Below are 72,089 nucleotides of genomic sequence, written 5' to 3' on the forward strand. Positions count from 1 at the left end.
CAAACCCACCTGCAGTTTTCAAAATATCCCAAACATCGCAAATTCGACCCTTGAGCGAAATTTTGGAGCGAGGCTGAAGAGAGTGAAGCAGAGGCTTAAGAGAGGGATGCAGAGGCACAAGAAAATGATGAAGAGGCTCAAGAGAGTGCTGCTGAGGCTCAAGAGAGGGATGCTGAGGCTCCAGAGAGTGATGCAGAGGCTGAAGTGAGAGATGCAGAGGCTTAAGAGAGTGACGCAGAGGCTCATGAGAGTGATGCAAACGATCAAGATAGGAATGCAGAGGCTTAAGAGAGTGATGCAGAGGCTCAAGAGTCGGATGTAGAGGCTCAAGAGAGTAAGGCAGAAGCTCAAGAGAGTGATGCAGAGGCTTAAGAAAGTGATGCACAGGCTGAAGAGAGTGATGCAGAGGCTCAAAAGAGTGATGTAGAGGCTCAAGAGAGTGATGCAGAGGCTCATGGGGAGTGATGCAGAGGCTTAAGAGAGTGATGCAGAGGCTGAAGAGAGTGATGCAGAGGGTCTAGAGAGTGATGCAGAGGCTCAAGAGAATGATGTAGAGGCTTAAGAGAGGGATGCAGAGGCTCAAGAGAATGATGCAGAGGCTCATGAGAGTGATGCAAACGATCAAGATAGGAATGCAGAGGCTTAAGAGAGTGATGCAGAGGCTCAAGAGTCGGATGTAGAGGCTCAAGAGAGTAAGGCAGAAGCTCAAGAGAGTGATGCAGAGGCTTAAGAAAGTGATGCACAGGCTGAAGAGAGTGATGCAGAGGCTCAAAAGAGTGATGTAGAGGCTCAAGAGAGTGATGCAGAGGCTCAGGAGAGTGATGCAGAGGCTTAAGAGAGTGATGCAGAGGCTGAAGAGAGTGATGCAGAGGGTCTAGAGAGTGATGCAGAGGCTCAAGAGAGTGATGCAGAGGCTCAAGAGAGTGATGCAGAGGATCATGAGCGTGATGCAGAGGCTCGAGAGAGTAATGCAGAGGCCTCAAGAGTGGGATTCACAGGCTTAAGAGAGGGATGTAGAGGCTCAAGAGAGTAATGCAGAGGCTCAAGAGAGTGATGCAGAGGCTCAAGAGATGGATGCAGAGGCTAAAGAGAGTGATGCAGAGGCTCAAGAGATTGATGCAGAGGCTCAAGAGAGGAATGCAGAGGCTCAAGATAGTGATTGAGAGGCTTTCGAGAGTGATGCAGAGATTTAAGAGAGTGATGCAGAGGCGTAAGAGAGGGATGCAGAGGCTCAAGAGAGGGATGCAGAGGGTCAAGATAGGGATGCAGGAGCTCACGAGAGTGATGCAGATGCTCAAGAGAGTGATTCTGAGGCTTGCGAGAGTGATGCAGAGGCTTAAGAGAGTGATGCAGAGGCTTAAGAGAAGGGTACAGAGGATCAAGAGAGGGATGCAGAGGCTCAAGAGAGGGATGCAGAGGCTCAAGAGAGGTATGCAGAGGATCAAGTGAGGGATGCAGAGGCACAAGAGAAAGATGAAGAGGCTCAAGAGAGGGATTCAGAGGCTAAAGAGAGTGATGCAGAGGCTCAAGAGAGTTCTGCAGAGGCTCAAGAGAGTGATGCATAGGCTTACGAGAGTGATGCAGATGATCAAGAGAGGGATGCAGAGGCTTAAGAGGGTGATGCAGAGGCTGAAGACAGTGTTGCGGAGGCGTAGGAGAGGGATGCAGAGGGTCAAGAGAGTGATGCAGAGGCTCAAGAGAGTGATGCATAGGCTCAAGAGAGTGATGCAGTGGCTTAAGAGAGGGATGCAGAGGCTCAAGAGAGGGATGCAGAGGCTCAAGAGAGGGATCCAGAGGCTCAAGAGAGGGAAGCAGAGGCTCAAATGAGGGGATGCAGAGGCACATGAGAGGAATGCAGAGGCTCTTGAGAGTGATGCAGTGGCTCAAGAGAGGGATGCATAGGCTTAAGATAGTGATGCAAAGGCTCAAGAGAGGGATGCAGGAGTTCAAGAGAGGGATGCAGAGGCTCAAGAGAGTGATGCAGAGGCTTAAGAGAGGGATGCAGCGGCTCAAGAGAGTGAAGCAGAGGCTTAAGAGAGGGATGCAGAGGCACAAGATAATGAAGAAGAGGCTCAAGAGAGTGCTGCTGCGGCTCAAGAGAGGGGTGCTGAGGCTGTTGAGAGGGATGCAGAGGCTCCATAGAGTGATGCAGAGGCTCCATAGAGTGATGCAGAGGCTGAAGTTAGAGATGCAGAGGCTTAAGAGAGTGACGCAGAGGCTCAAGAGAGTGATGCAGTCTCAAGAGAGGAATGCAGATGCTCAGGAGAGTGATTAAGAGGCTTACGAGAGTGATGCAGAGACATAAGAGAGTGATGCAGAGGCGTAAGAGAGGGATGCAGAGGCTCAAGAGAGGGATGCAGAGGCTCAAGATAGGGATGCTGGAGCTCAAGAGTGATGCAGAGGCACACGAGAGTTATTCAGAGGCTTACGAGAGTGATGCAGATGATCAAGAGAGTGATTCAAAGGCTTACGAGAGTGATGCAGATGATCAAGAGAGGGATGCAGAGGCTTAAGAGAGGGTTGCATAGGCTTGGGAGAATGATGTAGAGGCTTATGAGAGGGATGCAGAGGCTCAAGAGGATGATGCAGTGGCTCAAGAGAGTGACGCAAATGATCAAGAGAGGGATGCAGAGGCATAAGAGAGTCATGCAGAGGCTCAAGAGAGTGATGTAGAGGCTTAAGAGAATGATGCAGAGGCTCAAGAGAGTGATGCAGAGGCTTAAGCGAGTGATGCAGAGGCTTAAGATTGAGATGCAGAGGCTCAAGAGAGGGATGCAGAGGCTCAAGAGAGGGATGCAGAGGCTCGTGAGAGTGATGCAGAGGCTCAAGAGAGGGATGCATAGGCTTGGGAGAGTGATGCAAAGGCTCACGAGAGGGATGCAGAGGCTCAAGAGAATGATGAAGAGGCTAAAGGGAGTGCTGTAGAGGCTCAAGAGAGGGATGCTGAGGCTCCAGAGAGGGATGCAGAGGCTCCAGAGAGTTATGCAGAGGCTGAAGAGAGTGATGTAGAGGCTCAAGAGAGTGATGCAGAGGCTTAAGAGAGTGACTCAGAAGCTCAAGAGAGTTATGCAGAGGCTCAAGAGAATGATGCAGAGGCTCAAGGGAGTGATACAGAGGCTTAAGAGAGTGAAGCAGAGGCTGAAGAGAGTGATGCAGAGGCTTAAGAGAGTGATGCAGACGACAAAGAGAGGGAATCAGAGGCTTAAGAGAGTGATGCAGAGGCTTACTAGAGTGTTGCAGAGGCTCAAGAGAGGGATACAGAGGCTCATGAGAGTGATGCAGAGGCTCAAGAGAGTTATGCAGAGGCTCATGAGAGTGATGCAGAGGGTTAGGAGAATGATGCAGAGGCTCAAGAGAGTGATGCAGAGGCTTAAGAGAGTGATGCAGAGGCTTAAGAGAGGGATGCAGAGGCTCAAGAGAGGGATGCAAAGGCTCAAGAGAGGGGATGCAGAGGCACAAGAGAGGGATGCAGAGGCTCGTGGGAATGATCCAAAGGCTCAAGAGCGGGATGCATAGGCTTGGGAGAGTGATGCAAATGCTCACGAGAGGGATGCAGAGGCTCATGAGAGGGATGCAGGAGTTAAAGAGAGGGATGCAGAGGCTCAAGAGAGTGATGCAGAGGCTTAAGAGAGGGATGCAGAGGCTCAAGAGAATGATGAAGAGGCTAAAGAGAGTGCTGTAGAGGCTCAAGAGAGGGATGCTGAGGCTCGAGAGAGGGATGCAGAGGCTCCAGAGATTTATGCAGAGGCTGAAGAGAGTTATGCAGAGGCTCAAGAGAATGATGTAGAGGCTTAAGAGAGGGATGCAGAGGCTCAGGAGAATGATGCAGAGGCTCAAGGGAGTGATGCAGACGATCAAGAGAGGGATGCAGAGGCTTAAGAGAGTGATGCAGAGGTTCAAGAGAGTGATGCAGAGGCTGAGGAGAGTGATGCAGAGGCTCAAGAGAGTGATGCATATGATAAAGAGAGTGATGCAGAGGGTCTAGAGAGTGATGCAGAGGCACAAGAGAGTGATACAGAGGCTCAAGAGAGTGATGCAGAGGCTCAAGAGAGTGATGCAGAGGCTCAAAAGAGTGATGCAGAGGAGTATGAGCGTGATGCAGAGGCCCGAGAGAGTGATGCAGAGGCCTCAAGCGAGGGATTCAGAGGCTGAAGAGAGTGATGCAGAGGCTCAAGAGAGTGATTCAGAGGCTAACGAGAGTGATGCAGAGGCTTAAGAGAGTGATGCCGAGGCTTAAGAGACGGATGCAGAGGCTCATGAGAGGGATGCAGAGGCTCAAGAGAGAGATGAAGAGGCTCAAGAGAGGGATGCAGAGGCTGAAGTGAGGGATGCAGAGGCACAAGAGAAAGATGCAGAGGCTCAAGAGAGGGATGCAGAGGCTAAAGAGTGTGATGCAGAGGCTCAAGAGAGTTCTGCAGAGGCTCAAAAGAGTGATGCATAGGCTTACGAGAGTGATGCAGATGATCAAGAGAGTGATGCAGAGGCTTAAGAGAGTGACGCAGAGGCTGAAGAGAGTGATGCATAGGCTCAAGAGAGTGATGCAGAGTCTCAAGAGAGGGATGCAGAGGCTCAAGAGAGGGAAGCAGAGTCTCAAGTGAGGGGATGCAGAGGCACAAGAGAGGAATGCAGAGGCTCTTGAGAGTGATGCAGAGGCTCAAGAGAGGGATGCAGAGGCTCAAGAGAGTGATGCAGAGGCTCAAGAGAGTGATGCATAGGCTCAAGAGAGTGATGCAGATGCTTAAGAGAGGGATGCTGAGGCTCAAGAGAAGGATGTAGAGGCTCAAGAGAGTAATGCAGAAGCTCAAGAGAGTGATGCAGAGGCTCAAGAGAGGGATGCAGAGACTTAAGAGAGTGATGCAGAGGCTTAAGGGAGGGATGCAGAGGCTCAAGAGAGGGATGCAGAGGTTCAAGAGAGGGATGCAGAGGCTCAAGAGAGGGAAGCAGAGGCTCAAGTGAGGGGATGCAGAGGCACAAGAGTGGAATGCAGAGGCTCTTGAGAGTGATGCAAAGGCTCAAGAGAGGGATGCAGGAGTTCAAGAGAGGGATGCAGAGGCTCAAGAGAGTGATGCAGAGGCTTAAGAGAGGGATGCAGAGGCTCAAGTGAGTGAAGCAGAGCCTTAGGAGAGGGATGCAGAGGCACAAGAAAATGATGAAGAGGCTCAAGAGTGTGCTGCTGAGGCTCAAGAGAGGGGTGCTGAGGCACCAGAGAGGGATGCAGAGGCTCCAGAGAGGGATGCAGAGGCTCCAGAGAGTGATGCAGAGGCTGAAGTGAGAGATGCAGAGGCTTAAGAGAGTGACGCAGAGGCTCAAGAGAGTGGTGCAGAGGCTTAAGAGAGTGAATCAGAAGCTCAAGAGAGTTATGCAGAGGCTCAAGAGAATGATGCAGAGGCTCAAGGGAGTGATGCAGAGGCTTAAGAGAGAGAAGCAGAGGCTGAAGAGAGTGATGCAGAGGCTTAAGAGAGTGATGCAGACGATAAAGAGAGGGAATCAGAGGCTTAAGAGAGTGTCGCAGAGGCTTACTAGAGTGTTGCAGAGGCTCAAAAGAGGGATACAGAGGCTCATGAGAGTGATGCAGAGGCTCAAGAGAGGGATGCATAGGCTTAAGAGTGTTAGGCAGAGGCTCATGAGAGTGATGCAGAGGGTTAGGAGAATGATGCAGAGGCTCAAGAGAGTGATGCAGTGGCTTAAGAGAGGGTTGCAGAGGGTCAAGAAAGGGATGCAGAGGCTCAAGAGAGGGGATGCAGAGGCACAAGAGAGGGATGCAGAGGCTCGTCAGAGTGATGCAGAGGCTCAAGAGCGGGATGCATAGGCTTGGGAGAGTGATGCAAAGGCTCACGAGTGGGATGCAGAGGCTCATGAGAGGGATGCAGAGGCTCAAGAGAGTGATGCAGAGGCTTAAGAGACGGATGCAGAGGCTCATGAGAGGGATGCAGAGGCTCAAGTGAGGGATGCAGAGGCACAAGAGAGGGACGCAGAGGCTCTTGGGAGTGATGCAGAGGCTCCAGAGAGGGATGCAGAGGCTTAAGAGAGTGATGCAAAGGCTCAAGAGAGGGATGCAGAGCCTTAAGAGAGGGATGCAGAGGCTCAAGAGAGGGATGCAGAGGCTTAAGAGAGTGATACAAAGGCTAAAGAGAGGGATGCAGAGGCTCATGAGAGGGATGCAGAGGCTCAAGAGATGGATGCAGGAGCTCAAGAGAGAGATGCAGAGGCTCAAGAGAGTGATTCAGAGGATTACGAGAGTGATGCAGAGGCTCAAGAGAGTGATTCAGAGGCCTACGAGAGTGATGCAGAGGCTTAAGAGAGTGATGCAGAGGCTTAAAAGACGGATGAAGAGGCTCATGAGTGGGATGCAGAGGCTAAAGTGAGGGATGCAGAGGCACAAGAGAGGGACTCAGAGGCTCTTGAGAGTAATGCAGAGGCTCCAGAGTGGGATGCAGAGGCTTAAGAGAGTGATGCAATGGCTCAAGAGAGGGATGCAGAGGCTTAAGAGAGGGATGCAGAGGCTAAAGAGAGGGATGCAGAGGCTAAAGAGAGGGATGCAGAGGCTTAAGAGAGTGATGCAAAGGCTCAAGAGAGGGATGCAGAGACTCATGAGAGGGATACAGGAGTTTAAGAGTGGGATGCAGAGGCTCAAGAGAGTGATGCAGACGCTTAAGAGAGGGATGCAGAGGCTCAAGAGAGTGATGGTGAGGAGCAAGAGAGGGATGCTGAGGCTCCAGAGTGGGATGCAGAGGGTGAAGAGAGAGATGCAGAGGCTTAAGAGAGTGATTCAGAGGCTCAAGAGATTGATGCATAGGCTGAAGAGAATGATGTAGAGGCTTAAGAGAGGGATGCAGAGGCTCAAGAGAATGATGCAGAGGCTCAAGAGAGTGATGCAGAGGATCAAGAGAGGGATGCTAAGGCTCCAGAGAAAATAAATAAAATGATGCAAACACATAATTGATTAGAAATTAACCTTAAATACTTCATTTTCAATCACCTATTTGTTTCTCGTTAAAATACTGAGTAAGATATTGAAATGGGAGAAGTTCTGTTTTTATTGCATATATCGACGTTTCAGCCAGATTATAGCGGTTTTACGTGTACATCTTCCATCGGTAATATAAACGGAAAATCAGGAACATTTTAGTTAATTCTAATGAAAACACATTGATTTTTATCATTTGTATTGGAAACAACATTGACATATGTCTTTTTTTGGATCTAAATAATACGAAACCTCGCTGTATGATTTGAAGTTAAAGTCCTCAAATATGGTAAAATAGTGACTTTTTTCACGTTTTTTATTTAGTGTGATTTTATGTAAATACATTCGTTTTTTCCAATTATTCGATACTACTTCATGTTTTCCCATGATATGTGATTTGGCCTTCATATCTCAGAATTTCGCAAATTTTGAATTTTTATCAAGTTTCTTGCATTTTGTTTTGTACTAAAAATCATCGAATTTTGCAATATTTTGACGTTTATCATCCCCATTTCCTTTATGTGATTTAAACAAAATATCATCGAATATGGCATTATTTATCGTTTTTCCACGTTCTTGTGAATTTTCAGTTTTTTAGTATTAATTCATTAAATATACAATAAAAATGATGCAAATACATAATTGATTAGATAATAACCTTAAATACTTTATTTTCAATCATCTATTTGTTTGTCGTTAAAGTACTGAGTAAGATATTGAAAAGGGGAGAAGTTCGGTTTTTATTGCATATATCGACTTTTCAGCCGGAATAGAGTGGTTATACGTGTACATCTTCGATCGGTAATATAAACTGAAAATCAGGAACATTTTAGATAATTCTAATGAAAACACATTGATTTTTATCATTTGTATTGGAAACAACATTGTCATATGTCTTTTCTTGGATCTATATAATACGAAACCTCGCTCTATGATTCGAAGTTAAAATCCACAAATTTGGTATAATAGTGACTTTTTCACGTTCATCATTTAGTTTGATATTACGTAAATATATTCATTTTTTTACCCATATTTCGATACTATTTCATGTAGTATCACGATATGTGATTTAGCCTTCAAATCTCAAAATTTCGCAAAATATTCCATTTTAAGCAAGTTTTCTTGCATTTTGTTTCGTACTAAAAATCATCGAATTTAGTAATATTTTGACGATTATCATCCCCCCCTTTTCCTTTATGTGATATAAACAAAATATCATCGAATTAGGCAATATTTTGCCGTTTTTCCCCGTTTTTGTGAATTTTCAGTTTATTGTTATTATTTCATTAAATATACAATAAAAATGATGCAAACACATAATTGATTAGATAATAACCTTAAATACTTCATTTTCAATCATCTATTTGTTTCTCGTTAAAATACTGAGTAGGATATTGAAAAGGGGAGAAGTTCGGTTTTTATTGCATATATCGATTTTTCAGCCGGAATAGAGCGGTTTTTCGTGTACATCTTCCATCGGTAATATAAACGGGAAATCAGGAACATTTTTAGTTAATTCTAATGAAAACACATTGATTTTTATCATTTGTATTGGAAACAACATTGTCATGTCTTTTTTTGGATCTAAATAATACGAAACCTCGCTCTATGATTTGAAGTTAAAATCCTCAAATATGGTAAAATAGTGACTTTTTTCTCGTTTTTTATGTAGTATGATTTTACGTAAATATATTCGTTTTTACCAATTATTCGATACTTCATGTTTTCTCTCGATATGTGATTTGGCCTTCATATCTCAGAATTTCGCAAATTTTGCATTTTATAAAGTTTCTTGCAATTTGTTTTGTACAAAAAATCATCGAATTTTGCAATAATTTGACGTTTATCATCCCCACTTCCTTTGTGATTTAAACAAAAAATCATCGAATTAGGCAATATTTTGCGTTTTTCAACGTTTTTGTGAATTTTTAGTTTATTAGTATTAATTCATTATATATACAATAAAAATGAAGCAAACACATAATTGATTAGATAATAACCTTAAATACTTTATTTTCAATCATCTATTTGTTTCTCGTTAAAATACTGAGTAAGATATTGAAAAAGGGAGAAGTTTGGTTTTTCTTGCATATATCGACTTTTCAGCCGGAATAGAGCGGTTTTACGTGTACATCTTCCATCGGTAATATAAACGGAAAATCAGGAACATTTTAGTTAATTCTAATGAAAACACATTCATTTTTATCATTTGTATTGGAAACAACATTGTCATATGTCTTTTCTTGGATCTAATTAATACGAAACCTCGCTTCATGATTCGAAGTAAAAATCCTCAAATTTGGTATAATAGTGACTTTTTTCACGTTTTTCAAATAGTTTGATATTACGTAAATATATTCAGTTTTACCAATATTTCGATACTATTTCATATAGTATCATGATATGTGATTTGGCCTTCAAATCTCAGAATTTTGCATAATATTGCATTTTAAGCAAGTTTTCTTGCATTTTGTTTCGTACGAAAAATCATCGAATTTAGCAATATTTTCACGTTTATCATCCCCTTTTTCTTTATGTTATTTAAACAAAATATCGTCGAATTAGGCAAGATTCTACCGTTTTTCAACGTTTATGTGAATTTTCCGTTTATTGTTATTAATTCATTAAATATATGATAAAAATGATGCAAACACATAATTGATTACAAATTAACCTTAAATACTTCATTTTCAATCAACCATTTGTTTCTCGTTAAAATACTGAGTAAGATATTGAATAGGGGAGAAGTTCTGTTTTTATTGCATATATAGACGTTTCAGCCGGATTGGAGCGGTTTTACATGTACATCTTCCATCGGTAATATAAACGGAAAATCAGGAACGTATTCGCAGTTTGAAATTACGACTTTTATACTGAAAATATGCCAATTACTGACAGCTGCGATGGATCACATTATGACCAAACCCTCCCTGCAGTTTTTAAAATATCCCAAACATTCCAAATTCGACCCTTGAACCTTATTTTGGAGCTAAATTCTGGCTCTCTGCATGTATTCACATTTTGAAATAACGACTTTTTATTCTGAAAATATGCCAATTACTGAAAGCAGTGATGGGTCACATTTTGCTCAAACCCTCCCTGCAGTTTTCAAAAGAGCCCAAACCTCCCAAATTCGTCCCTTGAGCCATATTTTGGAGCCAAATACTGGCTCTCTCCAAATATTCGCAGTTTGAAATTACGAATTTTTATACCGAAAATATGTTAAATACTGAGAGCAGCGATAGGTCACATTTTGCCCAAACCACCCCCTGCAGTTTTCAAAATATTCCAAACATCAATAATTCGACCCTGGAGCCTTATTTTGAAGCCAAATTTTGGCTCTCTGCACGTATTCCAAGTTTGAAATTACGACTTTTTATACTGAAAATATGCCAATTACTGAAAGTAGCGTTGCGTCACATTTTGCCCAAACCCCCCTTGCAATTTTCAAATATTCCAAACATCGCAAATTCGACCCTTGAGCCATATTTTGGAGCCAAATTCTGGCTCTCTGCACGTATTCGCAGTTTGAAATTATGACTTTTTATACTGAAAATATGCCAATTACGGAAAGCGGCGATGGATCACATTATGACCAAACCCTCCCTGCAGTTTTTAAAATATCCCAAACATCCCAAATACGACCCTTGAATCATATTTTGGAGCTAAATTCTGGCTCTCTGCACGTATTCACATTTTGAAATAACGACTTTTTATTCTGAAAATATGCCAATTACTGAAAGCAGTGATGGGTCACATTTTGCCGAAACCCTCCCTGCAGTTTTCAAAAGAGCCCAAACATCTCAAATTCGTCCCTTGAATCATATTTTGGAGCCAAATACTGGCTCTCTCCAAATATTCGCAGTTTGAAATTACGAATTTTTTTACCGAAAATATGTCAATTACTGCCCAGCAAACACAAATCATCTAGAAAACGTTCGTCTATCTCTTCCCATAGGTGTGGGAATGATTTGCATTGAGAATGGTGCAGGAGAGCCTTTGAGAAACTTTTAATCAAAAAATCCAAACACAAAGGTTTTATAATAAATTGTTTTTCCACAACTATTTTGTTCCTAATTTATTACAAATAGTTCTTACTTGTTTAAATATAAAATTTATTGTGTTTTTTGTAAAATTCATTAATAAATTGTGTATGATATTTATTGGCTCAGTGAAACATTCAAAATCCATTTAGTTATAATATGATCAGAAAAAAGTAGTTGTCCAAATTTTCTAATAATCGCTCTTTTTAACGCAATTTGACTCCTTATGCATTCCACTAAACACTAATATCATGTTTAAATATATAATTTATGTATTATTCCCTAAGATAATTTATATATATTATAAAAGTTGCTGGAAAGTGGTGTGAAAGAATCTGAAAACGTTTTGTTGTCTTATATTGGCGTGTTCTTATTAACTAGAGTGAGTAAGAGTGAACGAGAGTGGGTAAGAGTGGGTAAGAGTGACTGAGAGTAAGAGTGAGTAAGAGTAAGAGTGACTGAAGGTGAGTGAGAGTGCCAGAGAGTGTGTAAGTGTGAGTAAGAGTGAGTAAAAGTATGAGTGAGTGAGAGTAAGGGTGAGTATGAGAGTAAGAGTGAGTGAGAGTAAGAGTGATTGAGAGTGAGAGTAAGAGTGATTGAGAGTAAGAGTGATTGAGAATGAGAGTAAGAGTGTTTGAGAGTTAGAGTGAGAGTAAGAGTGATTGAGAGTTAGAGTGAGAGTAAGAGTGATTGAGAGTGAGAGTAAGAGTGATTGAGAGTAAGAGTGAGTGGGAGTAGGAGTGAGAGTAAGAGTGATTGAGAGTAAGGGTAAGAATGAGAGTAAGAGTGACTGAAGGTGAGTGAGTGCCAGAGAGTGTGTAAGTGTGAGTAAGAGTGAGTGAGAGTGAGTAAAAGTAAGAGTGACTGAGAGTGAGTAAGAATAAGTGAGAGTAAGAGTGACAGAGTGAGAAAGAGTGAGAGTAAGAGTGATTGAGAGTAAGAGTGAGTAAGGGTGAGTATGAGAGTAAGAGTGATTGAGAATGAGAGTAAGAATGATTGAGAGTTAGAGTGAGAGTAAGAGTGATTGAGAGTAAGAGTGATTGGGAGTAGGAGTGAGAGTAAGAGTGATTGAGAGTAAGAGTGATTGGGAGTAGGAGTGAGAGTGAGTAAGAGTAAGAATGAGAGTAAGAGTAAGAGTGACTGAAGGTGAGTGAGTGCCAGAGAGTGTAAAAGTGTGAGTAAGAGTGAGTGAGAGTGAGTAAAAGTAAGAGTGAGTGAGAGTGAGTAAAAGTAAGAGTGACTGAGAGTGAGTTAAAGTAAGAGTGACTGAGAGTGAGTAAAAGTGAGTGAGAGTAAGAGTGACAGAGTGAGTAAGAGTGAGAGTAAGAGTGATTGAGAGTAAGAGTGAGTAAGGGTGAGTATGAGAGTAAGAGTGATTGAGAGTGAGAGTAAGAGTGATTGAGAGTTAGAGTGAGAGTAAGAGTGATTGAGAGTAAGAGTGATTGAGAGTTAGAGTGAGAGTAGGAGTGATTGAGAGTAAGAGTGATTGAGAGTAAGAGTGATTGGGAGTAGGAGTGAGAGTAAGATTGATTGAGAGTAAGAGTGAGAGTAAGAGTGAGTAAGAGTAAGAGTAAGAGTGAGTAAGAGTAGGAGTGACTGAAGGTGAGTGAGTGCCAGAGAGTGTGTGTGAGTAAGAGTGAGTGAGAGTGAGTAAAAGTAAGAGTGACTGAGAGTGAGTAAAAGTAAGAGCTACTGAGAGTGAGTAAGAGTGAGTGAGAGTAAGAGTGACAGATTGAGTAAGAGTGAGAGTAAGAGTGATTGAGAGTAAGAGTGAGAGTAAGAGTGATTGAGAATGAGAGTAAGAGTGATTGAGAATGAGAGTAAGAGTGATTGAGAATGAGAGTAAGAGTGATTGAGAATGAGAGTAAGAGTGATTGAGAGTTAGAGTGAGAGTAAGAGTGATTGAGAGTTAGAGTGAGAGTAAGAGTGATTGAGAGTAAGAGTGATTGGGAGTAGGAGTGAGAGTAAGAGTGATTGAGAGTAAGAGTGATTGAGAGTAAGAGTGATTGAGAGTAAGAGTGATTGGGAGTAGGAGTGAGAGTAAGAGTGATTGAGAATAACAGTAAGAGTGAGAGTAAGAGTGAGTAAGAATAAGAATGAGAGTAAGAGTGATTGAGAGTAGGAGTGATTGGGAGTAAGAGTGATTGAGAGTAAGAGTAATTGAGAGTGAGTGAGAATAATAGTGATTGAGAGTAAGAGTATGAGAGTAAGAGTGAGAGAGTGAGTATGAATGGGTAAGGGTGACTGAGAGTGAGTAGAGTGACAGAGTAAGAGTGACAGATTAAGAGTGACTGAGAGTAAGAGTGAGAGTAAGAGTGAGTAAGAGTATGAGAGTGAGTAAGAGTGGGTAAGAGTGAGTAAGGATGACTGAGAGTAAGAGTGAGTAATAGTGCATAAGAGTGACTGAGAGTAAGAGTGAGAGTGATTATGAGAGTGATTTAAGAGTGTGAGGTGTGAGCGGGTAACTACATGGCCAGGGAGGCAGGATGTGTGGTCACAGATAGGCCTAGGCCTCGTGATCTCTAATGTTGGTTTTTATATATATGTTGGATTTTTTGTCCTGTTTCAAATTATAATTATTTAGCAGGAATGTAATAAGATATTACACAGTATTAATGTGACAATAATATATGCATTATTTCCTTGATAATCAAACTTGTTGTTCAAAGATAATATACAATCTTTGAAGGAAACATTTTGAGAGGGCGAGGTGATGGCAACACTGGGCTGGTGGTGAGTGAGACACACATAGTTAGTTGTGCTCAGACCTTCAGTGGCGAAGGGTGTGTCCTAGGTGGCCGCCACCATCCGCCACCCGCCGCCACCACCAGCCGCCACCCGCCGCCACCACCCGCCGCCACCCGCCGCCACCCGCCGCCACCGCCACCACCCACCACCACCAGCCGCCACCACCACCCACCACCACAACCGCCGCCACCACCACCCACCACCACCACCCACCACCGCCACCACCACCCGCCACCACCCATCACCGCCGCCACCACCCATCACCGCCGCCAACACCACCACCCATCACCACCGCCACCACCCACCACAGCCGCCACCACCCATCACCGCCGCCGCCACCACCCACCACCGCCGCCACCGCCAGCCGCCACCAGCTACCGCCACCAGCCGCCACCGCCCGCCACCGCCTGCCACCAGCCGCCATCACCGCCACCAGCCGCCACCACTACCAACAGGCGCGATCAGCTGCCACTGCCACCAGCCGCCACCACCACCACCAGTTGCCACCGCCCGCCACCACCAGCCCCCACCAACCGCCACCAGCCGCCACCGCCCGCCACCACAAGCCGCCACCACCGCCACCAGCTGCCACCATCCGCCACCACCAGCCGCCACCACCAGCCGACATTTTGTATCATTTGTATTGGCAACAACATTGTCATATGTCTTTTTTGGATCTAAATAATACGAAACCTCGCCTCATGATTCGAAGTTAAAATCCTCAAATTTGGTATAATAGTGACTTTTCACGTTTTTCATGTAGTTTGATATTACGTAAATATTTTCATTTTTACCAATATTTCGATACTATTTCATGTAGTATCACGATATGTGATTTGGCCTTCATATCTCAGAATTTCACATAATATTCCATTTTAAGCAAGTTTTCTTGCATTTTGTTTCGTACTAAAAATCATCGAATTTAGCAATATTTTCACGTTTATCATCCCCCCCTTTTCCTTTATGTGATATAAACAAAATATCAACGAATTAGGCAATATTTGGCCGTTTCTCCACGTCTTTGTGAATTTTCAGTTTATTGTTATTAATTCATTAAATATACAATAAAAGTGATGCAAACTCATAATTGATTAGATAATAACCTTAAATACTTCATTTTCAATCATCTATTTGTTTCTCGTTAAAATACTGAGTCCGATATTGAAAAGGGGAGAAGTTCGGTTTTTATTGAATATATCGACTTTTCAGCAGGAATAGAGCGGTTTTACGTGTACATCTTCCATCGGTAATATAAACGAAAAATCAGGAACATTTTAGTTAATTCTAATGAAAATAAATTGATTTTTATCAATTGTATTGAAAACAAATATCTCTCTTGAGTCTCTGCATCACTCTCTTAAGCCTCTGCATCTCTCTCTTCAGCCTCTGCTTCTCTCTCTGGAGCCTCTGCATCCCTCTCTGAAGCCTGAGCATCCCTCTCTTGAGCCTCTGCATCTCTCTTTTGAGCCTCTGCATCCCTCTCTTGAACTCCTGCATCCCTCTCGTGAGCCTCTGCATCCCTCTCATGAGCCTTGCATCACGCTCTTAAGCCTCTGCATCCCTCTCTTGAGCCTCTACATCACTCTCAAAAGCCTATGCATCCCTTGCTTGTGCCTCTGCATCCCTCACTTGAGCTTCTGCATCCCTCTCCTGAGCCTCTGCATCCCTCTCTTGAGCCTCTGCATCCCTCTCTTGAACTCATGCATCCCTCTCGTGAGCCTCTGCATCCCTCTCGTGAGCCTCTGCATCCCTCTCATGAGCTTTGCATCACTCTCTTAAGCCTCTGCATCCCCTCTCTTCAGCCCCTGCATCACTCTCACGAGCCTATGCATCCCTCTCTTGTGCCTCTGCATCCCTCACTTGAGCCTCTGCATCCCTCGCTTCAGCCTCTGCATCCCTCTCTTGAGCCTCTGCATCATTCTCCTTAGCGTCTGCATCACTCTCTTGAGCCCCTGCATCACTCTCTTGAGCCTCTGCATCCCTCTCTTCAGCCTCTGCATCACTCTCACGAGCCTATGCATCCCTCTCATGTGCCTCTGCATCCCTCACTTGAGCCTCTGCATCCCTCTCTTCGGCCTCTGCATCCCTCTCTTGAGCCTCTGCATCATTCTCCTTAGCGTCTGCATAACTCTCTTGAGCCCCTGCATCACTCTCCTGAGCCTCTGCATCCCTCTCTTCAGCCACTGCATCACTCTCACGAGCCTATGCATCCCTCTCTTGTGCCTCTGCATCCCTCACTTGAGCCTCTGCATCCCTCTCTTCAGCCTCTGCATCCCTCTCTTGAGCCTCTGCATCATTCTCCTTAGCGTCATCCCACTCTTAAGCCTCTACATCATTCTCTTGAGCTTCGGCATCCCTCTCTTGAGCCTTTGCATCACTCACTTAAGCCTCTGCATCCTTCTCTTGAGCCTCTGCATCACTCTCAAATGCCTCTGCATCTTTCTCTTGTGCCTCTGCATTCCTCACTTTAGCCTTTGCATCCCTCTCTTGAGCCTCTGCATCCCTCTCTTGAGCCTCTGCATCATTCTCTTAAGCCTCTGCATCACTCACGTAAGCCTCTGCATCCCTCACTTTACCCTCTGCATCCCTCTCATGAGCCTCTGCATCTCTCTCTTGTGCCTTTACATCACTCGCTTAAGCCTCAGCATCCCTCTCTTGAACTCCTGCATCCCTCTCAGGAGTTCTGCATCCCCCAAATGAGCCTTTGCATCACCCTCTCAAGCCTCTGCATCCCTTTCTTGAGCCTCTGCGTCACTCTCAAGAGCCTCTGCATCACTCTCTTCAGCCTCTGCATCCCTCTCTTGAGCCTCTGCATCACTCTTTTCAGCCTCTGCATCACTCTTTTGAGCCTCTACATCCCTCTCTTGAGACTCTGCATCCCTCTCTTAAGCCTCTGCATCACTCCCTTGAGACTCTGCATCACTATCTTGAGCCTCTGCATCACTCTCTTGAGCCTCTGCATCCTTCTCTTAAGCCTCTGCATCTCTCTCTTGATCATCTGCATCACTCTCGTAAGCCTCTGCATCACTCTCTTGACCCTCTGCATAACTCTCTTGAGCCTCTGCATCACTCTCTTGAGCCTCCGCATCCCTCTCTTGAGCTTCTGAAGCACTCTCCTCAGCCTCTGCATCACTCTCTTAAGCCTCTGCATCAGTCTCGTAAGCCTCTGCATCCCTGACTTTAGCCTCTGCATCCCTCTCAGGAGCCTCTGCATCTCTCTCTTGTGCCTTTACATCACTCGCTTAAGCCAAAGCATCCCTCTCCTGAACTCCTGCATCCCTCTCAGGAGTTCTGTATCCCTCACATGAGCCTTTGCATCACCCTCTCAAGCCTCTGCATCCCTCTCTTGAGCCTCTGCGTCACTCTCAAGAGCCTCTGCATCACTCTCTTCAACCTCTGCATCCCTCTCTTTAGCCTCTGCATCACTCTTTTCAGCCTCTGCATCACTCTTTTGAGCCTCTACATCCCTCTCTTGAGACTCTGCATCCCTCTCTTAAGCCTCTGCATCACTCCCTTGAGCCTCTGCATCACTATCTTGAGCCTCTGCATCACTCTCTTGAGCCTCTGCATCTTTCTCTTAAGCCTTTGCATCTCTCTCTTGATCATCTGCATCACTCTCGTAAGCCTCTGCATCACTCTCTTGACCCTCTGCATAACTCTCTTGAGCCTCTGCATCACTCTCTTGAGCCTCTGCGTCCCTCTCTTGAGCCTCTGCAACACTCTCCTCAGCCTCTGCATCACTCTCTTAAGCCTCTGAATCCCTCTCTTGAAGCCTCTGCATCACTCTCTCGAGCCTCTGCATCACTCTCATGATCCTCTGCATCACTCTCCTGAGCCTCTGCATCACTCTCTTGAGCCTCTGCATCACTCTCTAGAGCCTCTGCATCACTCTCTTCAGCCTCTGCATCCCTCTCTTTAGCCTCTGCATCACTCTTTTCAGCCTCTGCATCACTCTTTTGAGCCTCTACATCCCTGTCTTGAGACTCTGCATCCCACTCTTAAGCCTCTGCATCACTCCCTTGAGCCTCTGCATCACTATCTTGAGCCTCTGCATCACTCTCTTGAGCCTCTGCATCTTTCTCTTAAGCCTCTGCATCTCTCTCTTGATCATCTGCATCACTCTCGTAAGCCTCTGCATCACTCTCTTGACCCTCTGCATAACTCTCTTGAGCCTCTGCATCACTCTCTTGAGCCTCTGCATCCCTCTCTTGAGCCTCTGCAACACTCTCCTCAGCCTCTGCATCACTCTCTTAAGCCTCTGAATCCCTCTCTTGAAGCCTCTGCATCACTCTCTCGAGCCTCTGCATCACTCTCTTGATCCTCTGCATCACTCTCCTGAGCCTCTGCATCACTCTCTTGAGCCTCTGCATCACTCTCTAGAGCCTCTGCATCACTCTCTTCAGTCCCTGCATCACTCTCGTTAGCCTCTGCTTCCCTCTCTTGATCCTCTGCATCCCTCTCTTGAGCCTTTGCATCCCTCTCTTGAGCCTCTGCATCCCTCTCTTAAGCCTTTGCATCACTCTCTTAAACCTCTGCATCACTCTCTTGAGCCTCTGCATCCCTCTCTTGAGCCTCTGCAACGCTCTCTTCAGCCTCTGCATCACTCTCGTAAGCCTCTGAATCCCTCTCTTGAAGCCTCTTCATCACTCTCTCGAGCCTCTGCATCACTCTCTTGATCCTCTGCATCACTCTCCTGAGCCTCTGCATCACTCTCTTGAGCCTCTGCATCACTCTCTAGAGCCTCTGCATCACTCTCTTCAGCCTCACTAGAAAATATGGCTCAAGTGTCGAACTTGGGATTTTTTGGATATTTTGAAAACTGCACGGAGGGTTTGGGCAAAATGTGATCCATCGCTGCTCTAAGTAATTGGTATATTTTCGGTAGAAAAATTCTTAATTTAAAACTGCGAATACGTGCAGAGAGCCAGAACTTCGCTCCAAAATATGCCGCAAGGGTGGAATTTGGGATGTTTGCGATATTTTGAAAACTGCAAAAAGGGGGTTTGGGCAAAATGTGATCCATTGCTGGTCTCCGTAATTGGCATATTTTCGGTATAAAAATTCATAGCTTCAAACTGCAAATACGTGCAGAGAGCCAGAATTTAGCTCCAAAATATGGCTCAAGCTTTGAATTTGGGATGTTTAGGATATTTTGAAAACTGCAGAGAGGGTTTGGGCAAAATGTAACCCATAGCCGCTTTCAGTAACTGGCATATTTTCGGTTTAAAAAGTTGTAATTTCAAAATGCGAATACGTGCAGAGAGCCAGAATTTGGCTCAAAAATATGGCTCAAGGGTTGAATTTGGGATGCTTGGGATATTATGAAAACTGACTGGTGGGTTTGGGCAGAATGTGAGCTATCGCTGCTTTCAGTAATAGACATATTTTCGGTATAAAAAGTCGTTATTTCAAACTCCGAAAACGTGCAGAAAGCCAGAATTTGGCTAGAAAATATGGTTCAAGGGTCTAATTTGGGATGTTTTCGATATTTTGAAAACTGCACGGAGGGTTTGGGCAGAATGTGATCCATCGTTGCTCTAAGTAATTGGTATATTTTCGGTTTAAAAATTCATTATTTCAAACTGCGAATACGTGCAGAGAGCCTGAATTTCGCTCCAAAATATGCCGCAAAGGTGGAATTTGGGTTGTTTGCGACATTTTGAAAACTGCAGGGGAGGGTTTTGGCAAAATGTGACCCATCGCTGCTCTCAGTAATTGGCATATTTTCGGTATAAAAAGACGTAATTTCAAACAGCGAATACGTGCAGAAAGCCAGAATTTGGCTCCAAAATTTGGCTCAAGCTTCGAATTTGAGATGTTTGGGATATTTTGAAAAATGCAGGGGGGTGGGGGGTTTGGGCATAATGTGACCTATCGCCGCTCTCAGTAATTGACATATTTTTGGTATAAAGATTCGTAATTTCAAACTGCGAATATGTGCAGAGAGCCATAATTTGGCTCCAAAATAAGGCTCCAGGGTCGAATTTGGGATGTTTGAAGTTAGAGATGCAGAGGCTTAAGAGAGTGACGCAGAGGCTCAAAAGAGTGATGCAGTCTCAAGAGAGGAATGCAGATGCTCAGGAGAGTGATTAAGAGGCTTACGAGAGTGATGCAGAGACATAAGAGAGTGATGCAGAGGCGTAAGAGAGGGATGCAGAGGCTCAAGAGAGGGATGCAGAGGCTCAAGATAGGGATGCAGGAGCTCAAGAGAGTGATGCAGAGGCACACGAGAGTGATTCAGAGGCTTACGAGAGTGATGCAGATGATCAAGAGAGTGATTCAAAGGCTTACGAGAGTGATGCAGATGATCAAGAGAGGGATGCAGAGGCTTAAGAGAGGGATGCAGAGGCTTAAGAGAGGGATGCATAGGCTTGGGAGAATGATGTAGAGGCTTATGAGAGGGATGCAGAGGCTCAAGAGGATGATGCAGTGGCTCAAGAGAGTGACGCAAATGATCAAGAGAGGGATGCAGAGGCATAAGAGAGTCTTGCAGAGGCTCAAGAGAGTGATGTAGAGGCTTAAGAGAATGATGCAGAGGCTCAAGAGAGTGATGCAGAGGCTTAAGCGAGTGATGCAGAGGCTTAAGATTGAGATGCAGAGGCTCAAGAGGGGGATGCAGAGGCTCAAGAGAGGGATGCAGAGGCTCGTGAGAGTGATGCAGAGGCTCAAGAGAGGGATGCATAGGCTTGGGAGAGTGATGCAAAGGCTCACGAGAGGGATGCAGAGGCTCAAGAGAATGATGAAGAGGCTAAAGGGAGTGCTGTAGAGGCTCAAGAGAGGGATGCTGAGGCTCCAGAGAGGGATGCAGAGGCTCCAGAGAGTTATGCAGAGGCTGAATAGAGTGATGTAGAGGCTTAAGAGAGTGACTCAGAAGCACAAGAGAGTTATGCAGAGGCTCAAGAGAATGATGCAGAGGCTCAAGGGAGTGATACAGACGACAAAGAGAGGGAATCAGAGGCTTAAGAGAGTGATGCAGACGACAAAGAGAGGGAATCAGAGGCTTAAGAGAGTGATGCAGAGGCTTACTAGAGTGTTGCAGAGGCTCAAGAGAGGGATACAGAGGCTCATGAGAGTGATGCAGAGGTTCAAGAGAGTTATGCAGAGGCTCATGAGAGTGATGCAGAGGGTTAGGAGAATGATGCAGAGGCTCAAGACAGTGATGCAGAGGCTTAAGAGAGTGATGCAGAGGCTTAAGAGAGGGATGCAGAGGCTCAAGAGAGGGATGCAAAGGCTCAAGAGAGGGGATGCAGAGGCACAAGAGAGGGATGCAGAGGCTCGTGGGAATGATCCAAAGGCTCAAGAGCGGATGCATAGGCTTGGGAGAGTGATGCAAATGCTCACGAGAGGGATGCAGAGGCTCATGAGAGGGATGCAGGAGTTCAAGAGAGGGATGCAGAGGCTCAAGAGAGTGATGCAGAGGCTTAAGAGAGGGATGCAGAGGCTCAAGAGAGTGATGCAGAGGGTTAGGAGAGGGATGCAGAGGCTCAATAGAATGATGAAGAGGCTAAAGAGAGTGCTGTAGAGGCTCAAGAGAGGGATGCTGAGGCTCGAGAGAGGGATGCAGAGGCTCCAGAGATTTATGCAGAGGCTGAAGAGAGTTATGCAGAGGCTCAAGAGAATGATGTAGAGGCTTAAGAGAGGGATGCAGAGGCTCAGGAGAATGATGCAGAGGCTCAAGGGAGTGATGCAGACGATCAAGAGAGGGATGCAGAGGCTTAAGAGAGTGATGCAGAGGTTCAAGAGAGTGACGTAGAGGCTCAAGAGAGTGATGCAGAGGTTCAAGAGAGTGATGCAGAGGCTGAGGAGAGTGATGCAGAGGCTCAAGAGAGTGATGCATATGATAAAGAGAGTGATGCAGAGGGTCTAGAGAGTGATGCAGAGGCTCAAGAGAGTGATGCAGAGGCTCAAGAGAGTGATGCAGAGGCTCAAGAGAGTGATGCAGAGGAGTATGAGCGTGATGCAGAGGCCCGAGAGAGTGATGCAGAGGCCTCAAGCGAGGGATACAGAGGCTGAAGAGAGTGATGCAGAGGCTCAAGAGAGTGATTCAGAGGCTTACGAGAGTGATGCAGAGGCTTAAGAGAGTGATGCCGAGGCTTAAGAGACGGATGCAGAGGCTCATGAGAGGGATGCAGAGGCTCAAGAGAGAGATGAAGAGGCTCAAGAGAGGGATGCAGAGGCTGAAGTGAGGGATGCAGAGGCACAAGAGAAAGATGCAGAGGCTCAAGAGAGGGATGCAGAGGCTAAAGAGTGTGATGCAGAGGCTCAAGAGAGTTCTGCAGAGGCTCAAGAGAGTGATGCATAGGCTTACGAGAGTGATGCAGATGATCAAGAGAGTGATGCAGAGGCTTAAGAGAGTGATGCAGAGGCTGAAGAGAGTGATGCATAGGCTCAAGAGAGTGATGCAGAGTCTCAAGAGAGGGAAGCAGAGGCTCAAGTGAGGGGATGCAGAGGCACAAGAGAGGAATGCAGAGGCTCTTGAGAGTGATGCAGAGGCTCAAGAGAGGGATGCAGAGGCTCAAGAGAGTGATGCAGAGGCTCAAGAGAGTGATGCATAGGCTCAAGAGAGTGATGCAGATGCTTAAGAGAGGGATGCTGAGGCTCAAGAGAAGGATGTAGAGGCTCAAGAGAGTAATGCAGAAGCTCAAGAGAGTGATGCAGAGGCTCAAGAGAGGGATGCAGAGACTTAAGAGAGTGATGCAGAGGCTTAAGGGAGGGATGCAGAGGCTCAAGAGAGGGATGCAGAGGCTCAAGAGAGGGATGCAGAGGCTCAAGAGAGGGAAGCAGAGGCTCAAGTGAGGGGATGCAGAGGCACAAGAGTGGAATGCAGAGGCTCTTGAGAGTGATGCAAAGGCTCAAGAGAGGGATGCAGGAGTTCAAGAGAGGGATGCAGAGGCTCAAGAGAGTGATGCAGAGGCTTAAGAGAGGGATGCAGAGGCTCAAGTGAGTGAAGCAGAGCCTTAGGAGAGGGATGCAGAGGCACAAGAAAATGATGAAGAGGCTCAAGAGTGTGCTGCTGAGGCTCAAGAGAGGGGTGCTGAGGCACCAGAGAGGGATGCAGAGGCTCCAGAGAGGGATGCAGAGGCTCCAGAGAGTGATGCAGAGGCTGAAGTGAGAGATGCAGAGGCTTAAGAGAGTGACGCAGAGGCTCAAGAGAGTGATGCAGAGGCTTAAGAGAGTGACTCAGAAGCTCAAGAGAGTTATGCAGAGGCTCCTGAGAATGATGTAGAGGCTTAAGAGAAGGATGCAGAGGCTCAAGAGAATGATGCAGAGGCTCAAGGGAGTGATGCAGAGGCTTAAGAGAGAGAAGCAGAGGCTGAAGAGAGTGATGCAGAGGCTTAAGAGAGTGATGCAGACGATAAAGAGAGGGAATCAGAGGCTTAAGAGAGTGTCGCAGAGGCTTACTAGAGTGTTGCAGAGGCTCAAAAGAGGGATACAGAGGCTCATGAGAGTGATGCAGAGGCTCAAGAGAGGGATGCATAGGCTTAAGAGTGTTAGGCAGAGGCTCATGAGAGTGATGCAGAGGGTTAGGAGAATGATGCAGAGGCTCAAGAGAGTGATGCAGAGGCTTAAGAGAGGGTTGCAGAGGGTCAAGAAAGGGATGCAGAGGCTCAAGAGAAGGGATGCAGAGGCACAAGAGAGGGATGCAGAGGCTCGTCAGAGTGATGCAGAGGCTCAAGAGCAGGATGCATAGGCTTGGGAGAGTGATGCAAAGGCTCACGAGTGGGATGCAGAGGCTCATGAGAGGGATGCAGAGGCTCAAGAGAGTGATGCAGAGGCCTAAGAGACGGATGCAGAGGCCTAAGAGACGGATGCAGAGGCTCATGAGAGGGATGCAGAGGCTCAAGTGAGGGATGCAGAGGCACAAGAGAGGGACGCAGAGGCTCTTGGGAGTGATGCAGAGGCTCCAGAGAGGGATGCAGAGGCTTAAGAGAGTGATGCAAAGGCTCAAGAGAGGGATGCAGAGCCTTAAGAGAGAGATGCAGAGGCTCAAGAGAGGGATGCAGAGGCTTAAGAGAGTGATGCAAAGGCTCAAGAGAGGGATGCAGAGGCTCATGAGAGGGATGCAGAGGCTCAAGAGATGGATGCAGGAGCTCAAGAGAGAGATGCAGAGGCTCAAGAGAGTGATTCAGAGGCTTACGAGAGTGATGCAGAGGCTCAAGAGAGTGATTCAGAGACCTACGAGAGTGATGCAGAGGCTTAAGAGAGTGATGCAGAGGCTTAAAAGACGGATGAAGAGGCTCATGAGTGGGATGCAGAGGCTAAAGTGAGGGATGCAGAGGCACAAGAGAGGGACTCAGAGGCTCTTGAGAGTAATGCAGAGGCTCCAGAGTGGGATGCAGAGGCTTAAGAGAGTGATGCAATGGCTCAAGAGAGGGATGCAGAGGCTTAAGAGAGGGATGCAGAGGCTAAAGAGAGGGATGCAGAGGCTAAAGAGAGGGATGCAGAGGCTTAAGAGAGTGATGCAAAGGCTCAAGAGAGGGATGCAGAGACTCATGAGAGGGATACAGGAGTTTAAGAGTGGGATGCAGAGGCTCAAGAGAGTGATGCAGACGCTTAAGAGAGGGATGCAGAAGCTCAAGAGAGTGATGGTGAGGTTCAAGAGAGAGATGCTGAGGCTCCAGAGAGGGATGCAGAGGGTGAAGAGAGAGATGCAGAGGCTTAAGAGAGTGATTCAGAGGCTCAAGAGATTGATGCATAGGCTGAAGAGAATGATGTAGAGGCTTAAGAGAGGGATGCAGAGGCTCAAGAGAATGATGCAGAGGCTCAAGAGAGTGATGCAGAGGATCAAGAGAGGGATGCTAAGGCTCCAGAGAAAATAAATAAAATGATGCAAACACATAATTGATTAGAAATTAACCTTAAATACTTCATTTTCAATCACCTATTTGTTTCTCGTTAAAATACTGAGTAAGATATTGAAATGGGAGAAGTTCTGTTTTTATTGCATATATCGACGTTTCAGCCAGATTATAGCGGTTTTACGTGTACATCTTCCATCGGTAATATAAACGGAAAATCAGGAACATTTTAGTTAATTCTAATGAAAACACATTGATTTTTATCATTTGTATTGGAAACAACATTGACATATGTCTTTTTTTGGATCTAAATAATACGAAACCTCGCTGTATGATTTGAAGTTAAAGTCCTCAAATATGGTAAAATAGTGACTTTTTTCACGTTTTTTATTTAGTGTGATTTTATGTAAATACATTCGTTTTTTCCAATTATTCGATACTACTTCATGTTTTCCCATGATATGTGATTTGGCCTCCATATCTCAGAATTTCGCAAATTTTGAATTTTTATCAAGTTTCTTGCATTTTGTTTTGTACTAAAAATCATCGAATTTTGCAATATTTTGACGTTTATCATCCCCATTTCCTTTATGTGATTTAAACAAAATATCATCGAATATGGCATTATTTGTCGTTTTTCCACGTTCTTGTGAATTTTCAGTTTTTTAGTATTAATTCATTAAATATACAATAAAAATGATGCAAATACATAATTGATTAGATAATAACCTTAAATACTTTATTTTCAATCATCTATTTGTTTGTCGTTAAAGTACTGAGTAAGATATTGAAAAGGGGAGAAGTTCGGTTTTTATTGCATATATCGACTTTTCAGCCGGAATAGAGTGGTTATACATGTACATCTTCCATCGGTAATATAAACTGAAAATCAGGAACATTTTAGTTAATTCTAATGAAAACACATTGATTTTTATCATTTGTATTGGAAACAACATTGTCATATGTCTTTTCTTGGATCTATATAATACGAAACCTCGCTCTATGATTCGAAGTTAAAATCCTCAAATTTGGTATAATAGTGACTTTTTCACGTTCATCATTTAGTTTGATATTACGTAAATATATTCATTTTTTTACCCATATTTCGATACTATTTCATGTAGTATCACGATATGTGATTTAGCCTTCAAATCTCAAAATTTCGCAAAATATTCCATTTTAAGCAAGTTTTCTTGCATTTTGTTTCGTACTAAAAATCATCGAATTTAGTAATATTTTGACGATTATCATCCCCCCCTTTTCCTTTATGTGATATAAACAAAATATCATCGAATTAGGCAATATTTTGCCGTTTTTCCCCGTTTTTGTGAATTTTCAGTTTATTGTTATTAATTCATTAAATATACAATAAAAATGATGCAAACACATAATTGATTAGATAATAACCTTAAATACTTCATTTTCAATCATCTATTTGTTTCTCGTTAAAATACTGAGTAGGATATTGAAAAGGGGAGAAGTTCGGTTTTTATTGCATATATCGATTTTTCAGCCGGAATAGAGCGGTTTTTCGTGTACATCTTCCATCGGTAATATAAACGGAAAATCAGGAACATTTTAGTTAATTCTAATGAAAACACATTGATTTTTATCATTTGTATTGGAAACAACATTGTCATATGTCTTTTCTTGGATCTAAATAATACGAAACCTCGCCTCATGATTCGAAGTTAAAATCCTCATATTTGGTATAATAGTGACTTTTTTCACGTTTTTCATGTAGTTTGATATTACGTAAATATATTCATTTTTACGAATATTTCGATACTATTTCATATAGTATCACGATATGTGATTTGGCCTTCAAATCTCAGAATTTCGCATAATATTGCATTTTAAGCAAGTTTTCTTGCATTTTGTTTCGTACGAAAAATCATCGAATATAGCAATATTTTCACGTTTATCATCCCCTTTTCGTTTATGTGATTTAAACAAAGTATCATCGATATAAGCAAGATTTTACCGTTTTTCCACGTTTTTGTGAATTTTCTGTTTATTGTTATTAATTCATTAAATATAAGATAAAAATGATGCAAACACATAATTGATTCGAAATTAACCTTAAATACTTAATTTTCAATCAACTATTTGTTTCTCGTTAAAATACCGAGTAAGATATTAAAAAGGGGAGAAGTTCTGTTTTTATTGCATATATGGACGTTTCAGCCGGATTAGAGTGGTTTTACGTGTACATCTTCCATCGGTAATATAAACGGGAAATCAGGAACGTTTTAGTTAATTCTAATGAAAACACATTGATTTTTATCATTTGTATTGGAAACAACATTGTCATGTCTTTTTTTGGATCTAAATAATACGAAACCTCGCTCTATGATTTGAAGTTAAAATCCTCAAATATGGTAAAATAGTGACTTTTTTCTCGTTTTTTATGTAGTATGATTTTACGTAAATATATTCGTTTTTACCAATTATTCGATACTTCATGTTTTCTCTCGATATGTGATTTGGCCTTCATATCTCAGAATTTCGCAAATTTTGCATTTTATAAAGTTTCTTGCAATTTGTTTTGTACAAAAAATCATCGAATTTTGCAATAATTTGACGTTTATCATCCCCACTTCCTTTGTGATTTAAACAAAAAATCATCGAATTAGGCAATATTTTGCGTTTTTCAACGTTTTTGTGAATTTTTAGTTTATTAGTATTAATTCATTATATATACAATAAAAATGAAGCAAACACATAATTGATTAGATAATAACCTTAAATACTTTATTTTCAATCATCTATTGGTTTCTCGTTAAAATACTGAGTAAGATATTGAAAAAGGGAGAAGTTTGGTTTTTCTTGCATATATCGACTTTTCAGCCGGAATAGAGCGGTTTTACGTGTACATCTTCCATCGGTAATATAAACGGAAAATCAGGAACATTTTAGTTAATTCTAATGAAAACACATTCATTTTTATCATTTGTATTGGAAACAACATTGTCATATGTCTTTTCTTGGATCTAATTAATACGAAACCTCGCTTCATGATTTGAAGTAAAAATCCTCAAATTTGGTATAATAGTGACTTTTTTCACGTTTTTCAAATAGTTTGATATTACGTAAATATATTCATTTTTACCAATATTTCGATACTATTTCATATAGTATCACGATATGTGATTTGGCCTTCAAATCTCAGAATTTCGCATAATATTGCATTTTAAGCAAGTTTTCTTGCATTTTGTTTCGTACGAAAAATCATCGAATTTAGCAATATTTTCACGTTTATCATCCCCTTTTCCTTTATGTTATTTAAACAAAATATCGTCGAATTAGGCAAGATTCTACCGTTTTTCAACGTTTATGTGAATTTTCCGTTTATTGTTATTAATTCATTAAATATACGATAAAAATGATGCAAACACATAATTGATTACAAATTAACCTTAAATACTTAATTTTCAATCAACCATTTGTTTCTCGTTAAAATACTGAGTAAGATATTGAATAGGGGAGAAGTTCTGTTTTTATTGCATATATAGACGTTTCAGCCGGATTGGAGCGGTTTTACATGTACATCTTCCATCGGTAATATAAACGGAAAATCAGGAACGTATTCGCAGTTTGAAATTACGACTTTTATACTGAAAATATGCCAATTACTGACAGCTGCGATGGATCACATTATGACCAAACCCTCCCTGCAGTTTTTAAAATATCCCAAACATCCCAAATTCGACCCTTGAACCTTATTTTGGAGCTAAATTCTGGCTCTCTGCATGTATTCACATTTTGAAATAACGACTTTTTATTCTGAAAATATGCCAATTACTGAAAGCAGTGATGGGTCACATTTTGCTCAAACCCTCCCTGCAGTTTTCAAAAGAGCCCAAAACTCCCAAATTCGTCCCTTGAGCCATATTTTGGAGCCAAATACTGGCTCTCTCCAAATATTCGCAGTTTGAAATTACGAATTTTTATACCGAAAATATGTTAAATACTGAGAGCAGCGATAGGTCACATTTTGCCCAAACCACCCCCTGCAGTTTTCAAAATATTCCAAACATCCATAATTCGACCCTGGAGCCTTATTTTGAAGCCAAATTTTGGCTCTCTGCACGTATTCCAAGTTTGAAATTACGACTTTTTATACTGAAAATATGCCAATTACTGAAAGTAGCGTTGCGTCACATTTTGCCCAAACCCCCCTTGCAATTTTCAAATATTCCAAACATCGCAAATTCGACCCTTGAGCCATATTTTGGAGCCAAATTCTGGCTCTCTGCACGTATTCGCAGTTTGAAATTATGACTTTTTATACTGAAAATATGCCAATTACGGAAAGCGGCGATGGATCACATTATGACCAAACCCTCCCTGCAGTTTTTAAAATATCCCAAACATCCCAAATACGACCCTTGAATCATATTTTGGAGCTAAATTCTGGCTCTCTGCACGTATTCACATTTTGAAATAACGACTTTTTATTCTGAAAATATGCCAATTACTGAAAGCAGTGATGGGTCACATTTTGCCGAAACCCTCCCTGCAGTTTTCAAAAGAGCCCAAACATCTCAAATTCGTCCCTTGAGCCATATTTTGGAGCCAAATACTGGCTCTCTCCAAATATTCGCAGTTTGAAATTACGATTTTTTTTTACAGAAAATATGTCAATTACTGCCCAGCAAACACAAATCATCTAGAAAACGTTCGTCTATCTCTTCCCATAGGTGTGGGAATGATTTGCATTGAGAATGGTGCAGGAGAGCCTTTGAGAAACTTTTAATAAAAAAATCCACACACAAAGGTTTTATAATAAATTGTTTTTCCACAACTATTTTGTTCCTAATTTATTACAAATAGTTCTTACTTGTTTAAATATAAAATTTATTGTGTTTTTTGTAAAATTCATTAATAAATTGTGTATGATATTTATTGGCTCAGTGAAACATTCAAAATCCATTTAGTTATAATATGATCAGAAAAAAGTAGTTGTCCAAATTTTCTAATAATCGCTCTTTTTAACGCAATTTGACTCCTTATGCATTCCACTAAACACTAATATCATGTTTAAATATATAATTTATGTATTATTCCCTAAGATAATTTATATATATTATAAAAGTTGCTGGAAAGTGGTGTGAAAGAATCTGAAAACGTTTTGTTGTCTTATATTGGCGTGTTCTTATTAACTAGAGTGAGTAAGAGTGAGCGAGAGTGGGTAAGAGTGAGTAAGAGTGACTGAGAGTAAGAGTGAGTAAGAGTAAGAGTGACTGAAGGTGAGTGAGAGTGCCAGAGAGTGTGTAAGTGTGAGTAAGAGTGAGTAAAAGTATGAGTGAGTGAGAGTAAGGGTGAGTATGAGAGTAAGAGTGATTGAGAGTGAGAGTAAGAGTGATTGAGAGTAAGAGTGATTGAGAGTGAGAGTAAGAGTGATTGAGAATGAGAGTAAGAGTGTTTGAGAGTTAGAGTGAGAGTAAGAGTGATTGAGAGTTAGAGTGAGAGTAAGAGTGATTGAGAGTGAGAGTAAGAGTGATTGAGAGTAAGAGTGATTGGGAGTAGGAGTGAGAGTAAGAGTGATTGAGAGTAAGGGTAAGAATGAGAGTAAGAGTGACTGAAGGTGAGTGAGTGCCAGAGAGTGTGTAAGTGTGAGTAAGAGTGAGTGAGAGTGAGTAAAAGTAAGAGTGACTGAGAGTGAGTAAGAATAAGTGAGAGTAAGAGTGACAGAGTTAGTAAGTGTGATTGAGAGTAAGAGTGAGTAAGGGTGAGTATGAGAGTAAGAGTGATTGAGAATGAGAGTAAGAATGATTGAGAGTTAGAGTGAGAGTAAGAGTGATTGAGAGTAAGAGTGATTGGGAGTAGGAGTGAGAGTAAGAGTGATTGAGAGTAAGAGTGATTGGGAGTAGGAGTGAGAGTGAGTAAGAGTAAGAATGAGAGTAAGAGTAAGAGTGACTGAAGGTGAGTGAGTGCCAGAGAGTGTGTAAGTGTGAGTAAGAGTGAGTGAGAGTGAGTAAAAGTAAGAGTGAGTGAGAGTGAGTAAAAGTAAGAGTGACTGAGAGTGAGTTAAAGTAAGAGTGACTGAGAGTGAGTAAAAGTGAGTGAGAGTAAGAGTGACAGAGTGAGTAAGAGTGAGAGTAAGAGTGATTGAGAGTAAGAGTGAGTAAGGGAGAGTATGAGAGTAAGAGTGATTGAGAGTGAGAGTAAGAGTGATTGAGAGTTAGAGTGAGAGTAAGAGTGATTGAGAGTAAGAGTGATTGAGAGTTAGAGTGAGAGTAGGAGTGATTGAGAGTAAGAGTGATTGAGAGTAAGAGTGATTGGGAGTAGGAGTGAGAGTAAGATTGATTGAGAGTAAGATTGAGAGTAAGAGTGAGTAAGAGTAAGAGTAAGAGTGAGTAAGAGTAGGAGTGACTGAAGGTGAGTGAGTGCCAGAGAGTGTGTGTGAGTAAGAGTGAGTGAGAGTGAGTAAAAGTAAGAGTGAGTAAAAGTAAGAGCTACTGAGAGTGAGTAAGAGTGAGTGAGAGTAAGAGTGAAAGATTGAGTAAGAGTGAGAGTAAGAGTGATTGAGAGTAAGAGTGAGAGTAAGAGTGATTGAGAATGAGAGTAAGAGTGATTGAGAATGAGAGTAAGAGTGATTGAGAATGAGAGTAAGAGTGATTGAGAATGAGAGTAAGAGTGATTGAGAGTTAGAGTGAGAGTAAGAGTGATTGAGAGTTAGAGTGAGAGTAAGAGTGATTGAGAGTAAGAGTGATTGGGAGTAGGAGTGAGAGTAAGAGTGATTGAGAGTAAGAGTGATTGAGAGTAGGAGTGATTGGGAGTAAGAGTGATTGAGAGTAAGAGTAATTGAGAGTGAGTGAGAATAATAGTGATTGAGAGTAAGAGTATGAGAGTAAGAGTGAGAGAGTGAGTATGAATGGGTAAGGGTGACTGAGAGTGAGTAGAGTGACAGAGTAAGAGTGACAGATTAAGAGTGACTGAGAGTAAGAGTGAGAGTGAGTAAGAGTATGAGAGTGAGTAAGAGTGGGTAAGGATGACTGAGAGTAAGAGTGAGTAATAGTGCATAAGAGTGATTGAGAGTAAGAGTGAGAGTGATTATGAGAGTGATTTAAGAGTGTGAGGTGTGAGCGGGTAACTACATGGCCAGGGAGGCAGGATGTGTGGTCACAGATAGGCCTAGGCCTCGTGATCTCTAATGTTGGTTTTTATATATATGTTGGATTTTTTGTCCTGTTTCAAATTATAATTATTTAGCAGGAATGTAATAAGATATTACACAGTATTAATGTGACAATAATATATGCATTATTTCCTTGATAATCAAACTTGTTGTTCAAAGATAATATACAATCTTTGAAGGAAACATTTTGAGAGGGCGAGGTGATGGCCACACTGGGCTGGTGGTGAGTGAGACACACATAGTTAGTTGTGCTCAGACCTTCAGTGGCGAAGGGTGTGTCCTAGGTGGCCAACATTTTTATATATATGTTGGATTTTTTGTCCTGTTTCAAATTATAATTATTTAGCAGGAATGTAATAAGATATTACACAGTATTAATGTGACAATAATATATGCATTATTTCCTTGATAATCAAACTTGTTGTTCAAAGATAATATACAATCTTTGAAGGAAACATTTTGAGAGGGCGAGGTGATGGCCACACTGGGCTGGTGGTGAGTGAGACACACATAGTTAGTTGTGCTCAGACCTTCAGTGGCGAAGGGTGTGTCCTAGGTGGCCGCCACCATCCGCCACCCGCCGCCACCACCAGCCGCCACCCGCCGCCACCACCCGCCGCCCCCCAAAGCCACCCGCCGCCCCCCAAAGCCACCCGCCACCACCGCCACCACCCACCACCACCAGCCGCCACCACCACCCACCACCACAACCGCCGCCACCACCACCCACCACCACCACCCACCACCGCCACCACCACCCACCACCGCCGCCACCACCCATCACCGCCGCCACCACCCATCACCGCCGCCAACACCACCACCCATCACCACCGCCACCACCCACCACAGCCGCCACCACCCATCACCGCCGCCGCCACCACCCACCACCGCCGCCACCGCCAGCCGCCACCAGCCACCGCCACCAGCCGCCACCGCCCGCCACCGCCTGCCACCAGCCGCCATCACCGCCACCAGCCGCCACCACCACCAACAGCCGCGATCAGCTGCCACTGCCACCAGCCGCCACCACCACCACCAGCTGCCACCGCCCGCCACCACCAGCCCCCAGCAACCGCCACCAGCCGCCACCGCCCGCCACCACAAGCCGCCACCACCGCCACCAGCTGCCACCGTCCGCCACCACCAGCCGCCACCACCGCCACCACCAGCCGACATTTTTTATCATTTGTATTGGCAACAACATTGTCATATGTCTTTCCTTTCCAATGAGCCTTTCCATCACCCTCTCAAGCCTCTGCATCCCTCTCTTGAGCCTCTGCGTCACTCTCAAGAGCCTCTGCATCACTCTCTTCAGCCTCTGCATCCCTCTCTTGAGCCTCTGCATCACTCTTTTTAGCCTCTGCATCACTCTTTTGAGCCTCTACATCCCTCTCTTGAGACTCTGCATCCCTCTCTTAAGCCTCTGCATCACTCCCTTGAGACTCTGCATCACTATCTTGAGCCTCTGCATCACTCTCTTGAGCCTCTGCATCCTTCTCTTAAGCCTCTGCATCTCTCTCTTGATCATCTGCATCACTCTCGTAAGCCTCTGCATCACTCTCTTGACCCTCTGCATAACTCTCTTGAGCCTCTGCATCACTCTCTTGAGCCTCCGCATCCCTCTCTTGAGCTTCTGAAACACTCTCCTCAGCCTCTGCATCACTCTCTTAAGCCTCTGCATCAGTCTCGTAAGCCTCTGCATCCCTGACTTTAGCCTCTGCATCCCTCTCAGAAGCCTCTGCATCTCTCTCTTGTGCCTTTACATCACTCGCTTAAGCCAAAGCATCCCTCTCTTGAACTCCTGCATCCCTCTCAGGAGTTCTGCATCCCTCACATGAGCCTTTGCATCACCCTCTCAAGCCTCTGCATCCCTCTCTTGAGCCTCTGCGTCACTCTCAAGAGCCTCTGCATCACTCTCTTCAGCCTCTGCATCCCTCTCTTTATCCTCTGCATCACTCTTTTCAGCCTCTGCATCACTCTTTTGAGCCTCTACATCCCTCTCTTGAGACTCTGCATCCCTCTCTTAAGCCTCTGCATCACTCCCTTGAGCCTCTGCATCACTATCTTGAGCCTCTGCATCACTCTCTTGAGCCTCTGCATCTTCCTCTTAAGCCTCTGCATCTCTCTCTTGATCATCTGCATCACTCTCGTAAGCCTCTGCATCACTCTCTTGACCCTCTGCATAACTCTCTTGAGCCTCTGCATCACTCTCTTGAGCCTCTGCATCCCTCTCTTGAGCCTCTGCAACACTCTCCTCAGCCTCTGCATCACTCTCTTAAGCCTCTGAATCCCTCTCTTAAAGCCTCTTCATCACTCTCTCGAGCCTCTGCATCACTCTCTTGATCCTCTGCATCACTCTCCTGAGCCTCTGCATCACTCTCTTGAGCCTCTGCATCACTCTCTAGAGCCTCTGCATCACTCTCTTCAGCCTCACTAGAAAATATGGCTCAAGTGTCGAACTTGGGATTTTTTGGATATTTTGAAAACTGCACGGAGGGTTTGGGTAAAATGTGATCCATCGCTGCTCTAAGTAATTGGTATATTTTCGGTAGACAAATTCCTAATTTAAAACTGCGAATACGTGCAGAGAGCCAGAACTTCGCTCCAAAATATGCCGCAAGGGTGGAATTTGGGATGTTTGCGATATTTTGAAAACTGCAAAAAGAGGGTTTGGGCAAAATGTGATCCATTGCTGCTCTCCGTAATTGGCATATTTTCGGTATAAAAATTCATAGCTTCAAACTGCAAATACGTGCAGAGAGCCAGAATTTAGCTCCAAAATATGGCTCAAGCTTTGAATTTGGGATGTTTAGGATATTTTGAAAACTGCAGGGAGGGTTTGTGCAGAATGTGATCCATCGCAGCTTTCAGTAATTGGCATATTTTCGGTTTTAAAAGTCGTAATTTCAAACTGTGAATACGTGCAGAGAGCCAGAATTTGGCTCCAAAATATGGGTCAAGCGTCGAATTGGGGATGTTTGAGATATTTTGAAAACTGCAGAGAGGGTTTGGGCAACATGTAACCCATAGCCGCTTTCAGTAACTGGCATATTTTCGGTTTAAAAAGTTGTAATTTCAAAATGCGAATACGTGCAGAGAGCCAGAATTTGGCTCAAAAATATGGCTCAAGGGTTGAATTTGGGATGCTTGGGATATTATGAAAACTGACTGGTGGGTTTGGGCAGAATGTGAGCTATCGCTGCTTTCAGTAATAGACATATTTTCGGTATAAAAAGTCGTTATTTCAAACTCCGAAAACGTGCAGAAAGCCAGAATTTGGCTAGAAAATATGGTTCAAGGGTCTAATTTGGGATGTTTTCGATATTTTGAAAACTGCACGGAGGGTTTGGGCAGAATGTGATCCATCGTTGCTCGAAGTAATTGGTATATTTTCGGTTTAAAAATTCATTATTTCAAACTGCGAATACGTGCAGAGAGCCTGAATTTCGCTCCAAAATATGCCGCAAAGGTGGAATTTGGGTTGTTTGCGACATTTTGAAAACTGCAGGGGAGGGTTTTGGCAAAATGTGACCCATCGCTGCTCTCAGTAATTGGCATATTTTCGGTATAAAAAGACGTAATTTCAAACAGCGAATACGTGCAGAAAGCCAGAATTTGGCTCCAAAATATGGCTCAAGCTTCGAATTTGGGATGTTTGGGATATTTTGAAAAATGCAGAGGGGTGGGGGGTTTGGGCATAATGTGACCTATCGCCGCTCTCAGTAATTGACATATTTTTGGTATAAAGATTCGTAATTTCAAACTGCGAATATGTGCAGAGAGCCATAATTTGGCTCCAAAATAAGGCTCCAGGGTCGAATTTGGGATGTTTGGGATATTTTAAAAACTGGAGGGAGGGTTGGGCAAAATGTGATCGATCGCCCCTATCCGTAATTGGCATATTTTCGGTATAAAAATTTGAAATTTCAAGCTGCGAATATTGGCAGAGAGCCACAATTTGGATCCAAAATTTTGCTCAAGCGTCGAATTTTGGATGTTTGAGATGTTTTGAGAACTGCAGGAGGGCTTAAGGCTTACGAGCCAGGCTCAAGAGAGTGATTCAGAGGATTACGAGAGTGAGGCAGAGACTTAAGAGAGTGATGCAGAGGCTTAAGAGAGGGATGCAGAGGCTCAAGAGAGGGATGCAGAGGCTCAGGAGAGGGATGCAGAGGCTCAAGAGAGGGAAGCAGAGGCTCAAGTGAGGGGATGCAGAGGCACAAGAGAAGAATGCAGAGGCTCTTGAGAGTGATGCAGAGGCTCAAGAGAGGGATGCATAGGCTTAAGATAGTGATGCAAAGGCTCAAGAGAGGAATGCAGGAGTTCAAGAGAGGGATGCAGAGGCTCAAGAGAGTGATGCAGAGGCTTAAGAGAGGAATGCAGAGGCACAAGAAAATGATGAAGAGTCTCAAGAGAGTGCTGGTGAGGCTCAAGAGAGGGGTGCTTAGGCTCCAGAGAGGGATGCAGAGGCTCCAGAGAGTGATGCATAGGCTGAAGTGAGAGATGCAGAGGCTTAAGAGAGTGACGCAGAGGCTCAAGAGAGTGATGCAGAGGCTCAAGAGAATGATGTAGAGGCTTAAGAGAGGGATGTAGAGGCTCAAGAGAATGATGCAGAGGCTCAAGCGAGTGATGCAGACGATCAAGATAGGGATGCAGGGGCTAAAGAGAGTGATGCAGAGGCTCAAGAGACGGATGCAGAGGCTCAAGAGAGTAATGCAGAGGCTCAAGAGAGGGATGCAAAGGCTGAAAAGAGTGATGCAGAGGCTCAAGAGAGGGATGCAGAGGCTCAAGAGAGTGATTCAGAGGATTACGAGAGTGATGCAGAGACTTCAGAGAGTGATGCAGAGGCTTAAGAGAGGGATGCAGAGGCTCAAGAGAGGTATGCAGAGGCTCAGGAGATGGAAGCAGGAGCTCAAGAGAGTTATGCAGAGGCTCAAGAGAGTGATTCAGAGGCTTACGAGAGTGATGCAGAGGCTTAAGAGAGTGATGCAGGGGCTTAAGAGACGGATGCAGAGGCTCATGAGAGGGATGCAGAGGCTCAAGGGAGGGATGCAGAGGCACAAGAGAGGGACGCAGAGGCTCTTGAGAGTGATGCAGAGGCTCCAGAGAGGGATGCAGAGGCATAAGAGAGTGATGCAAAGGCTCAAGAGAGGGATGCAGAGGCTTAAGAGAGGGATACATAGGCTCAAGAGAGGGATGCAGAGGCTTAAGAGAGTGATGCAAAGGCTCAAGAGAGGGATGCAGAGCCTCATGAGAGGGATGCTGAGGCTCAAGAGATGGATACAGGAGCTCAAGAGAGTGATGCCGAGGCTCAAGAGAGTGATTCAGAGGCTTACGAGAGTGATGCAGAGGCTTAAGAGAGTGATGCAGAGTCTTAAAAGGCGGATGCAGAGGCTCATGAGTGGGATGCAGAGGCTCAAGTGAGGGATGCAGAGGCACAAGAGAGAGACGCAGAGGCTCTTGACAGTGATGAAGAGCCTCCAGAGAGGGTTGCAGAGGCTTAAGAGAGTGATGCAAAGGCTCAAGAGAGGGATGCAGAGGTTTAAGAGAGGGATGCAGAGGCTAAAGAGAGGGATGCAGAGGCTTAAGAGAGTGATGCAAAGGCTGAAGAGAAGGATGCAGAGGCTCATGAGAGGGATGCCGGAGTTCAAGAGTGGGATGCAGAGGCTCAATAGAGTGATGCAGAGGCTTAAGAGAGGGATGCAGATTCTCAAGAGAGTGCTGCAGAGGCTCAAGAGAGGGATGCTGAGGCTCCAGAAAGGGATGCAGAGGGTGAAGAGAGAGATGCAGAGGCTTAAGAGAGAGATTCAGAGGCACAAGAGATTGATGCATAGGCTGAAGAGAATGATGTAGAGGCTTAAGAGAGGGATGCAGAGGCTCAAGAGAATGATGCAGAGGCTCAAGAGAGTGATGCAGAGGATAAAGAGAGGGATGCAGAGAAAAAAGAAAAAAGAAAAAAAAGAGAGAGGGAAAATTCACAAAAACGTGAAAAAACAGCAAAATACTGCCTAATTCGATGATATTTTGTTTAAATCACATAAAGGAAAAGGGGATGATGAACCTCAAAATATTGCTAAATTCGATGATTTTAGAAAAGACTAAAAAGATGATCCAAGGAAAGACATATGACAATGTTGTTTCCAATACAAATGATAAAAATCAATGTGTTTTCATTAGAATTAACTAATATGTTCCTGATTTTCCGTTTATATTACCGATGGAAGATGTACACGTAAAACCACTCTAATCCGGCTGAAACGTCGATATATGCAATAAAAAACGAACTTCTCCCCTTTTCAATATCTTACTCAGTATTTTAAAGAGAAACAAATAGATGATTGAAAATGAAGTATTTAAGACTAATTTCTAATCAATTATATGTTTGCATCATTTTTATCGTATATTTAATGAATTAATAACAATGAACGGAAAATTCACAAAAACGTGAAAAAACAGCAAAATATTGCCTAATTCGATGATATTTTGTTTAAATCACATAAAGGAAAAGGGGATGATGAACCTCAAAATATTGCTAAATTCGATGATTTTTAGTACAAAACAAAATGCAAGAAACTTGCTTAAAAATGCAAAATTTGTGAAATTCTGAGATATGAAGGCCAAATCACTAACCGTCAGAAAACATGAAGTAGTATCGAAATATTGGTAAAAACGAATATATTTACGTAAAATCACACTACATAAAAAACGTGAAAAAAGTCACTGTTTTACCATATTTGAGAATTTTAACTGCGAATCATAAAGCGAGATTTCGTATTATTTAGATCCAAGAAAAGACATATGGCAATGTTGTTTCCAATACAAATGATAAAAATCAATGTTGTTTCCAATACAAATGATAAAAATCAATGTGTTTTCATTAGAATTAACTAAAAGGTTCCTGATTTTCCGTTTATATTACCGATGTAAGTATTACACGTAAAACCGCTCCATTCCGGCTGAAACGTCGATATATGCAATAAAACCGAACTTCTCCCCTTTTCAATATCTTACTCAGTATTTTAACGAGAAACAAATAGATGATTGAAAATAAAGTATTTAAGGTTAATTTCTAATCAATTATGTGTCTGCATCATTTTTATCGTATATTTATTGAATTAATAACAATAAACTGAAAATTCACAAAAACGTGGATAAACAGCAAAATATTGCCTAATTCGATGATATTTTGTTTATATCACATAAAGGAAAAGGGGGATGATAAACGTCAAAATATGACTAAATTTGATGATTTTTAGTACGAAACAAAATTCAAGAAAACTTGCTTAAAATGCAATATTATGCGAAATTCTTATATATGAAGGCAAAATCACATATCGTGATACTACATGAAATAGTATCGAAATATTGGTAAAAATGAATATATATACGTAATATCATGAAAAACGTGAAAAAAGTCACTATTATACCAAATTTGAGGATTTTACCTTCGAATCATAAAGCGAGGTTTCGTATTATTTAGATCCAAGAAAAGACATATGACAATGTTGTTTCCAATACAAATGATAAAAATCAATGTGTTTTCATTAGAGTTAACTAAAATGTTCCTGATTTTCCTCTTATATTACCGATGGAAGATGTACACGTAAAACCGCTCTAATCCGGCTGAAACGTCGATATATGCAATAAAAAGCGAACTTCTCCCCTTTTCAATATCTTACTCAGTATTTTAACGAGAAACAAATAGATGAATGAAAATGAAGTATTTAAGAGTAATTTCTAATCAATTATGTGTTTGCATCATTTTTATCGTATATTTAATGAATTAATAACAATAAACGGAAAATTCACAAAAACGTGAAAAAATAGCAAAATATTGCCTTATTCGATGATATTTTGTTTAAATCACATAAAGGAAAAGGGGATGATCAACGTCAAAATATTGCTAAATTCGATGATTTTTAGTACAAAACAAAATGCAAGAAACTTGCTTAAAAATGCAAAATTTGCGAAATTCTGAGATATGAAGGCCAAATCACTCACCGTGAGAAAACATGAAGTAGTATCGAAATATTGGTAAAAACGAATAAATTTACGTAAAATCACACTTCATAAAAAACGTAAAAAAAAGTCACTATTTTACCAAATTTGAGGGTTTTTACTTCAAATCATAGAGCGAGGTTTCGTATTATTTAGATCCAAGAAAAGACATATGACAATGTTGTTTCCAATACAAATGATAAAAATCAATGTGTTTTCATTAGAATTAGAAATTACTCTCAAAAGTGTGATGCAGAGGCTTAAGAGAGGGATGCAGAGGCTCAAGAGAGTGATGCAGAGGCTTATGAGAGGGATCCAGAGGCTCATGAGAGTGATGCAGAGGATCAAGAAAAGGAAGCAGAGGCTTAAGAGAGTGATGCAGAGGCCAAAGAGAGTGATGCAGAGGCTTAAGAGAGTGATGCAGAGGCTGAAGAGAGTGTTGCAGAGGCTCAAGAGAGTGATGCAGAGGCCGAAGAGAGTGATGCAGAGGCTCAAGAGAGTGATGCAGAGGCTAAAAAGAGTTATGCAGAGACTAATATGCATCCTGCATATTCTCTCCTGCATCCCTAATTTGAGCCTTTGCATCACTATCTTAAGCCTATGCATCCCTCTCTTGAGCCTCTGCATCACTCTCAAGAGCCTCTGCATTCCTCTCTTGTGCCTCTGCATCCCCTCACTTGAGCCTCTGCTTCCCTCTCTTAAGCCTGGAAGATGGTTACTGTGATGAAGACTGTGTATAGTGAAGATGGTTACTGTGATGATATACTACAGGTATACTACCGGACCCAGGTATACTACAGGACCCAGAGTGAGTGTCAGGTATACTACAGGACCCAGAGTGAGTGTCACTTATACTACAGTACCCAGAGTGAGTGTCAGGTATACTACAGTACCCAGAGTGAGTGTCAGGTATACTACAGTACCCGGAGGGAGTGTACTCCCTCTTCAGGTACTCCACTTGTTACTATTCGCCAGTCCGACTTCTCGCCCCTTACCATTACCCTCTGGCTCCTTCCTGTTAGGTAGTTCTTCACCTATACTAGGGCCTTTCCGCATGCTCCTGCCTGCCTCTCAAGTTTGTATAGCAGTCTCATGTGCGGTACTGTATGTGTGTGTGTGTGTGTGTGTGTGTGTGTGTGTGTGTGTGTGTGTGTGTGTGTGTGTGTGTGTGTGTGTGTGTGTAATATACATTAAACAAGATGGAGTATCCTGTGTTCGGGTGATGGAGGTCAAATCTTCACTACACACAGTCTTCATCACTGTAACCATCTTCACTATACACGGTCTTCATCACAGTAACCATCTTCATCACAGTAACCATCTTCACTATAAACAGTTTCATCACAGTAACCCTCTTCACTACACACTGTCTTCATCACAGTAACTATCTTCACTACACACAGTCTTCATCACAGTAACTATCTTCACTACACACAGTCTTCATCACAGTAACCATCTTAACTATACACAGCCTTCATCACAGTAACCATCTTCACTATTCACAGTCTTCATCACAGTAACCATCTTCACTACACACTGTCTTCATCACAGTAACCATCTTCACTACACACAGTCTTTATCACAGTAACTATCTTCACTACACACAGTCTTCATCACAGTAACCATCTTCACTATACACAGCCTTCATCACAGTAACCATCTTCACTATACACTGTCTTTATCACAGTAACCATCTTCACTATACACAGTCTTCATCACAGTAACCATCTTCACTACACACAGTCTTCATCACTGTAACCATCTTCACTATACACTGTCTTCATCACAGTAACCATCTTCATCACAGTAACCATCTTCACTATACACAGTTTCATCACAGTAACCATCTTCACTACACACTGTCTTCATCACAGTAACCATCTTCACTATGCACAGTCTTCATCACAGTAACCATCTTCACTATACACAGTCTTCATCACAGTAACTATCTTCACTACACACAGTCTTCATCACAGTAACTATCTTCACTACACACAGTCTTCATCACAGTTACCATCTTAACTATACACAGCCTTCATCACAGTAACCATCTTCACTACACACTGTCTTCATCACAGTAACCATCTTCACTACACACAGTCTTCATCACAGTAACCATCTTCACTATACACAGCCTTCATCACAGTAACCATCTTCACTATACACTGTCTTCATCACAGTAACCATCTTCACTATACACAGTCTTCATCACAGTAACCATCTTCACTACACACAGTCTTCATCACAGTAACCATCTTCACTATACACTGTCTTCATCACAGTAACCATCTTCACTACACACAGTCTTCACCACTGTAACCATCTTCACTATACACAGTCTTCATCACAGCAACCATCTTCACTATATACTGTCGTCATCACAGTAACCATCTTCACTACACTTCCTGACACTCACTCTGGGTACTGTAGTATACCTGACACTCACTCTTGGTACTGTAGTATACCTGACACTCACTCTAGGTCCTGTAATATACCTGACACTCACTCTGGGTCCTGTAGTATACCTGACACTCACTCTGGGTACTGTAGTATACCTGACACTCACTCTGGGTAATGTAGTATACCTGAAACTCACTCTGGGTAATGTAGTATACCTGACACTCTGGGTACTGTAGTATACCTGACACTCCCTCAAGGTACCGGAGTATACCTGACACTCTGGGTATTGTAGTATACCTAACACTCCCTCCGGGTACTGTAGTATACCTGACACTCACTTTGGGTACTGTAGTATACCTGACACTCACTCTGGGTACTGTAGTATACCTGACACTCACTCTGTGTCCTGTAGTATACCTGACACTCACTCTGGGTCCTGTAGTATACCTGACACTCACTCTGGGTACTGTAGTATACATGACACTCTGGGTCCTGTAGTATACCTGACACTCACTCTGGGTACTGTAGTATACCTGACACTCACTCTGGGTACTGTAGTATACCTGACACTCACTCTGGGTCCTGTAGTATACCTGACACTCATTCTGGGTACTGTAGTATACCTGATACTCACTCTAGGTCCTGTAGTATACCTGACACTCACTCTGGGTACTGTAGTATACCTGACACTCTGGGTACTGTAGTATACCTGACACTCACTCTGGGTCCAGTAGCATACCTGAAACTCACTCTGGGTACTGTAGTATACCTGACACTCTGGGTACTGTAGCATACCTGACACTCACTCTGGGTACTGCAGTATACCTGACACTCTGGGTACTGTAGTATACCTGACACCCTCTCTGGGTCTTGTAGTATACCTGACACTCACTCTGGGTTCTGTAGTATACCAGACACTCACTCTGGGTCCTGCAGTATACCTGACACTCTGGGTACTGTAGCATACCTGACACTCACTCTGGGTACTGTAGTATACCTGACACTCTGGGTACTGTAGCATACCTGACACTCACTCTGGGTACTGTAGTATACCTGACACTCTGGGTACTACAGTATACCTGACACTCACTCTGGGTCCAGTAGCATACCTGAAACTCACTCTGGGTACTGTAGTATACCTGACACTCACTCTGGGTCTTGTAGTATACCTGACACTCTGGGTCCTGTAGTAAACCTGACACTCTGGGTACTGTAGCATACCTGACACTCACTCTGGGTACTGTAGTATACCTGACACTCTGGGTACTGTAGTATACCTGACACCAACTCTGGGTCCTGTAGTATACCTGACACTCACTCTGGGTATTGTAGTATACCTGACACTCTGGGTACTGTAGTATACCTGACACTCACTCTGGGTACTGTAGTATACCTGACACTCACTCTGGGTCTTGTAGTATACCTGACACTCACTCTGGGTCCTGTAGTATACCTGACACTCACTCTGGGTCCTGTAGCATACCTGACACTCACTCTGGGTCTTGTAGTATACCTGACACTCACTCTGTGTCCTGTTATCTTGAGGTTATCTTGAGATGATTTCGGGGCTTTAGTGTCCCCGCGGCCCGGTCATCGACCAGGCCTCCACCCCCAGGTAGCAGCCCGTGACAGCTAACTAACACCCAGGTACCTATTTTACTGCTAGGTAACAGGGGCATAGGGTGAAAGAAACTCTGCCCATTGTTTCTCGCCGGCACCTGGGATCGAACCCCGGACCACAGGATCACAAGTCCTGCGTGCTCTCTGCTCGGCCGACCGGCTCCCCGGTACTATAGTATACCTGACACTTACTCTGGGTCCAGTAGCATACCTGAAACTCTCTCTGGGTACTGTAGTATACCTGACACTCACTCTGGGTCTTGTAGTATACCTGACACTGTGGGTCCTGTAGTATACCTGACACTCTGGGTACTGTAGCATACCTGACACTCACTCTGGGTACTGTAGTATACCTGACACTCTGGGTACTGTAGTATACCTGACACCCACTATGGGTCCTGTAGTATACCTGACACTCACTCTGGGTACTGTAGTATACCTGGCACTCTGGGTACTGTAGTATACCTGACACTCTGGGTACTGTTGTATACCTGACACTCTGGGTACTGTAGTATACCTGACACTCTGGGTACTGTAGTATACCTGACACTCTGTGTACTGTAGTATACCTGACACTCTGGGTACTGTAGTATACCTGACACTCTGGGTACTGTAGTATATCTGACACTCTGGGTACTGTAGTATACCTGACACTCTGGATACTGTAGTATACCTGACACTCTGGGTACAGTAGTATACCTGACACTCTGGGTACTGTAGTATACCTGACACTCTGGGTACTGTAGTATACCTGACACTCTGGGTACTGCAGTATACCTGACCTGAGCTTCCGCACAGGTCTTGACGTCATTAACTGTACTTCGCTCCATCACCCTCTCCTCCCTCTCACTAGCTTCTCTCACCTCCCTCTCACTAGCTTCCCTCACCTCCCTCTCACTAGCTTCCCTCACCTCCCTCTCTTTGCCTTCCATCGCGTCCCTCCGACTAGCTCTTTTCACTACCTACTATCACCACCACCACCCCTTCACTATAACCATCACCACCATCACCACCACCAACAGTATCACCATCACTTCCACAACCACCACCATCACTACCTTCACCACCATCATCACCCTCACTACCACCACCATCACCATCACCACCTCCACCATAACCACCATCATCACTCCCACAACCACCATCACCATCTCCACCACTATCATCACCTCCACAATGACCACCATCATCACCATCAACACCACTATCATCACCATCACCTCCTCCTCCATAACCACCATCATCACAATGACCACTATCATCACCATCACCTCCTCCACCATAACCACCATCATCACAATGACCACCATCATCACCATCAACACCACTATCATCACCATCACCACCTCCACCATAACCACTATCATCACAATGACCACTATCATCACCATCACCATAACCCCCACTACCACCATCACCATCTCCACCACTATCATCACCTCCACAATGACCACTATCATCACCATCATCACCATCAACACCACTATCATCACCATCACCTCCTCCACCATAACCACCATCATCACCATCAACCATCACCACTACTATCACTATCACCACCTCCACCATAACCACCATCATCACAATGACCACCATCAACATCACTATCATCACCATCACCACCTCCACCATAACCACCATCATCACAATGACCACTATCATCACCATCACCACCACTATCACTATCACCATAACCACCATCATCTAAATGGCCACTATCATCACCACTATCATCACCATCACCTCCTCCACCATCATCACAATGACCACCATCATCACCATCAACACCACTATCATCACCATCACCACCTTCACCATAACCACTATCATCACATTGACCACCATCATCACCATCAACACCACTATCATCACCATCACCACCTCCACCATAACCACCATCATCACAATGACCACTATCATCACCATCACCACCTCCACCATAACCTCCATCATCACAATGACCACCATCATCACCACTATCATCACCATTACCATCTCCACCATAACCACCATCATCACAATGACCACCATCATCACCATCAACACCACTATCATCACCACCACTATCACCATCTCCTCCACCATAACCACCATCATCACAATGACCACCATCATCAACACCACTATCATCACCATCACCACCTCCACCATTACCACCATCATCACAATGACCACCACCTCCACCATAACCACCATCATCCCAATGACCATCATCAACACCAACACAACTAACACCACTACTCTCACCTATACCCTCTACCATGACTGGTCAGTATTAATATATAACCAGTTAACTATTTTATTTGTTATCTAGGATATAATTATGGCTGGACAAGTTGGGTGTGCGTGGTAGGTTACATCAGACCGGCATCATGAGCAGTGTTCCTGTCGCAAGCTCCTCCTCCCTCTCCTCTCCCTCCTCCATCGACATCAACTATGCCAAGGACATGAGGAGGATCGCAAAGGCACAGGCTACTATGACCGCAAAAATGGGAGAGAAGATGGTGATCAAAAACGCAATGAGGAAGTTACCCAAGCATAGAGCTGAGGCTGTGAAGCGAGCTGTTGCTGCCGAAGAGAGATTTAAGCGTGAGGCAGCAGCATACCTCAATAATGAGGAGGTTCCCCCCCGCCACCACCCTCCCCCCTCCCGCGCCCTCTACTCCTTCTGAGGAGAAAGATGTGTTATTGTTGTGTTGTGTATAGTAGCAGCTAGCCGTCACTTCCCTGGGGTTAGGGAGTTGTGCCCGGCGTGTCCAGTTAACTGCTCTTTGTATAAATGTTAAATGTTTCTTGAGTACGTAATAATAAAGTGTGTGTGTGTGTGTGAGTACTCACGTATTTGTGCCTGCTGGATCGAGCTCTAGCTCATGGACCCCTCATTTCTAGCCGATGATTGTCTAATGCAATGACTCCCGGCCTATTTCCTTATAAGAACACTGTTTTTCCCAAAAACGGTGGGTTTTCTGAGGGGAAGAGAAAACGTACGTCTGGAAGCTGATTGTAACCGCCCCAAGCTGCGCGCGCAACGAGCCGAGGTTATATAAACTCGGACGCAGACTGCGTGGCCCTCTTCCCGACAAGCCAACAGCTGCTCTCTTACAAAACGCTGCTCACTGCTGCTCAGCGAGTCGTAAACACAGAAGTTTAGCATGCTCAACTGTTCCCCCAGCATGGACCCTACACCAGTTCCTATCAACAACGACTCGGAGCAACCCGTGAGGGGCGTCCTGCCCTTCTCAACATTTAAGGTAGTGTTTGTGTTGTTGGCGCGCCGGACCAGTGTTTGTGTTGTTGGCGCGCCTGACCAGTGTTTGTCTGTGTTGGCGTGCGCGCCCCTGAAGCACGCCTGTTGGTTCAGCCTTGGTGACCAAATGCAGGTGCAGTGGACCTAGAGGGGGAGGTGACCCTCGGTGTTATAGGGCACTGGTTTTTCTCCAGTAGGTGGCTGTTATTTGAAGCACAATCGGGAGGAGGCCTGTCCACCCCCCCATCACGATATGTGATTTGGCCTTGTGATTTGGCCTTTATACCTGACACTCTGGGTACTGTAGCATACCTGACACTCACTCTGGGTACTGTAGTATACCTGACACTCTGGGTACTGTAGTATACCTGACACCTACTCTGGGTCCTGTAGTATACCTGACACTCACTCTGGGTATTGTAGTATACCTGACACTCTGGGTACTGTAGTATACCTGACACTCACTCTGGGTACTGTAGTATACCTGACACTCAATCTGGGTCTTGTAGTATACCTGACACTCTCTCTGGGTCCTGTAGTATACCTGACACTCACTCTGGGTCCTGTAGTATACCTGACACTCACTCTGGGTCTTGTAGTATACCTGACACTCACTCTGGGTCCTGTAGTATACCTGACACTCACTCTGGGTCCTGTAGTATACCTGACACTCACTCTGGTTACTGTAGTATACCTGACACTCACTCTCGGTACTGTAGTATACCTGACACTCACTCTGGGTACTGTAGTATACCTGACACTCTGGGTACTGTAGTATACCTGACACTCTGGGTACTGTAGTATACCTGACACTCTGGGTACTGTAGTATACCTGACACTCTGGGTACTGTAGTATACCTGACACTCTGGGTACTGTAGTATACCTGACACTCTGGGTACTGCAGTATACCTGACCTGAGCTTCCGCACAGGTCTTGACGTCATTAACTGTACTTCGCTCCATCTTAACTGTACTGTACATCACTATCACCTCCTCCTCCATAACCACCATCATCACAATGACCACTATCATCACCATCACCTCCTCCACCATAACCACCATCATCACAATGACCACCATCATCACCATCAACACCACTATCATCACCATCACCACCTCCACCATAACCACTATCATCACAATGACCACTATCATCACCATCACCACCTCCACCATAACCCCCACTACCACCATCACCATCTCCACCACTATCATCACCTCCACAATGACCACTATCATCACCATCATCACCATCAACACCACTATCATCACCATCACCTCCTCCACCATAACCACCATCATCACCATCAACCATCACCACCACTATCACTATCACCACCTCCACCATAACCACCATCATCACTATGACCACCATCAACATCACTATCATCACCATCACCACCTCCACCATAACCACCATCATCACAATGACCACTATCATCACCATCACCACCACTATCACTATCACCATAACCACCATCATCTCAATGGCCACTATCATCACCATCACCTCCTCCACCATCATCACAATGACCACCATCATCACCATCAACACCACTATCATCACCATCACCACCTTCACCATAACCACCATCATCACATTGACCACCATCATCACCATCAACACCACTATCATCACCATCACCACCTCCACCATAACCACCATCATCACAATGACCACTATCATCACCATCACCACCTCCACCATAACCTCCATCAACACAATGACCACCATCATCACCACTATCATCACCATCACCATCTCCACCATAACCACCATCATCACAATGACCACCATCATCACCATCAACACCACTATCATCACCACCACTATCACCATCTCCTCCACCATAAACACCATCATCACAATGACCACCATCATCAACACCACTATCATCACCATCACCACCTCCACCATTACCACCATCATCACAATGACCACCACCTCCACCATAACCACCATCATCCAAATGACCATCATCAACACCAACACAACTAACACCACTACTCTCACCTATACCCTCTACCATGACTGGTCAGTATTAATATATAACCAGTTAACTATTTTATTTGTTATCTAGGATATAATTATGGCTGGACAAGTTGGGTGTGCGTGGTAGGTTACATCAGACCGGCATCATGAGCAGTGTTCCTGTCGCAAGCTCCTCCTCCCTCTCCTCTCCCTCCTCCATCGACATCAACTATGCCAAGGACATGAGGAGGATTGCAAAGGCACAGGCTACTATGACCGCAAAAATGGGAGAGAAGATGGTGATCAAAAACGCAATGAGGAAGTTACCCAAGCATAGAGCTGAGGCTGTGAAGCGAGCTGTTGCTGCCGAAGAGAGATTTAAGCGTGAGGCAGCAGCATACCTCAATAATGAGGAGGTTCCCCCCCGCCACCACCCTCCCCCCTCCCGCGCCCTCTACTCCTTCTGAGGAGAAAGATGTGTTATTGTTGTGTTGTGTATAGTAGCAGCTAGCCGTCACTTCCCTGGGGTTAGGGAGTTGTGCCCCGCGTGTCCAGTTAACTGCTCTTTGTATAAATGTTAAATGTTTCTTGAGTACGTAATAATAAAGTGTGTGTGTGTGTGTGAGTACTCACGTATTTGTGCCTGCTGGATCGAGCTCTAGCTCATGGACCCCTCATTTCTAGCCGATGATTGTCTAATGCAATGACTCCCGGCCTATTTCCTTATAAGAACACTGTTTTTCCCAAAAACGGTGGGTTTTCTGAGGGGAAGAGAAAACGTACGTCTGGAAGCTGATTGTAACCGCCCCAAGCTGCGCGCGCAACGAGCCGAGGTTATATAAACTCGGACGCAGACTGCGTGGCCCTCTTCCCGACAAGCCAACAGCTGCTCTCTTACAAAACGCTGCTCACTGCTGCTCAGCGAGTCGTAAACACAGAAGTTTAGCATGCTCAACTGTTCCCCCAGCATGGACCCTACACCAGTTCCTATCAACAACGACTCGGAGCAACCCGTGAGGGGCGTCCTGCCCTTCTCAACATTTAAGGTAGTGTTTGTGTTGTTGGCGCGCCGGACCAGTGTTTGTGTTGTTGGCGCGCCTGACCAGTGTTTGTCTGTGTTGGCGCGCGCGCCCCTGAAGCACGCCTGTTGGTTCAGCCTTGGTGACCAAATGCAGGTGCAGTGGACCTAGAGGGGGAGGTGACCCTCGGTGTTATAGGGCACTGGTTTTTCTCCAGTAGGTGGCTGTTATTTGAAGCACAATCGGGAGGAGGCCTGTCCACCCCCCCCATCACGATATGTGATTTGGCCTTGTGATTTGGCCTTTATACCTGACACTCTGGGTACTGTAGCATACCTGACACTCACTCTGGGTACTGTAGTATACCTGACACTCTGGGTACTGTAGTATACCTGACACCTACTCTGGGTCCTGTTGTATACCTGACACTCACTCTGGGTATTGTAGTATACCTGACACTCTGGGTACTGTAGTATACCTGACACTCACTCTGGGTACTGTAGTATACCTGACACTCACTCTGGGTCTTGTAGTATACCTGACACTCACTCTGGGTCCTGTAGTATACCTGACACTCACTCTGGGTCCTGTAGTATACCTGACACTCACTCTGGGTCTTGTAGTATACCTGACACTCACTCTGGGTCCTGTAGTATACCTGACACTCACTCTGGGTCCTGTAGTATACCTGACACTCACTCTGGTTACTGAAGTATACCTGACACTCACTCTCGGTACTGTAGTATACCTGACACTCACTCTGGGTACTGTAGTATACCTGACACTCTGGGTACTGTAGTATACCTGACACTCTGGGTACTGTAGTATACCTGACACTCTGGGTACTGTAGTATACCTGACACTCTGGGTACTGTAGTATACCTGACACTCTGGGTACTGTAGTATACCTGACACTCTGGGTACTGCAGTATACCTGACCTGAGCTTCCGCACAGGTCTTGACGTCATTAACTGTACTTCGCTCCATCTTAACTGTACTGTACATCACTATCACCTCCTCCTCCATAACCACCATCATCACAATGACCACTATCATCACCATCACCTCCTCCACCATAACCACCATCATCACAATGACCACCATCATCACCATCAACACCACTATCATCACCATCACCACCTCCACCATAACCACTATCATCACAATGACCACTATCATCACCATCACCACCTCCACCATAACCCCCACTACCACCATCACCATCTCCACCACTATCATCACCTCCACAATGACCACTATCATCACCATCATCACCATCAACACCACTATCATCACCATCACCTCCTCCACCATCACCACCATCATCACCATCAACCATCACCACCACTATCACTATCACCACCTCCACCATAACCACCATCATCACTATGACCACCATCAACATCACTATCATCACCATCACCACCTCCACCATAACCACCATCATCACAATGACCACTATCATCACCATCACCACCACTATCACTATCACCATAACCACCATCATCTCAATGGCCACTATCATCACCACTATCATCACCATCACCTCCTCCACCATCATCACAATGACCACCATCATCACCATCAACACCACTATCATCACCATCACCACCTTCACCATAACCACCATCATCACATTGACCACCATCATCACCATCAACACCACTATCATCACCATCACCACCTCCACCATAACCACCATCATCACAATGACCACTATCATCACCATCACCACCTCCACCATAACCTCCATCAACACAATGACCACCATCATCACCACTATCATCACCATCACCATCTCCACCATAACCACCATCATCACAATGACCACCATCATCACCATCAACACCACTATCATCACCACCACTATCACCATCTCCTCCACCATAAACACCATCATCACAATGACCACCATCATCAACACCACTATCATCACCATCACCACCTCCACCATTACCACCATCATCACAATGACCACCACCCCCACCATAACCACCATCATCCCAATGACCATCATCAACACCAACACAACTAACACCACTACTCTCACCTATACCCTCTACCATGACTGGTCAGTATTAATGTATAACCAGTTAACTATTTTATTTGTTATCTAGGATATAATTATGGCTGGACAAGTTGGGTGTGCGTGGTAGGTTACACCAGACCGGCATCATGAGCAGTGTTCCTGTCGCAAGCTCCTCCTCCCTCTCCTCTCCCTCCTCCATCGACATCAACTATGCCAAGGACATGAGGAGGATCGCAAAGGCACAGGCTACTATGACCGCAAAAATGGGAGAGAAGATGGTGATCAAAAACGCAATGAGGAAGTTACCCAAGCATAGAGCTGAGGCTGTGAAGCGAGCTGTTGCTGCCGAAGAGAGATTTAAGCGTGAGGCAGCAGCATACCTCAATAATGAGGAGGTTCCCCCCCGCCACCACCCACCCCCCTCCCGCGCCCTCTACTCCTTCTGAGGAGAAAGATGTGTTATTGTTGTGTTGTGTATAGTAGCAGCTAGCCGTCACTTCCCTGGGGTTAGGGAGTTGTGCCCGGCGTATCCAGTTAACTGCTCTTTGTATAAATGTTAAATGTTTCATGAGTACGTAATAATAAAGTGTGTGTGTGTGTGTGAGTACTCACGTATTTGTGCCTGCTGGATCGAGCTCTAGCTCATGGGCCCCTCATTTCTAGCCGATGATTGTCTAATGCAATGACTCCCGGCCTATTTCCTTATAAGAACACTGTTTTTCCCAAAAACGGTAGGTTTTCTGAGGGGAAGAGAAAACGTATGTCTGGAAGCTGATTGTAACCGCCCCAAGCTGCGCGCGCAACGAGCCGAGGTTATATAAACTCGGACGCAGACTGCGTGGCCCTCTTCCCGACAAGCCAACAGCTGCTCTCTTACAAAACGCTGCTCACTGCTGCTCAGCGAGTCGTAAACACAGAAGTTTAGCATGCTCAACTGTTCCCCCAGCATGGACCCTACACCAGTTCCTATCAACAACGACTCGCAGCAACCCGTCAGGGGCGTCCTGCCCTTCTCAACATTTAAGGTAGTGTTTGTGTTGTTGCCGCGCCGGACCAGTGTTTGTGTTGTTGGCGCGCCTGACCAGTGTTTGTCTGTGTTGGCGCGCGCGCCCCTGAAGCACGCCTGTTGGTTCAGCCTTGGTGACCAAATGCAGGTGCAGTGGACCTAGAGGGGGAGGTGACCCTCGGTGTTATAGGGCACTGGTTTTTCTCCAGTAGGTGGCTGTTATTTGAAGCACAATCGGGAGGAGGCCTGTCCACCCCCCATCACGATATGTGATTTGGCCTTGTGATTTGGCCTTTATACCTGACACTCTGGGTACTGTAGCATACCTGACACTCACTCTGGGTACTGTAGTATACCTGACACTCTGGGTACTGTAGTATACCTGACACCTACTCTGGGTCCTGTAGTATACCTGACACTCGCTCTGGGTATTGTAGTATACCTGACACTCTGGGTACTGTAGTATACCTGACACTCACTCTGGGTACTGTAGTATACCTGACACTCACTCTGGGTCTTGTAGTATACCTGACACTCACTCTGGGTCCTGTAGTATACCTGACACTCACTCTGGGTCCTGTAGTATACCTGACACTCACTCTGGGTCTTGTAGTATACCTGACACTCACTCTGGGTCCTGTAGTATACCTGACACTCACTCTGGGTCCTGTAGTATACCTGACACTCACTCTGGTTACTGTAGTATACCTGACACTCACTCTCGGTACTGTAGTATACCTGACACTCACTCTGGGTACTGTAGTATACCTGACACTCTGGGTACTGTAGTATACCTGACACTCTGGGTACTGTAGTATACCTGACACTCTGGGTACTGTAGTATACCTGACACTCTGGGTACTGTAGTATACCTGACACTCTGGGTACTGTAGTATACCTGACACTCTGGGTACTGCAGTATACCTGACCTGAGCTTCCGCACAGGTCTTGACGTCATTAACTGTACTTCGCTCCATCTAAACTGTACTGTACATCACTATCACCTCCTCCTCCATAACCACCATCATCACAATGACCACTATCATCACCATCACCTCCTCCACCATAACCACCATCATCACAATGACCACCATCATCACCATCAACACCACTTTCATCACCATCACCACCTCCACCATAACCACTATCATCACAATGACCACTATCATCACCATCACCACCTCCACCATAACCCCCACTACCACCATCACCATCTCCACCACTATCATCACCTCCACAATGACCACTATCATCACCATCACCTCCTCCACCATAACCACCATCATCACCATCAACCATCACCACCACTATCACTATCACCACCTCCACCATAACCACCATCATCACTATGACCACCATCAACATCACTATCATCACCATCACCACCTCCACCATAACCACCATCATCACAATGACCACTATCATCACCATCACCACCACTATCACTATCACCATAACCACCATCATCTCAATGGCCACTATCATCACCACTATCATCACCATCACCTCCTCCACCATCATCACAATGACCACCATCATCACCATCAACACCACTATCATCACCATCACCACCTTCACCATAACCACCATCATCACATTGACCACCATCATCACCATCAACACCACTATCATCACCATCACCACCTCCACCATAACCACCATCATCACAATGACCACTATCATCACCATCACCACCTCCACCATAACCTCCATCAACACAATGACCACCATCATCACCACTATCATCACCATCACCATCTCCACCATAACCACCATCATCACAATGACCACCATCATCACCATCAACACCACTATCATCACCACCACTATCACCATCTCCTCCACCATAAACACCATCATCACAATGACCACCATCATCAACACCACTATCATCACCATCACCACCTCCACCATTACCACCATCATCACAATGACCACCACCTCCACCATAACCACCATCATCCCAATGACCATCATCAACACCAACACAACTAACACCACTACTCTCACCTATACCCTCTACCATGACTGGTCAGTATTAATGTATAACCAGTTAACTATTTGATTTGTTATCTAGGATATAATTATGGCTGGACAAGTTGGGTGTGCGTGGTAGGTTACACCAGACCGGCATCATGAGCAGTGTTCCTGTCGCAAGCTCCTCCTCCCTCTCCTCTCCCTCCTCCATCGACATCAACTATGCCAAGGACATGAGGAGGATCGCAAAGGCACAGGCTACTATGACCGCAAAAATGGGAGAGAAGATGGTGATCAAAAACGCAATGAGGAAGTTACCCAAGCATAGAGCTGAGGCTGTGAAGCGAGCTGTTGCTGCCGAAGAGAGATTTAAGCGTGAGGCAGCAGCATACCTCAATAATGAGGAGGTTCCCCCCCGCCACCACCCACCCCCCTCCCGCGCCCTCTACTCCTTCTGAGGAGAAAGATGTGTTATTGTTGTGTTGTGTATAGTAGCAGCTAGCCGTCACTTCCCTGGGGTTAGGGAGTTGTGCCCGGCGTGTCCAGTTAACTGCTCTTTGTATAAATGTTAAATGTTTCTTGAGTACGTAATAATAAAGTGTGTGTGTGTGTGTGAGTACTCACGTATTTGTGCCTGCTGGATCGAGCTCTAGCTCATGGACCCCTCATTTCTAGCCGATGATTGTCTAATGCAATGACTCCCGGCCTTTTTCCTTATAAGAACACTGTTTTTCCCAAAAACGGTGGGTTTTCTGAGGGGAAGAGAAAACGTACGTCTGGAAGCTGATTGTAACCGCCCCAAGCTGCGCGCGCAACGAGCCGAGGTTATATAAACTCGGACGCAGACTGCGTGGCCCTCTTCCCGACAAGCCAACAGCTGCTCTCTTACAAAACGCTGCTCACTGCTGCTCAGCGAGTCGTAAACACAGAAGTTTAGCATGCTCAACTGTTCCCCCAGCATGGACCCTACACCAGTTCCTATCAACAACGACTCGGAGCAACCCGTCAGGGGCGTCCTGCCCTTCTCAACATTTAAGGTAGTGTTTGTGTTGTTGCCGCGCCGGACCAGTGTTTGTGTTGTTGGCGCGCCTGACCAGTGTTTGTCTGTGTTGGCGCGCGCGCCCCTGAAGCACGCCTGTTGGTTCAGCCTTGGTGACCAAATGCAGGTGCAGTGGACCTAGAGGGGGAGGTGACCCTCGGTGTTATAGGGCACTGTTTTTTCTCCAGTAGGTGGCTGTTATTTGAAGCACAATCGGGAGGAGGCCTCTCCACCCCCCCATCACGATATATGATTTGGCCTTGTGATTTGGCCTTTATACCTGACACTCTGGGTACTGTAGCATACCTGACACTCACTCTGGGTACTGTAGTATACCTGACACTCTGGGTACTGTAGTATACCTGACACCCACTCTGGGTCCTGTAGTATACCTGACACTCACTCTGGGTATTGTAGTTTACCTGACACTCTGGGTACTGTAGTATACCTGACACTCACTCTGGGTACTGTAGTATACCTGACACTCACTCTGGGTCTTGTAGTATACCTGACACTCACTCTGGGTCCTGTAGTATACCTGACACTCACTCTGGGTCCTGTAGTATACCTGACACTCACTCTGGGTCTTGTAGTATACCTGACACTCACTCTGGGTCCTGTAGTATACCTGACACTCACTCTGGGTCCTGTAGTATACCTGACACTCACTCTGGTTACTGTAGTATACCTGACACTCACTCTCGGTACTGTAGTATACCTGACACTCACTCTGGGTACTGTAGTATACCTGACACTCTGGGTACTGTAGTATACCTGACACTCTGGGTACTGTAGTATACCTGACACTCTGGGTACTGTAGTATACCTGACACTCTGGGTACTGCAGTATACCTGACCTGAGCTTCCGCACAGGTCTTGACGTCATTAACTGTACTTCGCTCCATCACCCTCTCCTCCCTCTCACTAGCTTCCCTCACCTCCCTCTCACTAGCTTCCCTCACCTCCCTCTCTTTGCCTTCCATCGCGTCCCTCCGACTAGCTCTTTTCACTACCTACTATCACCACCACCACCCCTTCACTATAACCATCACCACCATCACCACCACCAACAGTATCACCATCACTTCCACAACCACCACCATCACTACCTTCACCACCATCATCACCCTCACTACCACCACCACCACCATCACCACCTCCACCATAACCACCATCATCACTCCCACAACCACCATCACCATCTCCACCACTATCATCACCTCCACAATGACCACCATCATCACCATCAACACCACTATCATCACCATCACCTCCTCCTCCATAACCACCATCATCACAATGACCACTATCATCACCATCACCTCCTCCACTATAACCACCATCATCACAATGACCACCATCATCACCATCAACACCACTATCATCACCATCACCACCTCCACCATAACCACTATCATCACAATGACCACTATCATCACCATCACCACCTCCACCATAACCCCCACTACCACCATCACCATCTCCACCACTATCATCACCTCCACAATGACCACTATCATCACCATTATCACCATCAACACCACTATCATCACCATCACCTCCTCCACCATAACCACCATCATCACCATCAACCATCACCACCACTATCACTATCACCACCTCCACCATAACCACCATCATCACAATGACCACCATCAACATCACTATCATCACCATCACCACCTCCACCATAACCACCATCATCACAATGACCACTATCATCACCATCACCATCACTATCACCATAACCACCATCATCTCAATGGCCACTATCATCACCACTATCATCACCATCACCTCCTCCACCATCATCACAATGACCACCATCATCACCATCAACACCACTATCATCACCATCACCACCTTCACCATAACCACCATCATCACATTGACCACCATCATCACCATCAACACCACTATCATCACCATCACCACCTCCACCATAACCACCATCATCACAATGACCACTATCATCACCATCACCACCTCCACCATAACCTCCATCATCACAATGACCACCATCATCACCACTATCATCACCATCACCATCTCCACCATAACCACCATCATCACCATCAACACCACTATCATCACCACCACTATCATCACCACCACTATCACCATCTCCTCCACCATAACCACCATCATCACAATGACCACCATCATCAACACCACTATCATCACCATCACCACCTCCACCATTACCACCATCATCACAATGACCACCACCTCCACCATAACCACCATCATCCCAATGACCATCATCAACACCAACACAACTAACACCACTACTCTCACCTATACCCTCTACCATGACTGGTCAGTATTAATATATAACCAGTTAACTATTTTATTTGTTATCTAGGATATAATTATGGCTGGACAAGTTGGGTGTGCGTGGTAGGTTACATCAGACCGGCATCATGAGCAGTGTTCCTGTCGCAAGCTCCTCCTCCCTCTCCTCTCCCTCCTCCATCGACATCAACTATGCCAAGGACATGAGGAGGATCGCAAAGGCACAGGCTACTATGACCGCAAAAATGGGAGAGAAGATGGTGATCAAAAACGCAATGAGGAAGTTACCCAAGCATAGAGCTGAGGCTGTGAAGCGAGCTGTTGCTGCCGAAGAGAGATTTAAGCGTGAGGCAGCAGCATACCTCAATAATGAGGAGGTTCCCCCCCGCCACCACCCTCCCCCCTCCCGCGCCCTCTACTCCTTCTGAGGAGAAAGATGTGTTATTGTTGTGTTGTGTATAGTAGCAGCTAGCCGTCACTTCCCTGGGGTTAGGGAGTTGTGCCCGGCGTGTCCAGTTAACTGCTCTTTGTATAAATGTTAAATGTTTCTTGAGTACGTAATAATAAAGTGTGTGTGTGTGTGTGAGTACTCACGTATTTGTGCCTGCTGGATCGAGCTCTAGCTCATGGACCCCTCATTTCTAGCCGATGATTGTCTAATGCAATGACTCCCGGCCTATTTCCTTATAAGAACACTGTTTTTCCCAAAAACGGTGGGTTTTCTGAGGGGAAGAGAAAACGTACGTCTGGAAGCTGATTGTAACCGCCCCAAGCTGCGCGCGCAACGAGCCGAGGTTATATAAACTCGGACGCAGACTGCGTGGCCCTCTTCCCGACAAGCCAACAGCTGCTCTCTTACAAAACGCTGCTCACTGCAGCTCAGCGAGTCGTAAACACAGAAGTTTAGCATGCTCAACTGTTCCCCCAGCATGGACCCTACACCAGTTCCTATCAACAACGACTCGGAGCAACCCGTCAGGGGCGTCCTGCCCTTCTCAACATTTAAGGTAGTGTTTGTGTTGTTGGCGCGCCGGACCAGTGTTTGTGTTGTTGGCGCGCCTGACCAGTGTTTGTCTGTGTTGGCGCGCGCGCCCCTGAAGCACGCCTGTTGGTTCAGCCTTGGTGACCAAATGCAGGTGCAGTGGACCTAGAGGGGGAGGTGACCCTCGGTGTTATAGGGCACTGGTTTTTCTCCAGTAGGTGGCTGTTATTTGAAGCACAATCGGGAGGAGGCCTGTCCACCCCCCCATCACGATATGTGATTTGGCCTTGTGATTTGGCCTTTATACCTGACACTCTGGGTACTGTAGCATACCTGACACTCACTCTGGGTACTGTAGTATACATGACACTCTGGGTACTGTAGTATACCTGACACCTACTCTGGGTCCTGTAGTATACCTGACACTCACTCTAGGTATTGTAGTATACCTGACACTCTGGGTACTGTAGTATACCTGACACTCACTCTGGGTACTGTAGTATACCTGACACTCACTCTGGGTCTTGTAGTATACCTGACACTCACTCTGGGTCCTGTAGTATACCTGACACTCACTCTGGGTCCTGTAGTATACCTGACACTCACTCTGGGTCTTGTAGTATACCTGACACTCACTCTGGGTCCTGTAGTATACCTGACACTCACTCTGGGTCCTGTAGTATACCTGACACTCACTCTGGTTACTGTAGTATACCTGACACTCACTCTCGGTACTGTAGTATACCTGACACTCACTCTGGGTACTGTAGTATACCTGACACTCTGGGTACTGTAGTATACCTGACACTCTGGGTACTGTAGTATACCTGACACTCTGGGTACTGTAGTATACCTGACACTCTGGGTACTGTAGTATACCTGACACTCTGGGTACTGCAGTATACCTGACCTGAGCTTCCGCACAGGTCTTGACGTCATTAACTGTACTTTGCTCCATCTTAACTGTACTGTACATCACCATCACCTCCTCCTCCATAACCACCATCATCACAATGACCACTATCATCACCATCACCACCTCCACCATAACCTCCATCAACACAATAACCACCATCATTACCACTATCATCACCATCACCATCTCCACCATAACCACCATCATCACAATGACCACCATCATCACCATCAACACCACTATCATCACCACCACTATCACCATCTCCTCCACCATAAACACCATCATCACAATGACCACCATCATCAACACCACTATCATCACCATCACCACCTCCACCATTACCACCATCATCACAATGACCACCACCTCCACCATAACCACCATCATCCCAATGACCATCATCAACACCAACACAACTAACACCACTACTCTCACCTATACCCTCTACCATGACTGGTCAGTATTAATGTATAACCAGTTAACTATTTTATTTGTTATCTAGGATATAATTATGGCTGGACAAGTTGGGTGTGCGTGGTAGGTTACACCAGACCGGCATCATGAGCAGTGTTCCTGTCGCAAGCTCCTCCTCCCTCTCCTCTCCCTCCTCCATCGACATCAACTATGCCAAGGACATGAGGAGGATCGCAAAGGCACAGGCTACTATGACCGCAAAAATGGGAGAGAAGATGGTGATCAAAAACGCAATGAGGAAGTTACCCAAGCATAGAGCTGAGGCTGTGAAGCGAGCTGTTGCTGCCGAAGAGAGATTTAAGCGTGAGGCAGCAGCATACCTCAATAATGAGGAGGTTCCCCCCCTCCACCACCAACCCCCCCTCCCGCGCCCTCTACTCCTTCTGAGGAGATAGATGTGTTATTGTTGTGTTGTGTAAAGTAGCAGCTAGCCGTCACTTCCCTGGGGTTAGGGAGTTGTGCCCGGCGTATCCAGTTAACTGCTCTTTGTATAAATGTTAAATGTTTCTTGAGTACGTAATAATAAAGTGTGTGTGTGTGTGTGAGTACTCACGTATTTGTGCCTGCTGGATCGAGCTCTAGCTCATGGACCCCTCATTTCTAGCCGATGATTGTCTAATGCAATGACTCCCGGCCTATTTCCTTATAAGAACACTGTTTTTCCCAAAAACGGTAGGTTTTCTGAGGGGAAGAGAAAACGTACGTCTGGAAGCTGATTGTAACCGCCCCAAGCTGCGCGCGCAACGAGCCGAGGTTATATAAACTCGGACGCAGACTGCGTGGCCCTCTTCCCGACAAGCCAACAGCTGCTCTCTTACAAAACGCTGCTCACTGCTGCTCAGCGAGTCGTAAACACAGAAGTTTAGCATGCTCAACTGTTCCCCCAGCATGGACCCTACACCAGTTCCTATCAACAACGACTCGGAGCAACCCGTCAGGGGCGTCCTGCCCTTCTCAACATTTAAGGTAGTGTTTGTGTTGTTGCCGCGCCGGACCAGTGTTTGTGTTGTTGGCGCGCCTGACCAGTGTTTGTCTGTGTTGGCGCGCGCGCCCCTGAAGCACGCCTGTTGGTTCAGCCTTGGTGACCAAATGCAGGTGCAGTGGACCTAGAGGGGGAGGTGACCCTCGGTGTTATAGGGCACTGGTTTTTCTCCAGTAGGTGGCTGTTATTTGAAGCACAATCGGGAGGAGGCCTCTCCACCCCCCCATCACGATATATGATTTGGCCTTGTGATTTGGCCTTTATACCTGACACTCTGGGTACTGTAGCATACCTGACACTCACTCTGGGTACTGTAGTATACCTGACACTCTGGGTACTGTAGTATACCTGACACCCACTCTGGGTCCTGTAGTATACCTGACACTCACTCTGGGTATTGTAGTTTACCTGACACTCTGGGTACTGTAGTATACCTGACACTCACTCTGGGTACTGTAGTATACCTGACACTCACTCTGGGTCTTGTAGTATACCTGACACTCACTCTGGGTCCTGTAGTATACCTGACACTCACTCTGGGTCCTGTAGTATACCTGACACTCACTCTGGGTCTTGTAGTATACCTGACACTCACTCTGGGTCCTGTAGTATACCTGACACTCACTCTGGGTCCTGTAGTATACCTGACACTCACTCTGGTTACTGTAGTATACCTGACACTCACTCTCGGTACTGTAGTATACCTGACACTCACTCTGGGTACTGTAGTATACCTGACACTCTGGGTACTGTAGTATACCTGACACTCTGGGTACTGTAGTATACCTGACACTCTGGGAACTGTAATATACCTGACACTCTGGGTACTGCAGTATACCTGACCTGAGCTTCCGTACAGGTCTTGACGTCATTAACTGTACTTCGCTCCATCACCCTCTCCTCCCTCTCACTAGCTTCCCTCACCTCCCTCTCACTAGCTTCCCTCACCTCCCTCTCTTTGCCTTCCATCGCGTCCCTCCGACTAGCTCTTTTCACTACCTACTATCACCACCACCACCCCTTCACTATAACCATCACCACCATCACCACCACCAACAGTATCACCATCACTTCCACAACCACCACCATCACTACCTTCACCACCATCATCACCCTCACTACCACCACCACCACCATCACCACCTCCACCATAACCACCATCATCACTCCCACAACCACCATCACCATCTCCACCACTATCATCACCTCCACAATGACCACCATCATCACCATCAACACCACTATCATCACCATCACCTCCTCCTCCATAACCACCATCATCACAATGACCACTATCATCACCATCACCTCCTCCACTATAACCACCATCATCACAATGACCTCCATCATCACCATCAACACCACTATCATCACCATCACCACCTCCACCATAACCACTATCATCACAATGACCACTATCATCACCATCACCACCTCCACCATAACCCCCACTACCACCATCACCATCTCCACCACTATCATCACCTCCACAATGACCACTATCATCACCATCATCACCATCAACACCACTATCATCACCATCACCTCCTCCACCATAACCACCATCATCACCATCAACCATCACCACCACTATCACTATCACCACCTCCACCATAACCACCATCATCACAATGACCACCATCAACATCACTATCATCACCATCACCACCTCCACCATAACCACCATCATCACAATGACCACTATCATCACCATCACCACCACTATCACTATCACCATAACCACCATCATCTCAATGGCCACTATCATCACCACTATCATCACCATCACCTCCTCCACCATCATCACAATGACCACCATCATCACCATCAACACCACTATCATCACCATCACCACCTTCACCATAACCACCATCATCACATTGACCACCATCATCACCATCAACACCACTATCATCACCTCCACCATAACCACCATCATCACAATGACCACTATCATCACCATCACCACCTCCACCATAACCTCCATCATCACAATGACCACCATCATCACCACTATCATCACCATCACCATCTCCACCATAACCACCATCATCACAATGACCACCATCATCACCATCAACACCACTATCATCACCACCACTATCACCATCTCCTCCACCATAACCACCATCATCACAATGACCACCATCATCAACACCACTATCATCACCATCACCACCTCCACCATTACCACCATCATCACAATGACCACCATCATCAACACCTCCACCTCCACCATAACCACCATCATCCCAATGACCATCATCAACACCAACACAACTAACACCACTACTCTCACCTATACCCTCTACCATGACTGGTCAGTATTAATATATAACCAGTTAACTATTTTATTTGTTATCTAGGATATAATTGTGGCTGGACAAGTTGGGTGTGCGTGGTAGGTTACACCAGACCGGCATCATGAGCAGTGTTCCTGTCACAAGCTCCTCCTCCCTCTCCTCTCCCTCCTCCATCGACATCAACTATGCCAAGGACATGAGGAGGATCGCAAAGGCACAGGCTACTATGACCGCAAAAATGGGAGAGAAGATGGTGATCAAAAACGCAATGAGGAAGTTACCCAAGCATAGAGCTGAGGCTGTGAAGCGAGCTGTTGCTGCCGAAGAGAGATTTAAGCGTGAGGCAGCAGCATACCTCAATAATGAGGAGGTTCCCCCCCCTGCCACAACCCACCCCCCTCCCGCGCCCTCTACTCCTTCTGAGGAGAAAGATGTGTTATTGTTGTGTTGTGTATAGTAGCAGCTAGCCGTCACTTCCCTGGGGTTAGGGAGTTGTGCCCGGCGTGTCCAGTTAACTGCTCTTTGTATAAATGTTAAATGTTTCTTGAGTACGTAATAATAAAGTGTGTGTGTGTGTGTGAGTACTCACGTATTTGTGCCTGCTGGATCGAGCTCTAGCTCATGGACCCCTCATTTCTAGCCGATGATTGTCTAATGCAATGACTCCCGGCCTATTTCCTTATAAGAACACTGTTTTTCCCAAAAACGGTGGGTTTTCTGAGGGGAAGAGAAAACGTACGTCTGGAAGCTGATTGTAACCGCCCCAAGCTGCGCGCGCAACGAGCCGAGGTTATATAAACTCGGACGCAGACAGCGTGGCCCTCTTCCCGACAAGCCAACAGCTGCTCTCTTACAAAACGCTGCTCACTGCTGCTCAGCGAGTCGTAAACACAGAAGTTTAGCATGCTCAACTGTTCCCCCAGCATGGACCCTACACCAGTTCCTATCAACAACGACTCGGAGCAACCCGTCAGGGGCGTCCTGCCCTTCTCAACATTTAAGGTAGTGTTTGTGTTGCTGGCGCGCCGGACCAGTGTTTGTGTTGTTGGCGCGCCTGACCAGTGTTTGTCTGTGTTGGCGCGAACGCCCCTGAAGCACGCCTGTTGGTTCAGCCTTGGTGACCAAATGCAGGTGCAGTGGACCTAGAGGGGGAGGTGACCCTCGGTGTTATAGGGCACTGGTTTTTCTCCAGAAGGTGGCTGTTATTTGAAGCACAATCGGGAGGAGGCCTGTCCACCCCTCCATCACGATATGTGATTTGGCCTTCATATCTCAGAATTTCGCATAATATTGCATTTTAAGCAAGTTTTTTTGCATTTTGTTTCGTACTAAAAATCATCGAATTTAGCAATATTTTGACGTTTATCATCCCCTTTTCCATTATGTGATTTAATCAAAATATCACCGAATTAGGCAATATTTTGCCGTTTTTCCACGTTTTTCTGAATTTTCAGTTTATTGTTATTAATTCATTAAATATACAATAAAAATGATGCAAACACATAATTGATTAGAAATTAACCTTAAACACTTAATTTTCAATCAACTATTTGTTTCTCGTTAAAATACCGAGCCGAGGTTATATAAACTCGGACGCAGACTGCGTGGCCCTCTTCCCGATAAGCCAACAGCTGCTCTCTTACAAAACGCTGCTCACTGCTGCTCAGATAATAACTTGATTAGATAATAACCTTAAATACTTCATTTTCAATCATCTATTTGTTTCTCGTTAAAATACTGAGTAGGATATTGAAAAGGGGAGAAGTTCGGTTTTTATTGCATATATCGATTTTTCAGCCGGAATATAGCGGTTTTTCGTGTACATCTTCCATCGGTAATATAAACGGAAAATCAGGAACATTTTAGTTAATTCTAATGAAAACACATTGATTTTTATCATTTGTATTCGAAACAACATTGTCATATATCTTTTCTTGGATCTAAATAATACGAAACCCCGCTTTATGATTCGAAGTTAAAATCCTCAAATTTGGTATAATAGTGACTTTTTTTACGTTTTTCATATAATTTGATATTACGTAAATATATTCGTTTTTACCAATATTTCGATACTATTTCAAATAGTATCACGATAAGTGATTTGGCCTTCAAATCTCAGAATTTCGCATAATATTGCATTTTAAGCAAGTTTTCTTGCATTTTGCTTCGTACGAAAAATCATCGAATTTAGCAATATTTTCACGTTTATCATCTCCTTTTCCTTTATGTGATTTAAACAAAATATCATAGAATTTGGCAAGATTTTACCGTTTTTCAACGTTTATATGAAATTTTCCGTTTATTGTTATTAATTCAATAAATATACGACAAAAATGATGCAAACACATAATTGATCACAAATTAACTTTAAATACTTCTTTTGCAATCAAATATTTGTTTCTCACTAAAATACTGAGTAAGATATTGAAAAGGGGAGAAGTTATTTTTATTGCATATATCAACGTTTCAGCCGGATTAGAGCGGTTTTACGTGTACATCTTCCATCGGTAATTTTATATCTAATCAATTATGTGTTTTCATCATTTTTATCGTATATTTAATGAATTAATATCAATAATCGGAAAATTCACAAAAACGTGAAAAAACAGCAAAATATTGCCTAATTCAATGATATTTTGTTTAAATCACATAAAGGAAAAGGGGATGATGAACGTCAAAATATTGCTAAATTCGATGATTTTTAGTACAAAACAAAATGCAAGAAACTTGCTTAAAAATGCAAAATTTGCGAAATTCTGAGATATGAAGGCCAAATCACTCACCATGATAAAACATGAAGTAGTATCGAAATATTGGTAAAAACGAATATATTTACGTAAAATCACACTACATAAAAAACGTGAAAAAAGTCACTATTTTACCATATTTGAGGATTTTAACTTCAAATCATAGAGCGAGGTTTCGTATTATTTAGATCCAAGAAAAGACATATGACAATGTTGTTTCCAATACAAATGATAAAAATCAATGTGTTTTCATTAGAATTAATTAAAATGTTCCTGATTTTCCGTTTATATTACCGATGGAAGATGTATACGTAAAACCGCTCTAACCCGGCTGAAACGTCGACATATGCAATAAAAACAGAACTCCCCTTTTCAATATCTAACTCAGTATTTTAACGAGAAACAAAGAGTTGATTGAAAATGAGGTATTTAAGGTTAATTTCTTATCTATTATGTGTTTGCATCATTTTTATCGTATATTTAATGAATTAAACTAAACCCTACCTGAAAACTGCAGGTAAAGTTTGGGCAAAATGTGGTCTATTGCCGCTCTCCGTAATTGGCATATTTTCGGTATAAAAATTCGTAATTTCAAACTGCGAATACGTGCAGAGAGCCAGAATTTGGCTCCAAAATATGGCTCAAGCGTTAAATTTGGGATGTTTGGGATATTTTGAAAACTGCAGGGAGGGTTTGGGCAAAATGTGATCCATCGCCGCTTTCAGTAATTGGCATTTTTTCGGTATAAAAGTCGTAATTTCAAACTGCGAATACATGCATAAAACCAGAATTTGGCTCCAAAATATAACTCAAGCGTCGAATTTGGGATGTTTGCTATATTTTGAAAACTGCAGGGAGGGTTTGGGCAAAATGTGATCCATCGCCGCTCTCAGTAAATGGCATATTTTCGGTATAAAAAGACGTAATTTCAAACGGCGAGTACGTGCAGAGAGCCCGAATTTGGTTACAAAATATGGCACAAGGGTCGAATTTGGGATGCTTGAGATAATTTGGAAACTGCTGAGAGGGTTTCGGCAAAATGTGATCCATCGCCGTTTTCAGTAATTGGCTTATTTTCGGTATAAAAAGTCGTAATTTCAAACTGCGAATACGCGCAGAAAGCTAGAATTTGGCTCCAAAATATGGCTCAAAGGTCGAATTAGGGATGTTTGGGATATTTTGCAAATTGCAGAGGGGTATGGGCAAAATGTGATTCATCGCTTCTTTCAGTAATTGGCATATTTTCAAGCGTCAAATTTGGAATGTTTGGGATAAAAATTCGTAATTTCAAACTTCTAATACGTGCAGAGAGCCAGAAGTTGGCTCCAAAAACATTCTCAAGGGTCGAATTTGGGGTGTTTGGGATATTTTGAAAACTGCAAGGAGGGGGTTTCGGCTAAATGTGACCTATCGCCGATCTCAGTAATTGGCATATTTTAGGTATAAAATGACGTAATTTCAAACTGCGAATATGTGCAGAGAGCCACAATTTGGCTTCAAAATTTCGCTCAAGGGACGAATTTGCGATGTTTGGGATATTTTAAAAAACTGCAGGTGGGTTTGGGCAAAATGTGACCCATCGCTGCTCTCAGTAATTGGCATATTTTCGGTATAAAATGTCGTAAGTTCAAACTGCGAATACGTGCAGAGAGCCAGAATTTGGCTCCAAAATAAGGCTCCAGGGTCGAATTTGGGATGTTTGGGATATTTTTAAAACTGCAGGGAGGGTTTGGGCCTAATGTGATCCATCGCCGCTTCCCGTAATTGACATATTTTCAGTATAAAAAGTCATAATTTCCAACTGCGAATACGTGCTGAGAGCCAGAATTTGGCTATAATGTTTGGCTCAAGGGTCGAATTTGGGATGTTTGGGATATTTGAAAACTGCAAGCGGGGTTTGGGCAAAATTTGACGCATCGTTGCTTTCAGTAATTGTCATATTTTCCGTATAAAAAGTCGTAATTTCAAACTGCAAATACGTGCAGAGAGCCAGAATTTGGCTCCAAAATAACGCTCCAGGGTAGAATTTGGGATGTTTGGTATATTTTGAAAACTGCAGGGGGGTTTGGGCAAAATGTGACCCATCGCCGCTCTCAGTAATTGGCATATTTACGGTATAAAATGACGTAATTTCAAAGTGCGAATACGTGCAGAAAGCTAGAATTTGGCTCCAAAATATGGCTCAAAGGTCGAATTTGGATGTTTGGGATATTTTGCAAACTGCAGGGGGGTTTGGGCAAAACGTAACCCATCGTTTCTTTCAGTAATTGGCATATTTTCAAGCGTCAAGTTTGGGATGATTGGGATAAAAAGTCGTAATTTCAAACAGCGAATACGTGCAGAGAGCCAGAATTTGGCTCCAAAAACATTCTCATGGGTCGAATTTGAGATGTTTGGGATATTTTGAAAACTGCAAGGAGGGGGTTTCGGCTAAATGTGACCTATCGCCGCTCTCAGAAATTGGCATATTTTCGGTATAAAATGTCGTAATTTCAAAATGCGAATATGTGCAGAGAGCCACAATTTGGCTCCAAAAGTTGGCTCAAGGGTCGAATTTGGTATGTTTGGGAAATTTTGAAAACTGCACGGAGGGTTTGGGCAAAATGTGATCCATCGCCTCTCAAAGTAATTAGCATATTTTAGGTATAAAAATACATAATTTAAAACTGCGAATACGTGCAGAGAGCCAAAATTTGGGATGTTTGGGATATTTTGAAAACTGCAGGGGGGGTTTAGGTAAAATGTGACCAATCGCTGCTCTCAGTAATTGACATATTTTCGGTATAAAATGCCGTAATTTCAAACTGCGAATAGGTGCAGAGAGCCAGAATTTGGCTCCAAAATATGGCTCAAGGGTCGTATTTGGGATGTTTGGGATATTTTGAAAACTGAATGGTGGGTTTGAGCAAAATGTGATCTATCGCCGCTTTCAGTAATTGGCATATTTTCGGGATAAAAAGTCGTTATTTCAAACTGTGAATACGTGCAGAAAGCCCGAATTTGGCTAGAAAATATGGCTCAAGTGTCGAATTTGGGATGTTTTGGATATTTTGAAAACTGCACGGAGGGTTTCGGTAAAATGTAATCCATCGCTGCTCTAAGTAATTGGTATATTTTCGGTATAAAAATTCCTAATTTAAAACTGCGAATACGTGCAGAGAGCCAGAACTTCGCTCCAAAATAAGCCGCAAGGGTGGAATTTGGGATGTTTGCGATATTTTGAAAACTGCAAAAAGGGGTTTGGGCAAAATGTGATCCATTGCTGCTCTCCGTAATTGGCATATTTTCGGTATAAAAATTCGTAGCTTCAAACTGCAAATACGTGCAGAGAGCCAGAATTTAGCTCCAAAATATGGCTCAACCGTTTAATTTGGGATGTGTGGGATATTTTGAAAACTGCAGGGAAGGTTTGTGCAGAATGTGATCCATCGCAGCTTTAGAGTAATTGGCATTTTTTCGGTATAAAAAGTCGTAATTTCTAACTGCGAATAGGTGCAGAGAGCCAGATTTTGGCTCCAAAATATGGCTCAAGCGTCGAATTGAGGATGTTTGAGATATTTTGAAAACTGCACAGAGGGTTTGGGCAAAATGTGACCCATCGCCGCTTTCAGTAACTGGCATATTTTCGGTTTAAAAAGTTGTAATTTCAAAATGCGAATACGTGCAGAGAGCCAGAATTTGGCTCCAAAATATGGCTCAAGGGTCGAATTTGGGATGCTTGGGATATTATGAAAACTGACTGGTGGGTTTGATCAAAATGTGAGCTATCGCCGCTTTCAGTAATAGACATATTTTCGGTATAAAAAGTCGTTATTTCAAACTGCGAAAACGTGCAGAAAGCCAGAATTTGGCTAGAAAATATGGTTCATGGGTCTTATTTGGGAAGTTTTTCGATATTTTGAACACTGCACTAAGGGTTTGGGCAGAATGTGATCCATCGCCGCTCTAAGTAATTGGTATATTTTCGGTTTAAAAATTCGTAATTTCAAACTGCGAATACGTGCAGAGAGCCTGAATTTCGCTCCAAAATATGCCACAAGGGTGGAATTTGGGTTGTTTGCGACAGTTTGAAAACTGCAGGGGAAGGTTTTGGTAAAATGTGACCCATCGCTGCTCTCAGTAATTGGCATATTTTCGGTATAAAAAGACGTAATTTCAAACTGCGAATACGTGCAGAAAGCCTGAATTTGGCTCCAAAATATGGCTCAAGCTTCAAATTTGGGATGTTTGAGATATTTTGAAAACTGCAGGGGGGGGTGGGGGGGGGGTGGGCAAAATGTGACCTATCGCCGCTCTCAGTAATTGACATATTTTCGGTATAAAGATTCGTAATTTCAAACTGCGAATATGTGCAGAGAGCCAGAATTTGGCTCCAAAATAAGGCTCCAGGGTCGAATTTGGGATGTTTGGGATATTTTGAAAACTGGAGGGAGGGTTTGGGCAAAATGTGATCCATCGCCACTCTCCGTAATTGGCATATTTTCGGTATAAAAATTCGAAATTTCAAGCTGCGAATATTGGCAGAGAGCCACAATTTGGCTCCAAAATTTGGCTCAAGCGTCGGGATACGACTTTTTATCCCAAACGTCCAAAACTTGACGGTTGAAAATATGCCAATTACTGAAAGAAACGATGGGTCACGTTTTGCCCAAACCCCCCTGCAGTTTTCAAAATATACCAAACATACCAAATTCGACCCGGGAGCGTTATTTTGGGGCCAAATTCTGGCTCTCTGCACGTATTTGCAGTTTGAAATTACGACTTTTTATACGGAAAATATGCCAATTACTGAAAGCAGCGATGCGTCACATTTTGCCCAAACCCCGCTTGCAGTTTTCAAATATCCCAAACATCCCAAATTCGACTCTTGAGCCATACTTTATAGCCAAATTCTAGCTCTCTGCACGTATTCGCAGTTTGAAATTATGGCTTTTTATACTGAAAATATGTCATTTACGGAAAGCGGCGATGGATCACATTAGGCCCAAACCCTCCCTGCAGTTTTAAAAATATCCCAAACATCCCAAATTCGACCCTGAAGCCTTATTTTGGAGCCAAATTCTGGCTCTCTTCACGTATTTGCAGTTTGAAATTACGACATTTTTTACCGAAAATATGCCAATTACTGAGAGCGGCGATGGGTCACATTTTGCCCAAACCCACCTGCAGTTTTCAAAATATCCCAAACATCGCAAATTCGACCCTTGAGCGAAATTTTGGAGCGAGGCTGAAGAGAGTGAAGCAGAGGCTTAAGAGAGGGATGCAGAGGCACAAGCAAATGATGAAGAGGCTCAAGAGAGTGTTTCTGAGGCTCAAGAGAGGGATGCTGAGGCTCCAGAGAGTGATGCAGAGGCTCCAGAGAGTGACACAGAGGCTTAAGAG

Source organism: Procambarus clarkii, chromosome 47 (assembly GCF_040958095.1).
Source record: "Procambarus clarkii isolate CNS0578487 chromosome 47, FALCON_Pclarkii_2.0, whole genome shotgun sequence".
In the NCBI taxonomy this organism is placed as follows: Eukaryota; Metazoa; Arthropoda; class Malacostraca; order Decapoda; family Cambaridae; genus Procambarus; species Procambarus clarkii.